The sequence below is a fragment of the Liolophura sinensis genome, chromosome 3 (genome assembly GCF_032854445.1).
Source record: "Liolophura sinensis isolate JHLJ2023 chromosome 3, CUHK_Ljap_v2, whole genome shotgun sequence".
Taxonomy (NCBI): Eukaryota; Metazoa; Mollusca; class Polyplacophora; order Chitonida; family Chitonidae; genus Liolophura; species Liolophura sinensis.
The window spans coordinates 11,423,411-11,495,499 of NC_088297.1; the positions used below are offsets into that span (position 1 = coordinate 11,423,411).

The following is a 72,089-nucleotide window of genomic DNA, read 5'->3' on the forward strand; positions in this document are numbered from 1 at the left end:
TTCAGCGTTAACAAAATACTAAAAACATAAAGTTTTCAGGAGATTTTTTCCCGGACTGTTGCTGTGAATCACACGAACTTGTCTCAGACTTTCAGATGAGAAAATAGTCGCCAGTCAAACTCGTTCCCCTGAGACAAAATGGTGTACCTTGCATAACTGACCATACTAAGGCAAATGGTCAAGGTGAGTTGAACATGTCCAATAGGTCTTTTGTTTATTTTTTTTTTAATTTTTGTTTGTCATTTACATCATCAAAAAAGGTGTTGCTGTTTCACGTTTTAATTCCGGTACATTTTTTTCTTCTTTTCGTTTGATTGATCTCATTCTTCCGTTACTTAATTTGAATCCTAATATGAATATGTAATGCGTGCTTGTTGAGGACGACTGAAGTTATACCTCTGATATTTATTTATTTATTTATTTGACTGGTGTTTTACGCCGCACTCAAGAAAGGCCAGCATTATGTTTGGAGGAAACCGGGCAGAGCCCGGGGGAAACCCACGACCATCAGCAGGCTGCTGACACTTACGGCCGGAGAGGAAGCCAGCATGAGCTGAACTTGAACTCACAGCGACCGCATTGGTGAGAGACTCCTGGGCCATTACGCTGCGCTAGCGCGCTAACCAACTGAGCCACGGAGGCCCTCCTCTAATATTAAACAGGCATTCAATGTGATGTATACCTTCACTTTAACGATATGTATCACCACATATTAGTGGACATATGAATCACAAGTCTCAAGTTCGAATCCCACTGAGCGAGTTGCCCTTTATGTTGTATCATACGTGTCGTTAATATTTCTGTATGTCGAACATGTAGGCCTATGTTGGAGATTTTTGGCAAAAAAGTCGCTAAGCGCAAATCCAATAAAATTTTTGTTGCTTTTTTGTTTGCATAACCTAAAGAACTACTTTTCACATATATCAGAATCGATTGCACATATGTTACCGTTCAAAATGGTTTCCTAAAATTTATAACACCAGTCGTATCATGACCTTTTTCAACTTTAAAATCGTGCTACCACAATGAATAATGTAGGCGCAAATCTGTACTGAAAGGCAATACTTTTAGCTTTTCTTGGTAAATATAGAAAACTGGATTGGATTAGCGCATATGGATTCTTTGCCCAAAATCTTCAACACCAAGTCTTTGATAAATATTGTTCATGAACAGCGAGATAGTTTTAGTCATTTTAAAATCTCCATTTCTGAACTAAATTTGAAAGCGACAAAGGTTCACGCTCATGACTTCCACGATGTGTCTATATACAAAACTACCGAAGTGGCGCACAGTCACTAACATTTATTCATACTTTGCGTTTTCCGTTACAAATGAAATGTGATATGTAGCATGATATAATGTTAAATGCAACAATTTGTCAATTCAATATGGAGCTGGGAAAACCTGTATAATGCATGCTATGTTAATACTTTCAAAAGGTTCAGAAATTTAACACTTTAAATAAGGCTTTGAAAATGTTGAAATCTACACTGAAAAAATTAATCTGTTAAAATTGAACAGAAAGTTGGTTATCTGAGTGACTGTCGAATGTATTTTTGAGTGTAACATAATCTTTTGTTATCCTGAACCTTTTAGTTGTTTTTCCCGCGATATAAATGTTAACTAAAAATCTTGTTATCAGGTAATATCTTGTAATCTAGCGGTTTTTTTTACAGCCTGTAAACAATTATTACGTGTCCAAATGTGTTCTATATGTTCGCAGTCGAAGTTTACAAAAGACACATTTGAATCGTTATGCTCTAACGGAAAATGTTAAGGCGGAAAGAGCATTTTACTAGAAAAGCCTTGGAAAAAAAGGTTAAGAAGAGGCATGTCCAGTGTCACGTGAGTCGTAAGTTTGGGGCGGAGTGAAGTCAATAAGCACCACTGGGTAAGTGAATTATTTAAAATGTCCTAAACGTAATTGAATTAATTAATAAGTACAACAAAGTTATGTATTGCATGGAATATCTGCATACTATTTTGGACAGATGTATTGCCAGAACAAAAATAAGAAATAAAATTCTTATCATCACAATTTTATTGACAGGTAGATCCAGGATCAGTCCTTGATCGAGTCACACCTAAGACTTTAAAAGAGAAAGTTGTAACTTCCTCGCTTGGCGTTTGGCATGAAGGGGATAGTGCAACGACTGGTTGATCCGTATCAGTATAATGGCTCGGGCGGGGCAGCTTACCTGCCTTCGGTAAGTCGTCTCAGTGAAGCAGCACTAAATAAAACAGTGGTGGAAATCCGTCCTGCAACAAGGAGGCACATTTCACGTACATGCACCCCAAGGAATCCTTCGTCGTCATATGACTGAAAAATTGTTGAGTACGACGTTAAACCCCAAGCACTCACTCACTCACTCACAATTTTATTCTCTTATGATATCAGTACAGTAATTATGTGAACTGCTTTACACAGAAGTACAAGTAGACACTCGGTTTTACAGGATCACGTGCTTAGAATTATTATCGTATTACTCGTATATTAGAATTACCTGACAATATTATATACCGATGTTGTGTTGAACACAAAAATAACACTTAAGTATTGGATAAGCTAATAGTGTACAATCTTTATTTGAATATAACATGAATACAACACAATTATGTTAATGAGATTTTTGCGGATGACACAATCTACTTTTAGTGTAATTGTATTTAATTCTGAGTATACATCATATCGTAAAATAATTCCAATATTTCTTTGAGCGTTTCACAAAGTAGGTTCACCTTCTGTTACGTGTAAACATCCGAGGCAGTTGAAATCGAAGCGGGCTTTGGGAATAATAATATGCGATTCAAAACATTTTGGTTTCGGCTAATATATTATGATATATTAATTCAATGTCTATAATGACAAACACTCAATATCGAAGTCATGGAAAACTCGAAGAAGCACGTTAAAAGCGAACGCTACTGCAGGCATATGCCAAGGAGAGCGATGGCGTTTCTGTAGAGTTAAAGCAAAACAGGTCAGCGCTCTTCGTGCGGATCTGATCATCTCATATCAGGTGACGTAATGCATGAGCCTCGCTTTCGACATCGCTGTTGTAAAAAGTATGACGCCCAAGTGTATTACAGACGTAATCTCAACGGAGGAAGTAGCTTAGAATGCCAGATGGTGATATGCTTATCTTGATACTTAGGACAAAATGTGTGCCATTCATTTGGCTAATTGGCTTATTAGGCTGGTTCCAGGCGGTTCAAAAAATCAAAAAATTCAAAAAATGTTAATTTTCAAATTTTATTAACTTACCCTTCCCTTATATACCTTGTCTTATTTCAGAAATAAAGCTGCCCGTAAAATACCAACCACTTGAAGTTACATGTGATGATGTCTTGGCATTGCCCTCTTAGTTTGTTGAGCTAAAATTAAATGCTTGCGTTTTGATTTGAAATCGTTTTCAACATTATTGCACTTATTTCTTTCCTTTATAATTGACGTTTTTAATTTTTTAAACTATACATGTACAAGTTTTCAAGTTTTACTATCATCCGTGGACAAGTATGAAACATGTACGGAGCTTGATCGCTATAATAACTGCTTCCAAGAGTTAGGGATAAGGAAATTAAACACGAAAATAGTTTGTCTTTACATATTTTTTCTAGAAAGGAATATAGATTTGATCTTACCATATCTTTATTATATCTCCCTGTACAAAGCCGTTCTCAAACTTCACATCAGGGTTCTCATTAGTGCACATTCCATAACCGATAATGTTTATCACAATGCCTGTAATGTACAGTACCAAGCCTGTTGATATTAAAGTCGACGGCACGACTTTGAAGAGGGACTAAATTCAGATGTCAAATTAACTGGGTGATTTTCACAGAATTAGATTTCTTCTATGGCCTTCCGGATAAATAATGGTATGCACAAAGTAACGTTGTTGCAAACGTTAGGCCAGTGTAAAGTGTCTTTGGGTACATCTGTATGGCCAAAGTCAGTCAGTTTGACGTCATTGTTTCGGATACAATGTCTGTGTCCAGAAAGAGCCTGGTGTAAATTCGTTGTTTGTATTGGGTAAACTGTTATTTCAAGTACACTGTCTATGTCTAAACTAACCTGGTGTAACGTTGTTGTTTTGGGTACACTGCCTATGGCTAAACTAAGCTGATGTAACGTCGTTTTGGGTGCACTGTCTATAGCTAAAATAAGCTGGGGTAACGTTGTTCTTTTGGGCACACTGTCTATAGCTAAACTAAGCTGGGGTAACGTTGTTGTTTTGGGTACACCGTCTATGGCTAAATAAGATGATGTAAAGTTGCTGTTTGGAGTATAGGCCCTACTTTCCATGGCTAACATGTCTTGGTTGAACGTTGTTATGGGTGAACTCTTTATGCACCAAAAGGCGCACAAAAGCGTTAAATGTAAACATTTTGTTCCGAAAGAATTTTTAAATGCACAATGCAGTCATTAGTATGTTATTTATCACCAATTCTCAGTTTTCTCCTCCTACGGTTTTGCATGATGATGATCTAAATAAGTTCGATATACAGAGATCGATAAACTGCACTTCAATGTAGTTACATTGCATACCTGACATGCTATGCCATGACAGCACAGAGAATTTGTCAAGAGATTTTCTGGAAGCGAGCCCCTAGTCAAAATGTTAAGATTAACTCGTGAAAACGAGCCTATATCTCATAACATGCGAAACTCGCTCCAGCGCATGATTTCGCCATGCATGGATTTCTCATCTAGGTGGTAGATGGGGGATAGGCTCCCCCATCATTGACACTTCCTAAAATCAGCCGTGCATAGACACGAAGGCGAAAGTAATGTTTTTAGCAAAATCTATCATAATACACATTATACATCAGCGGATGTATCTGACACTGCTCTTTTCAAATATGAAATCACATACAATATTTTTTTTTCACAGCTATTAACATAAAATATTTCTTGGAAATATTTTAGGATTTAATAGGAAATTTATATCCGTATGAGAAAACCGTCTGACCTTATGTGGAAGTAGCCAATGAAATCCACTTCTGCTGACGTCAGTTGGCCCGTATGCTGCATGCATTGCTTCAACGGAACTGCACTGTCCAACCAATGTAGATAAATCCTTTTAAACATAGAGCCATGATCAAACTGATCAGACTCCAAATTTATCATGCCTCCAATCACAGTCGTCGTTAATATTTATCACCATTTAAGTGTTTAAACAGCTTTAAACACTATAATGATAATAAAAAAAATAATAAAAAGAGCAAAATCAGATCTTTCAGGTGAATATATTTATGTATATGTGTTTTTTTTTTTGGCTAATACTTTTCTTTCAATACTTCGTTTCCTTCCCAGTCGGCTTGACGTTCAATAGCTCGGGTTCTCCGTTCGCTGACACAGTTGTTACAGAGGTGGCTATGCTTTTAGACATAGAATCACTTTCTTCATCCTGAGGATTGTGGGCTAGCAAGGCAAAAAAGATGAGAACGGCCGACAGGAAGAATAATCCCATGTTGGTGCCGAAGATTTTGAAGCGGAAGGCACTCAGGTCATAGTGTGCGCATGCGCCCGTACCAGCACAGGTTTCATGCCATATTGAACAGACTGAGTCGACGATCGCCCCGTAAACAACCGGTGCAGGGAAGTGACCTGAAACAAGATATCAATGTCATTTGTTACATAAGTATATAGGTACATTAATAGTTAAGACTGATCACATCACCTGGTTCTTAAATATTCGGTTACTCTATCTGCACATGTATGTCTATATGTATGTACAGGTGATGACTAGATCTAATTCCTTCAAATTAAGCATCGTGAACCTTTTCCCGATCAACAGGAGATTTTCAAGTTCGGACTCTTTTGTCGCTGAAGGTAAAAACAGTTCTACTGTATAATGAGATTTGTCAAAAATGTTAGACAGCCTTGCCCACTTTAATCACCTGCCACAAAGGACATTTTCCCTTCAGGAATTTCAGAATGTTTACCAACATTCAGCTTCTCAGGTTTCTCCATCGTTCGTCTACCATAAATAACTTTTTCCGAAATTCTTTCAGACACTCATGTTATAGAAAACCCGACCAAAAATAGTTGCCTGACATTTTTGATAGGTCACGGGATACAGTATGACCTTTACACCACAAGTGTTCAAATTCGAAAACCGCCTATTGCAATTCAGGCGGGTTCTTGTTCCCATCAGGGATACTGAAATACTACGTGTGTTTTAATCTGCGATACGATTGGCTAACTACCACGGTATACACTACTGTAATGTACAATACTACATTACAAATATCCACGTGAAAATGGATCTGAATTGGATCGATAAGTTGAGTGATTGATTTCGCTTTCAGGTTATGATCAAGAAATTTGCATTTTTTTAACTCAATCCCACCATTTTGCTAACTGTAATAGCTGACATGCGCAGTGGTTAGATGTTCCCCTCTGTTATAATGCAAATTTGATGGGCAACGAAGAAACAGAACATAGTGAGGAGAAAATCTGGAGCAATTATTTTTCTTTTTTATATTTTTATATTCGTCGGAAATAATTTATTTTCTATGCTGAAAATCCAAAAATTTATCTTACATTCACAAGGAATCGATCATTCTAACCTTCACAGCACTTACCTATCAATGTGGATATGAAGGAAGATAAACCCAGCGCTAACGACTTGTCATTCTTTGTCACCGTTCTGCAAAAGAAAAAGAAAAAAAAAACAGTAACAGTAAATATGTTGATTCTTTGGGTGGTTTAGTAACGAAGGTGTAACGTAGTTTCCAATACCACAGTTCATTAATCTGAACCGTAGGTAAGAACCTAAGACACGATTGCCCCGGAAATTTTCTTGCGGTGTCCTAAGAAATGACTCGGGCATGTCACTCATCTTAACGATTATTCCTTCCGCCAAGGATTAATCCTTCATGGCACATGTGACAGTACAGTTTTGTTTTCCATCCAAAGCAACTGTCGCCAGTTAATAAATACCATGCGGTGACGACGTGATCATGATGGAGCGACGTGGTCTGACCGAGCGATGTGAAAACATTTAACCGGAGCTACACAACGGAGAGGAGAGAGATGTTACACAAAAAGGCAACCAAAAGAAAAAGGATATAACAAAAAGAAAGTACGGAAAAATATAATCCATACATAAGCAGTTTCTCATATTAAACATGTGAGCATTAATATATCCCTATAACTGACATGGATCGGTTTAATATATTCCATGCATATAAACTTCCGTTGTAAAGTTTGTAGTTCAAACAATGTGAACTGTATTAAAGTTCACATCGTCATCGACAGGATAAGCTTTAGTTCGTGCACTTAAATATCACAGCCTTTAAAGGTCTGTGTTTATGGCCTACTTTCACATAAAAGACAGTTGTGAGTTCAGCCAGTCTCCTATTTCTTGCACGATTGACATAGGCCGCATGCCCTATACTTTGTAACAACTATAGCCTGCTTATCTTTACCTCTTGCCTGTATTTAGCTCTATGTAGCATAAGTCAACCTCACTACCTTTGGTTAGACGCGTAACACTTACACGCTCATATGATGGGCGTTGGTTTTATTAAGAAAAATGCAGTTAGTGTACATTTGTTCTAATTCATAGTAGTAAACTACATAAGCTTGTTTACGAGGCGAAGTAGTGTATTCGCAGAGAAACATTGTGAGCTCTGTCACTGCGTGCAGTTTGTTTAACCTGCTTGGTTGAATGTTATGGTAAAAAAAAGCCCACACTCATGGTCCAGCCGCCACTCGTAGTTATAGACGTCACCCGAAGTAGTGCCCTCTTTGTACCGGGTATCGAAAACAACCTTATGGAGATTAACTTTGTAAATCAGAAAAAGTATTCTCAGTGCATTTTCTTTGCAATAACCTGGACGTCCAACATATAGATGCGTGATTGATTAAAGGCAATTTTGGCAGTGAATAAAAATAATTTTATACAGTTGAATATAGGTGACAAGTTAAACGAAACAGACTATGGAAAAAATTCGATGTTGAGGCTGTGGTAAATGAAGAACGCAATAACGCACATGCGTGGTAGTTCACACAATATAGTGCACTCAGCTCCATGCCCTCTAAGCAAATTTTACACACGGGAATATCCTATACACTATAGACCTGTCCGCCTTATGTACCGGTAACAAGCAGATAAAATGTCACAGTCCCAGACTTTTCAGAGCTTTTCTCTGCTAAATGTGTCACAAAAAGTTTCTCCCGGGGGCTTGCGTTCCACATGGTTCTTTCTGAATAAAAACTCAACATAATCCCCTGTGGTTCAGACTACCGGGCTACCCAGATGACCCCCCCCCCCCCACCCTCCAACCCCCCGTAATTTACCTGTGATGGCTTGCTTTGATAACGTGCGAAAAGCATACAAGGCCCTGGTGTCATGATTTCATTTATTTTTTTGAGAGTTTTATGAAAAGATTTAAAGGCACTCAAACATTTGAATTCTAAGGACCATACTGTCGGAGTCTAGGAACGCTGACGTCACACGAAGTTTATCCAACTCTAATCATTACACTGAATTTGAAAAAACTTTACCGATGGGTGAAAGATTACTGAAAAAATGTTCCCAAAAATTCCTTTCTTCTGGTGCACATGAAGAAAAAAGGTGAAACGACGTCAAATTTGCTAGATACCTTGAGTATGGCTCATAAAGCTCACCTCACTATTCAAATATTTGAATGCCTTTCAACACTCTAAAAAAAAATTTGAAAAAAAGAAATGAAAGTATCTTTACGCATAATTTTCAGTTGTCCAGGTGATGAACCTTAATTCATTTTTTTAGCTTTCTTTTACTTTAAGTAGCCATTAGCTACGTTCATGTATCTCTCTACACCATACGTTGTCATGGTAGTTATGGGTTTACTTAGGTGTGCTGTATGAAACCCAGCCATAATTTTAAGTATGCGTCAGGCGATGTTTGTCGAGGATAACGCGATGTATCCCGTGGTGACAGCCGAGATACGGTATCGTGTAGTTAGAGCCAGTCATCGCCCAATCGCCCAGAAAGCGCCTAAACTAGCCCATTGAAACCTACATGCATACGTAATGGCTCTCAGGCTAATCGATGAAGACTGGATCAAGAACCTGATTTCTAAGTAGGTCAATTTCACAATCAAAATAAAATAATTTACAATGCTTTCCTTCCTCCAATAAAACGATTTATAATACACTCCTCTTATAAGGCTTAAGCAGGCTCCTGGTCCCTGGAAGTTCCGCTTGGGGGCGCTCGTGTATGTACAGGAAGCTGTGGGGCCAGCATAGCAGTAACATCCTTCGTGTATATGGGAATTCGGAGAATATAGCGCCTTGCCAGTTAAAACATGTGCAGATCACCTTCGTCTTTGAATTATTTGTTTTCTTTAAAGCGTTTTAAGACGCTTACATGTCAATAGTTTGGCGCACTAAGCACATATCAACTATAGCACCTGTGGTTTCCCTCCGAATCAGCCTGTGTTTACTTTCACTAATCACAAATGAAAAGACTGTCCCTAAACTATGGCAAAACTTTTCTTTAATACATATAGTACAGATTACCTGTACGTTTTTATCTATTGTGACATTATAAAAACATTTTTCTAAAGCAGATGGCGATCATGTCGTCAACTTAAAGTCTAATAGCTTAAAGGAAAATAATCCATATTCATAAAACCAAATATTTTCTATTTACGAAGAACGCCTCGAATCATTGCCAATCAGAAAATATTAGATTCATACCTGAACTATTTATTACATTAAATTTAGTTTAAAAATGGACAAAGTGATAAAGCGGGTCCCAATATAAACTTTTCTGACTTTATCACCAATTTTGAATTGTAACACGTGCACAGCTGAGGCTGGTGTTTTGTGAAAGATAATTACTTGGAATGCTCTAAAATAATAGCAAAAAATCGACTGAATCGCGGATCGTCTTTTTTTTTGTTTTTTCAAAAATGTCCGGACCACACTCCAGAAAAGTTTGAGTTAACTGGCTCAAAAATCTGAGTTATGCAACTAACTCAACTCCAAAACTGAGATAAGCTGAGTGAAAAAACGCTTGTGGTTATATTGTTAATTCACTTGGTTTTTTGTCAGACCCAGCTTATCTGGTCAAATGATTCAGCTCTCTGAGTTAAATTAGCTTAATTATATAACCCAGATTTTTTGTCAGTAGACTCAGATATTTCCCTCTCTATGTAACCTCCTCAAGTGTTGGTAAATGAAAAATGTTTGACGTCGAATCAAAAATAATATGAATGAATAAAAGAATAAATAAGCGCATGCGCAATTAGCCACAAAAGTCAACTGTACGCAACGCAAAGTACCTTCATATCCTCAAGGTCACAAGACGTGTACCACACGCGAGCTGCATGTTCGCTTTGGTTTAATCTGTCTTTTTCTCTGGTTTTACTTACCTAACAATAACCATGAAGTTGGGACTGATTGCAAAGGTCACGGTGAAGGAGGTCAAGGTGCTGTAAACGAGCAAGGGGTATACCTTCACATCCTCGGGGGCACAGGAACCGGGCTTAGCTGTACCTCCGGAACAGGTACAGTTGAGGTAGATCTGCAAGTAGAGAGACAGGATCGAGTCAGTGTGATTAGTGGTATTTACACCCCCCCCCTCCCACCCCTCCACCAACGCCTCAAGTAAGCCTAGGCCTGCCACAAATGCGGTTGTCATTCGCTCAAGTTGTCAGCGAAATACACGACAAAAAGCCTGATTAACTTAGAAACAATATGCACGTTATCAGATACTTTCTAACGATTACCGTGTACGATCGGCACACATACAGTGTGTACCCATATAATGTTCCGTATCAGCGGTACGCATGCCATGTAATTTATGTAATGCAGTTAGTGTACAAATGTCATTGTGAACGTGAAAATTTCTACACAGTCGTCTTTGTAGTTTTAATTTGAACATATACTGTTCTCCTGGAATTCTAAAAACGTGTCAGTGACCCGATAAGCCAAAACTGCGTCATACTCACGGAGTTTTCCCTTCTGTAGCATCCTGCGTGACACGGGGACATATACGTCACACCGTCAGAACCACATACCGGCTGGATGACGTCACCGCTACACAGACAGCCAGCGACGCAGCTGTCGTTGCCCATCAACGCCCCCGGCTTAAGTTGTCTAAAAACACGTTTGACAACAGTACATTAAGTCATTACAATTTGAGTGAAGAAATAAATGAAAATATGAAATTCAACTTGTATGACTGAACAAGGATTAATTTGTAGTATATCAAGCAATATCTGCAGTTAAAATAATTCTTCATGCTACACTATTTGTATGGCATTGAAATGAAAACAGCAAAGTTGACTGGCCACGAAATGTTTCTTTGCACACTCCAAAAGCTACACTGTTAAACTAAGCATAATATGTTCCCTGAGTGATGTTAGAATAGATAATGTTTGTGTAACGTAATTTTATGTTATGGGCAACACACTACCCGATTACTCTAACTAAAGTATGATGCTGTAATAAGAACAGACGCTTGAAATACACGATAATGGTTAAAAAAAACTATGCCACCTCACCATGTAACAGATTACTTGAAGAGCGTAGAGCGTGAAATAAGCAAGTGAATAAAAACTGATTTACCCTCCGAACTTGGACTGGACCAGGTCCGTGGGTTGACCAGCCAGGAACATCCCTATGGGACACCCAATGGTCAGCAAAATACAGACTCCCAGAATAAGGCGCAGGTTTCCGCGAGTGGTCAGTTTAAAGTGTGACGTCACAAACCCTCCTACCACTGGACCAATCGTGCTCCCGAACAGAGAAATGACGCCTGCGTATAGAAAACAATTTTAACTGTGAGTTTAAAACATTCTGCATGGACGAGCTACACAAAATGTCCCAAATCGGAGTAAAACATATTGTTTCCTTTTGTGACGTTGCAGTGCTTGTGTAGCTCCTAGGTGTTTTATGAGGCACATACACTGATAACTGTGAAGTAATGCGGGAAACAACAAATGAGTGTATAGCTTAGGGACTCTTTGTTACAAGGCTGGGAGTGGGGGAGAGGGGGGAGAGGGGGGGCAATGTCGCGTTTCTGATACATTGAACACTGTAACTTAGTCACTGGTCAGAGTTCACGCATTTTAATTTATTTTTTAATTTCAACAGCAGTAGGGGTCCACGCCGAAGAAAACTGTTTCCAACTTTTCTCGACTTCAGGTGTTAAGCGTCAAAAGTGAAATATCACTATAATATATAAAAGACAACAGTGAGGCAGTTGGCAAATGGTCACACCTGCCACACTTATTGCCGGTGAAATATGCCCTCTGGCCAATCTACATCAGTTATTGTTTTGTTTTAACTGTCCCGTAGTACAATGGAGAGCTTGGTAACGGAAAGTAGTGATGTTAATTGTAATATTTTAGACGTTTTTGGTCCGGAATTACTTTAAATGCTGTGCTCTCGTCCCATTAATACTGATTTGTAAGTAATGATACTGGCAGAATTAGGTAGATAATTAAGACTTGTTTTGATTAAGTTAAGATGTAGATCGGATTTACTTACCTAACGTGCTGTGGGTCGGGATGTAGAACTGGTTTACCTTCTTAAAATCAGACTCTATTTGTAAGTCGGAATGTAGAACCGATTTACTTACCTAACATCAGACTCGTTTTGTAAGTCGGAATGTAGAACTGTGTCTCCAGGTATTTGGGAAAGAACGATGCCATACCGAGGAGAGCGAACGTGTGCATAGTGGAGGACAAGGCGAGCAGCGTGAATACCGGAAGCCTGAGTACTCGGAACACAGATCGGAGGGGAACTGAAACCATACAAACATTTATTTATTTGATTGTTTTTTTACGCCGTACTCAGGAATATTTCACATATACGGCGAGCATTATGGTGGGAGGAAATCAGGCAGAGCAAGGGAAAATCCACGTTCTTCCATAGGTTTCTGGCACACATTCTCACATACATCCGGAGAAGAAGACAGCATGAGCTGGACTTGAACTCACAACGATCTCATCGGTGCTGTGAATATTGTGCTAAACTTAATCAGCTACAGCATTGCAGCCACCATATTTGACACCATCAATGGGCCCCTTTTTCTCGCACAGTGGGGACGTCTGTTCAGCCTAAATTGGCAATTCTTGCATTGCAAAAAAGCCGCTTTCAGACAGTTTGGTTTGCTGTATTAACTCGGCCAGTGGAAGGGAAATGGGACAAAAAAAACATTCTGATTTCGATCAACTAATCGAATTTGGCAAATCTATACAACAAATCTCACCGTGTAATCCCACCCATGCATGAACAAAACGTCGCCAGTTCGCCAGCAGAATAAAAACGCAATCGTAAGGGTACAAATAAACAAAATATAGAGCCTACAGTTTTCGCCCGAACTACATGTACTTCGGAAAACGGAAAAGGTTCTCGTTTAACTGGGATTTAGATCTACTGCGGTAGATCAATAAATGCAGATCGCCAGAAGTCTTTGATTGGAGTCTCAGTTTGATTGATTTTAATGTTTTTTTTATAACTATTTCAGTGATATCTCAGTCGTTCCTAATATTATTATATTTTAATGCTGCTTCACTAAAAACATTATACCGAAGACACAAGTATATGTCGCCCAATCAGTATATGTATTGACACCGAGTCGGCAGAGTACACACTGCCGAGAACCAAGTCAGAGAAGCGCAGACTGAAAACATTTAAGTCAAACTGTGAAAAAGGCCAAAGATGAAATAAGGTTCATCAAACAGGCGGCTGCCCTTTTTTTCTTTTCATATTTTAAAAGGATTAAATGCATTCAAAGTTTCCAATTATATACTGGACTTTATAAACCATACAGTCGGTGTTTAGGTACTCTGATGTCAGGAGAAGTTTTTCCCCACTGTAAAAACGCAGCTTTTAATGTTGGAGTCGATGTTATTGCCTATGAGTAATAGATCACTAAGGTGGTCGTCACAACAAACTGCCCTCTGTGTGATGTCGGGGTAGATGTACAAGACCACCGTGGGAACGATTCATAAAGCTCACTCTACAGTTTTAAACATCCCCAACGCTGAAAAAAATCCCTCAAATTAATAACTGAATGTGTTTTCAGCGACAGTTTGTGTTTTTGGAGTGTGCAGTTTCCGATGGTCTTTCTCGTAATTGTTTCGTCACTTTTATGTGTTTTTTTTTCTTTTTAACAGAGCCCATTTAGAGAACCCTCAACCCTGGCCTCACGCTTAAAAGATAGGCGTTTTTCTACCTCTTAGCAGTATATATACAGATGACATACAATTTCAAATCAAGAAATGAATTACATTGTACCTCCCGATGTCAGCCTTTTACATTGCACGCTGGGCCATGATATCGGTGTGCTATGAATTTGACGTAGGTGCGACCAAAATTTTCTACAGTGAAATAAACGAAATGTAGGCCAGTGTTTATTATACCTGTTCTTACATAAGAATACAGCGGAGAACGAGTGAGGGATACGGGGAAAAGTTAGCCTTCTTGGAGGCTCCAGGTGGGGGGTTGGGGTAAGGTGTCGTGCACGATGTTAAGGTCAGATTAATGAATATAGACTGAACAACTCCTTTTTACTCCGTTTGAATTTTTTTTCCTAACTGCCTCAGTCACGTTACATTCGGCCTACTATGGTAGAATACGCCGAATGTTTCTTTGGTCACGTTTTTTTATTGCTGTGTGCTAATATATTTTCTCATACATGCAATTTCGGTAATGTTTTGGAGAATTTAGAGAATGTCACTTAAACTCGCGATGTTTCTGACACTCGCCACGACTTCAATTCAAAAGTTAGCAAGCATGGAAGGGATTCGAACTCGCGGCATGTATTGACACAAGTACATTCCTGTATATGTATGTGCTCCTGTTTTATAGATACACATAAACAAATATTACTTACATTTGTTGCACTCTGGCTTAAGATTGAATCCACCCTACTGCCTTCTTTCAAACAGACAGCGTTCAAGTTTACATTTTCATTTTATGTTGTAAATCTCGGTGAAGAGAGATATGTTGAATGACTTGAAATCTGAATTATTTCCATCACACAATTTTGAGTTTAACTGAAGAAAACCATATTTAGTTTTTTTTTGCCATAACGATGGGGGGGGGGGGGGGGTCGGTGATTTCTCTCATTTAACAACATGTTCAGACAAAGTTCTTGCAGAAATTTTTGTGTAATTCTCAACCATAGATGGCCATCAAAATATATAGTACAAGCTGTAAGACGATCTGACCCAGATCTATAAGCTCACTAAATCTAAAGGGTACCGTGCTGTGGTACATATATATTTACTCGACTGCGGTAACGTCGTACCTGTTTCGTTTGACTGCTCCGGCCGTTTATTGTCGACAAAGTATATTGTCCAGCGCCACGCATGCATGTGATTCTGTCTTGGCTGAAATTGTGCTGTTTTGGTGTAAAATGTAGTGGCGGTGCCCTTGACAGTACCATGTGCAGTACCATGCAATTTCGCAAGCGATACTTTTGCGTCATTTTAGTGGGCTTACGTGTACTTAACTGTAGAAGCAATGGTTTGAAATGATGACAACAGTACACTGTTACACAAACCACACTGAAACCCGGTCTAGACTACCATCCCTACACTGACTTGAGGGCTGTCTAGATCCATAGTAACCCTAACTCTCAGTCTTTGCGTGGAGACGTCAAACTCTTCATAAAAATACATTTTTGTTCTTCGTTCAATACATAGACTGACAGATAGCCCATTTTACATTTAGAACACGACATCAAGAATAGGGAAGTTTGGAGATCAAACTTTTTTGTCGCTCAAGGGAAAAACAGTTCTAATGTCCCACTTAAAATGGCAAATATTTTATGCAATGTTTGTTTATCGGCGGTGTCGCCGTGTTCCAGAGACACATATGACACTTTTTTCCATTCGGACCTTCTCAAGCTCAAAATAACCTTTCACCTCCTCAATTTTCTCCACCCCACGACTACTCTATATTACCTATTGTGAAACTTCCTTCACACGCCTATGGTATTGTAAATATGGTCGTATACAATTGCCCAACATTTCTGACAGGTCACGCGATATAGTAGAGCTTTTTTTACCTCTAGCAATGAAAGAGTTTGAACTCGAAACTCTCCTGTTCTGTTGTACGAACAGCTGACGAGACCCCAGTAAGTGTTACCCCAACTCTAGTACGCGGCAAGGCAGTACAGTCAATCAGTTTCGGAGATCCTAATAGTGGCAATTGGTTTTGCGAAATCCTGGGTAAATCAAAAAAGAATTAAATCTGTGCACAAAAAGTTGTTATTTAAACTGACGCAGTTATGTTACTAGTATTTTGTCAGAGATATTTCGAACGCCCCAGGCTCTCTAAACGTTATACATTTTGTACTGTATATCCCATTCGAGTTGATCTGGGCGATACAAGTTTTGACTTTCACTTTTGACTTCAAAGTTGCGCACGTCTGGCTCCTACTACCACCCAACCCCCACCCCACCCAGTACACCCACATTCCTTCCACCTCTAAGGAAACCCACATGTTCAATTCTACATTCAACATACCTATGACCAGACGTTTGAATCGACCCACGCAGCTCTTCCTTTCTGGCATCTTGCTTTCTTCTTTCTTCGTTTCTTTTTCACCTGTCTTAGCACTGTGCACTGGCGCCATTCTCAGGCGTTTAGGGAAGCAAAAGAGGAAAGAAGAGAAAAACATACTGAGACATCCGAGGATAACAAAACCAATCCACCAGGCTCCTATCCAGGTCGGGTCCCGCGAGGTCAGGTCGGTGGCTGCGAAAGAGAAGATATCTCTTAAAATAAAATAAAATCAAATAAGACAGTAAAACCATAACTCACTAAATGGGAACCGATTCCACCAGTTGAGTATCGCTCTTCTCTTTTTTTTCACATTCCATAATGTAGTCTTTTGTGGCTGAATATAATATGATTAAAGACGTATAGCACAGAGAGTAAAACTGGAGCAGCGAGGATAGTGTGGTAGTTGGCATATGATCACAGGAAACCGCTGAAATAGGTCTTCTCGTCAATTTACCTCAATTAGGGTTTTATTCCTATTGTTCAATCAAATGCTTTAATACAGTGTAATAAATTACGTACCCGTTAGCACCACGGTTTAATCAGAATTAGACTACGAAAATGCAATGGGGTTGTTTGCAATTGTGTTAGACGTCACTGGTTTAGAATTACTCAAAATGCTGTATTGTCATCACATTTAAAATACAGTCACATCAAAACAATGCAAGGGGCAAGTTCTCGGGGAGGCTCAGTCCATCAGCAGGATCCATTACTGAATGGTTAATATATTTGGTAATGAATTAATTGGTTATAAAACATGTTGATATTCATTAAAGTCAGTGATTGAGTAAAATGGCGCACATAACCCTCAATTGGAGTCAAGATCTCAAATATAAAAGTTTCAAAAAAATTAACTTTTCAAAAATGTGACCAGTACTGATTACTTTAATTTGTTTTTCGTTTTCCTTTATATAGGTACACTTTTAGCTGTATGTCGTACCTTCAAGTGTGTGGAATATGCGGCTGCTCATTGCTCCAAATGCAAACGCTAACGCCGGTGCCAGTGTTAAAATTCCCATCATTATACCTGGAGTAAAATGAAGAAAATTCATCACACCATACAAAAAAGAACACTTATTTAAGCTAAAACATAAAATTTGAGGAAACAAATCATACATCAGTGGGATTACGCCATATGTTTTAAAAAGTTATCCGATTTGATAACTACAGTTGAATCTACAGCGGGTTGTCGACATTCCGTCAAATTTATCAATTTATGTATGTGTCGAAACAGACATTCATATGCTTGCCGTCAACCATTAAGGTCAATAATCGCAAGGTCAGTTTCTCCAAAAAGTATATAAAGTAACAAAATAGGACGGAGTCATGCAAAGACAAGCAGTCAAAAGCTTTCAGTTTAAGACATTAAAACGTTGATTTGCTCACCGATATACTTTCCGGTGTTCGTCGGCACTGGGTTGTTGTCGTCCACGAAGGTGCCACCTAGCGGCGTGCGAGGGGACGTAACTGCTCCTTGAATCAACATGCAGGCCAGAAAAATACCCAGGGCTAAGTTGTTTTCACTGATGATTGAATTACGTTTGTTACAGATGGGTTCCGCCATTACTCCTGGTCCATCGGTAATCTGGCAAATCCCTCCTGCAGAAGCGTTTGCAGAACGGTTGCCAACAAGCAATGAGCCGGAAGCCCCGGTCGAGTCGTCTTGGAATGGAAGGAAATGAGCGGTAAAGAAAACAATTCCCGTGGCTCCGGCAATCATGTTTGTCACGGACAGAATGCGAGGGATATGAGAATAGCGGCTGTAGTAGGAGAACAGAAGAATGCAGACGACAAATGAGATCTGCGACGAACTGAGGATGAAACCGCTCTGGGAGCTGCTGAAGCCAAATCGCTTCTCGATGGTGGTCAACTGGGACACCAGGAAGATTCGTATGCCATATGTGAACAGGTTCGACAAGGCGTTGAACGCGACGAACCCTTGAATGGTGGCAAAGACTTGCAAAAAGCTTGGCTTGAAGCTTCCTACGCCACAACGGGTGTCCACATCATCCTCGTGTGGGCTACCGTCTTCAACGTGAGTCGCCATTTCCTCTACTGACGTCCCTTTTGCTTTGTCTGCAGACATCGTGGACGCTTTCTAGGTTGTTTCGTTGTAGCGCAAGGCCCTCGTCTACAATGATAGTGCGTACAAAAAATAGGCTTATCACTTCACCAGCACACTGAAGATGGAATCTTAGCTTCAAGGTAGAGAAAAATTGTCACTGAACAGCTGCGTCAGGCAAACACAAGCACAAAGTCCTGACACGGGTCTGCTTGGAACTTGACGTGATTGAGAAATGCGAGCAACCCTTTACCACTTTTAATAAATACGCATTCTTCTAGGTATCATTAAATTCCACAGATTAGCTCTCGACGCTGTTCGCCTCCCGGATACCTAGAAATTAGAGGAGAATTTTGATATTGCATGGTATATTGGTACACTGGTATATTTACGGCAGAATTTGACGTCCATTAAAGTGTGTAATCTGCATATCCGCATTGTATCTCCTCACGCACACATTTGATATACCGTATTGGCAGCATGTAATTGTCTTGGCTAATCCACGTATACTGTGAATACATCATCCTTGGTTATTAACTCTATATATGTTGTACTTGATTTCTTTCTCTGAATGCGATTTAACGCCGTACCCGAAGGAAGGCACGAAGCGACACCTACAATTTCATGGTGATTGAAAGTGAGACAAGGTAGCACTTCACGCATGTTCATATATGTCAAAATACACTTGTGCACATGAAGAGGTAATCTGTACCGGAATGTCTTTCACAAAAAAGAAGTGTTTTAATTGGTAGTTATGTATTTATTTATTTATTTATTTGATTGGTGTTTTACGCCGTACTCAAGAATATTTCACTTATACGACGGCGACCAGCATTATGGTGGGAGGAAACTGGAGAGAGCCCGCAGGAAACCCATGACCATCCGCAGGTTGCTGGCATACCTTCCCACGTACAGCCTGGGAGGAAGCCAGCATGAACTGGACTTGAACTCACAGCGACCGCATTGATGAGAGGTTCCTTGGTCATTACGCTGAACTAGCGCGCTAACCAAATGAACCATGGTAGTTATATATTAAAATATGTAATAATATCACTGAGTAACAGTGGAATTACTAAGTATTTATTTATTTATTTGTTGATTTATTCGTGAGACTATAATGTTGACCGCCGTCGTATAAATGACATATTCTTGAATACGGCATAAAGCACCAATGGAATGAATAAATATTTGTAAGGTCTGAGTAAAACAACTTGTCGTATGCGAAAGCGCCTTAACAGTAATCTTTGAAGATCTCTTTAAAGTAATTTTGTGTTGAATTTACATATAAATGTGATAATAGCAAACATAAATGGAATTGTACATCCAATGTTATCTACATCAACCAGCGCTTAACGAGACACAAAAAAGATGTAAAAGTTATCAACACTCATTTACATATATGGTTATATAATTGATGAAGAGCGTTGTCCTAAGGGCCAATTCTTTTTCCAAACTAGCTCTTCTTGACAATTAAAATGCTCTGTCAAACTCAGCTCTGGGGAGAACACACACTTCACCTTTATGGGCAGGGGATAGAAAAGTGCCCGGGGTAAAACGACTGACGTTTTAACACGCCAACTTTCCCACACGTGCACACTTTTATACGTACAGAATTAATCCATCATTTTATCATAATACGATGGCAGACAATAGTAGGTATTTAGATTACAACAACTACAGAGGGAATATACACATATCAAACAAACAATTCCTTGAATTTCTTATCATAATGCTATTGCAAACTATTAATATAATTAAAGATGTACATCATAGAGCATTCAACCAGAGCAACGACAACAGTATGATAGACGCACAGCATAGAGGGTACAACCAGAGCAGAGACAAAAGTGTGATAGACGCACAGCATAGAGGGTACAACCAGAGCAACGACAACAGTATGATAGACGCACAGCATAGAGGGTACAACCAGAGCAGCGACAAAAGTGTGATAGACGTACAGCATAGAGGGTACAACCAGAGCAGCGACGACAGTGTGATAGACGCACAGCATAGAGGGTACAACCAGAGCAACGACAACAGTATGATAGACGCACAGCATAGAGGGTACAACCAGAGCAGCAACGACAGTGTGATAGACGCACAGCATAGAGGGTACAACCAGAGCAGCGACAACAGTATGATAGACGTACAGCATAGAGGGTACAACCAGAGCAGCGACAACAGTGTGATAAACGCACAGCATAGAGGGTACAATCAGAGCAGCGACAACAGTGTGATAGACGCACAGCATACAGGGTACAACCAGAGCAGCGAAAACAGTGTAATAGACGCACAGCATAGAGGGTACAACCAGAGCAACGACAACAGTATGATAGACGCACAGCATAGAGGGTACAACCAGAGCAGCGACAACAGTGTGATAGACGCACAGCATAGAGGCTACAACCAGAGCAACGACAACAGTATGATAGACGCACAGCATAGAGGGTACAACCAGAGCAGCGACAGCAGTGTGATAAACGCACAGCATAGAGGGTACAACCAGAGCAGCGACAACAGTGTGATAGACGCACAGCATAGAGGGTACAACCAGAGCAGCGACAACAGTGTAATAGACGTACAGCATAGAGGGTACAACCAGAGAATTGACAACAGAGTGATAGACCTACAGCATAGAGGGTACAACCAGTGAAGTGACAACAGTATGATAGACGCACAGCATAGAGGGTACAACCAGAGCAACGACAACAGTATGATAGACGCACAGCATAGAGGGTACAACCAGAGCAACGACAACAGTATGATAGACGCACAGCATAGAGGGTACAACCAGAGCAGCGACAACAGTGTGATAGGCGCACAGCATAGAGGGTACAACCAGTGAAATGACAACAGTGTGATAGACGTACAGCATAGAGGGTACAACGAGAGCAGCGACAACTGTGTGATAGATGTACAACATAGAGGGTACAACCAGTAAAGTGACAACAGTGTGATAGACGTACAGCATACAGGGTACAACCAGTGAAGTGACAACAGTGTGATAGCTGGCAAATAGTCACACCTAACCAGTGAAATACGGCCTCATGTAATTTACCACAGTCAGGATTTTATTCTGATTGTTTACGTGAAAACATAAATAGTACCAACTTACACGCCCCCTAGCAACATGACTTCAAAAGAAATACGTAAAAATACAGTGATGTTAACTGCAATTTAATAGACGTCCCTGGTCTAGAATTTCTGAAAATGTTGTATTGTCATCACATCATGTTGTATTTAACATCGAATAATTAAAACAATGCAAAGAGACCTGGCCACACCACGCCCTAGCACCATGATTTCAACAGAATTACGCAAAAATACAGTGATGTTAATTGCAATTTAATAGACCTGGCCTCTTGGATGTTTACTCGAACACCAGAGTTCTGGATTATACAGGAATACAATATAATTAAAGACGTGCAGCGTAGAGAGTTAAACCAGAGCAACGACGACAGTGTGATTGCTGGGAAATCATCACACGTAACCAGTGAAATATAGCCTCTTGTTAAAAAGGGGTATTTACATTATTTTAACTGCAGAAAGAATACATACATATCAACGGATCATTTAAACCTAGCCAGGCCCACCTAGAATTGATACTAAGCGTAATCAGAAGTCTTTATTAACGGGAGATGTTCACGAACGGTGGCGCAAAAGGGCCGATTCCAGAAAGCAATTTTTGATTTAATGCAAAATTCAAGATCTCCTCACAGTGCTTAGATTTTGGCACTGGGTATTGAAATTTCCAGGCATTTGTCTTAAGATAGCATGTGTGAAATTACCGAGATTTTAATTTACAGAACCTTACAGAAAATCCCTAAACTATGTTCAAATTATGACATAAGCCACAAATAGTTTTGCGGAATGATCCGCAGTACAGCTATCCGGCTTAGTTTATACACTTGAAACCTGTACAGGTAACAATTTAAATCTGCCCTTAGTAGCAGTTACCCGATGGGTTTTGTACTTGGCACTCGTAGCCATCTTGGCAGGGTGTTCTTTTGGGTGACGATATTTTATGGGTGCACCCGGTGGCGTGACACTGTCTAACAATAGGTGTTATCCATTCCCAGGCGTTAATTGAAATTTATATATGGCTGAAAACCATTAGAAGAGAGAGCAAACACTCGACTCTTAGCACCTTACCGACGAACTTTCACACATGTGACGTACATATTTGCACGTTATTCTGGAGGAAGACAAATCCTCCTCAACGAGCTTAAATCTACACAAACGGTGAAATGAGCGCCGTCGATGTTTTTATGTCACCAAAGCACCACGTAAAGAGAGAAGAGGCAACGTTGCGCTTTAGTCAAAACCACATTACATAATACAACATCACACAAAGTATAAACCACTTTCTCCTGTGGTTTGTTTTTCTCTTCCGATAATACTGAAGAGGCCAATGTCAAGGCTACATGACTTGGTATGGGTACACAAAACTGACATTATAACGCAAAGAACTGTTAACACAAAAATGTGTGCACACGGCGAAAAGAATTCAACCAACATTGCTTAGAAAGACAGCTGCATATACATGTCCCAAAGTCCACAGAACTGTAGGTCAATACAGCTCGCTGAGCTATCCTCTTGCTGAATTAAGTACTCTACACATGAATAATTTCTCTATATCCTGGAGACAAGTGGATGTCTATCGAAGATGCAAACTATACTGGAAGTCTGTGGATTTCTTTAAAACTTGGACACTGTTTTAGATTGATATACATAGGATATTACTAAAGATGTAAAGGAATTTTGATGACGATCGAAAGATCAAATAGTTACAAACGTGTAGACGCCTTTACTGCATGTACTTTATCAATATTTGGTGACAGATTTAAAAAGTTTTAGACTCAAATATAGTTTATAATAAAGAAAGTTTACACTACTTGAACACTAATTTTACAGTACTAGACTCATACTACCCATAAGTTCAATAATAAAGGAGATGTCAAGATATCTCGCAATTCCCGGCATGATGATCGAAGGCTAGTGTAAGCTGTTAAAAGATCTTTATCGATACGATTCCTTATAGAAAATCTGCTTAATTTAGACACTGAGTGACAGTGAATAAAAACAAGTATTTACCCGTGAATAGTTTAATCTTGGCGGATTTTGTAATATCTCTGTGTGTTCATATGGTTTGATAACGATGTAAGAACCTACATCGAATCGTCACCAACACAATAAATCCAGGAGCTGTTATCCATAAGTAATGCCTCTGTCAGTCTATACCACCCCAGCTCCTAAATGCCTCTGAAAGAAGCCATACGTCCTAAACATGAAGATGCAACAATTGCGCACATCAACAAGTTCAACAAATCAGAGAAAAACTTTGTCAAAACCAGCAACCACCTCACCTTCTTGATGTCATTGTTGCCTGTTTTTTGACACCACTCACTCTCTTACTGTACATATGTTGACTTGTATCTCTGTATGTTCATATGGTTTGATAACGATGTAAAAAACTACATCGAAACGTCACCAATACAATAAATCGATGAGTTGTTATCTATAAGTAATGCCTCTGTCAATCTATGTCTAACATAAACAGTCTAAACCGCCCATGTTGGAAATGCCTTTTACTTTTTCAATAACAACTACAGTAAATCCATTGAATTTAAACCGTGAACGTCATGGTGTCATCGGTCTACATTGCATCTATCGATTAACAGTGATATCTAGATGACTTACCTGTGCGAGAAAGCATTCGACTGTAAACTTTCGACCCACACTCACAACTTTGATTATGTTTTTGTGCACTTTATAGTGTCCCCCTAGGGAGAGTATATTTGCGCATGACCGTATCAGGCACGTTTTTACAAAGCTGTGTGTTTAGATCGTCAGTTTAACTCTACAAACAGTTTTCTTTGAGGTGTCTTTTGTCTGGTACGTAAATCGGCACCATGTTTAACTGTAAATAGTTTGCTCCCACTAAACTGGCAAGGCACACAATGGCGGTCATTTCTGGCAGAGTCTTTGTTTGGAGTATACAGGCTTAGTGGAAAAGATTGAAAGGTCTCTATCGCTGCAAGCGTTAAGAGTATTTGTCTTCATACTTGCGCTGAAAATAAACGATAGCCTAGATAGCTCACCTCATCTCAAATACATGAATGCCTGTTTGTCATCCGGATACTGTACACCTCTAAGGCTTTATCCTGATTATTATTTATGGTTAGAGTCAAAACTCGTTTGACCTTGCAACATGAAAAAACTTGTGTCGGTATGTGAGAGCACTCATAAGTGTCATGGGGTTTTTCATATATTGTTGTAAACGACTTTTTTTTGCCACCTATATGTATCAAACCTGAACTCGTTTAAAGGAAAGTAAATGACAAGTGTATCAAATGTATCAAAACCCTGTTCCTCACTTTGTAAGACCAAGTAATTTTTATCCACGGTCTACGGCCGGTACAATAGGTGGAGTGAAAACAAGGTGATCGGAGGTTTTGACTGTTACAATATATCAGCCATTGGTAACCCATCACTTAGAAAGCTGGACTATTACAATATATCAGACATTTGTAACCCATCACTCAAATGGCTGGACTGTTACAATATATTAGCCATTGGTAACCCATCACTTAGACAGCTTGACTGTTACAATATATCAGCCATTTGTAACCCATTACTTAGATAGCTTGACTGTTACAATATATCAGCCATTCGTAACCAATCACTTATATTGCTTTACTGTTACAATATATCAGCCATTTGTAACCCATCACTTGGATTGCTTGATTGTTACAATACATATGCCAATTGTAACCAATCACTTAGATAGCTTGACTGTTACAACATATCAGCCATTTGTAACTCATCACTTGGATTGATTGACTGTTACAATATATCTGCCATTTGTAACTCATCACTCAAATTGCTTGACATTTACAATGTATCAGCCATTTGTAACCCATCACTTAGATTGCTTTAGAGTTACAACATATCAGCCATTTGTAACTCATCACTTAGATAGCTTGACTATTACAACATATAAGCCATTTGCATCCCATCATTTTGATTAAATGATGCATCAGACTAAAATGGTAACAACAAAAATCACCGTAAGATATTATGTCCAGTTGTAACTGTAGTGTGACATGACACGTATTGTCTAAAATAACATTTTCTCGAACAATAAGTATAAAGGACAGGCAATCGATATTATCTGAGATACAGTGAACCTTTGCCTAACCCCGACCATTCATTTATGTATTCCACTAAAACTATCCACTTGGGGAAAAAGTCACAGAAGGTCATGTATCATTGATTTGAATAGTACCGAATAAGCTTGTACATTAAAAAAGCCTCGAATGAAAACCTCTGAATCAAAATTGTCCGACCGTTACACGCCTCCGTTTTGGAAAATAGAAGTGTATTTTGGCTGCTTTCCGGTGAATTCTTACGATCGATACGTCATACAAGTCCCCGAGAAAAACATTGTAAGCTAAACGTGTATGCCAAAGTCAGCCATGACGTTGGTCAAGCGTATCCGGGTTGGGGTTGGAAGAGAGGGAGGAGGTCTTCATAGCAGTTTGACAATAGTCCATGTGCCTTTTTCACCTCATTCTAAATTTGTGCACCCATTTGAAAGCCGCATTTATATATGTACGAGTGAATGTAACCAGACGTCTGCGTTGGTTTGATACCGATTAAGCCCTAATAAAAACGATCAAACGGAATCAAGACATTAATCAAAAGGTGTTAAACATACCTCATTTTTAAGGATATTTGTCAGCTTTCACGAATTTCTCAGCATGATAAGTGAAATATTAGTAAAATAATGTAACGCCGATTTGATTACTCGGACAAAAGACTGCGCCCGAATTGATTATCCTTATATATTATTCAATTAAGAAATATCACCCTGGCATCCGAAATAATGTGTTGGAAACATAGAAGTCAGAATGCTACTTCCGAGTGCATCACAATGATCCAAGAGCCTTTTAAACTGCTGTCGTTGTGAGATCAAGTCAACCTGTTGCTGGCTTTCTCTCCAGGCTTACATGGGAAAGTCTTCCAGCAAACTTACGGATGGTGGCAGGCTTTCGCCGGGCTCAGTCCAGTTTCCTCCCACCATAAAGCTTCCCTTCATTGTACAAGTGAAATATTTTGAGTACGGCGTAAAACGACGTAATCAAATAAATAAATCAAATGTCAGATCGAATAACGAATATGGCGCTATATCACCAAATTTGATATTTCATATAAGCATAATCTACTGAATGTACATTATTTACAATAGAACAGGATTACCTACATGTAACCCTGCTAATGCCTTGGCCCAAGAAGAAGCATAAGTTGCTATTATTTAGCATTTTCGGCTGGCTTCCTCTCCAGCCGTAAGTGGGATGGTCTGGCAGCAGCCTGCGGATGGTCCTGGGTTTCCCCCCGGGCTCTGCCCGGTTTCCTCCCACCATATAATGGTGGGCGCTGTCGTATAAGTGAAATATTCTTGAGTACGGCGTAAAACACCAATCAAATAAATAAATAAATATTTAGCATTTCCATGAACATTGTTTGACTCGACGAGTTACTGTCGTATAAGTAAAATAAGTAACTCCCCTAATAATATGACCTGAAATATGGGGCATAAAAAAGATCGCAAGGCTATCTCCCTTGTTCCATGAGTTGTGGTGACAAAGAAAAAACTTCTGATGTCTGCTAGAGCAGGCAAACTCTAGATTACACATGCGCAATTCGGACACTTTTGTCCACGATTTGCCTCCGCCCTAAATAATGAAGGAGCAGTGATTGAATAATACGGCAACACAGGCATTTTAGGTTGTTGATGCTCTATAGCTTTCTGCACTGCGATTTTGTACCCAGATGAAGTGTATTACAATTTCGTCTGTTTTCAGAAGAACTGAAAATTGTTTGCCCAGTGTTACTTCACACACTCCAGGGCCCGGTTGTTAAGACTTTGTTTAAGACTTATTATCAGATTTAAGTTTAGGCCGTGTATATTAAATATCAACTAAAACTTCTGCTGTTATATTTTCAACTGCATTGGCTGTTGAGTTTGGATAAAATTTAAAATATAAAAATTTCAGTATTAGCTAATAGACTTTCGAATTACTGGGCCCTGAAGGTTACCAAGGTCAGAAAGTGCTGTGACTTCACTTCCAGCAAACACAGCTTTTAAAAACTGATGTCACGCTAGGTGGAGTTTTTGATATGTTATAGTGAAAAGTGCAAGGTAGATGTCGTAGAACAGGGGATATATTTTTGAGGTTTAATTTTGAGTTGATAAATTTACTAAATAAATAGTAACTTCTAGATGATTCCATCCCTGGCTTGACCAGAGAGTCGGCCCCAGAGAGATACGATAAGGCGCAGAGAGATAAGAAAGTGCAAATTTCAATATCCCAGCAAAATTCTATAAATTTCCAAATCAGAAGAATAAATCTTCGTCGAAGCACCTATGAAAGTTATATGACCATAAAAGAAATGGTTACTTACAAAAAACAACTCGATAAAAAACGACAATTTTTCGTTGAAAGCAGGAATCATAACCTGATCGGTTAGGGCCTGTAACGCTCGTCATTTTCGAACTGTATCTAATACCGCTTAACTTGGGGCTAGGGGCGGTAAAGGTAGCCATGCTCATTACATCAGCATGATGCCTTTATGAACAGTTGCAATCAAAGCGCGACTGAGAAACTTGTTTAATTGTTATTTGACCTGGAACTCAATCACGGACAACAAATTTGAACTTTGATACGAAATTCATGTCTGGAATGTCCACTGTCTGCCCGGCATCATTGAAAACTGATGACCGCTTCTCTCTTGTGTGTTACCGGATTTATTTCTAATTTATATAATTTCTTACATGCCTTGTCTTTGGTAGCTAGTGTTAAACGTTGTTTTGGAAATGGATCTTGCCATTATCGATTTGGAACGCCTTTTACGGACTGCGAATGGCATATGAATGTCGGACATGACGCTTATATATATTGTGTTCTTAATTTACAATACTTCATAACGTTTAGTAGGTCAACGATTGAAAGGTCCTCCAGGCCTGAAGTGAAACGTTACTTCATTTACAGTACTTGACACCTTCCATATTCTGTGTTATAATGTAAATCTTGTGTAGGCTTCACTCTCTTCTCACCTGCGGCCATCTTGTTTGATTACAGTGAGCGAGTGCACGTAAAGATTTGTTGTTTGTTATTGTAGCATGTTGTGATATGTTGTAAAATACTCCAGTTGAATGATCGACCATGACTTTTCACTTTATTAAGGATAATTGCTGATGTGTGCAAGAGACAAATATTTTCATTTGAAAAAAAATATGAATAATTTCCTATATTTGAGAATGTAAATACAGACCTTTTCCAAATGGCAAATGCAGGGGCCTCAGTGGCTCAGTTGGTTAGCGCTCTAGCGCAGCGTAATGACCCTGGAGCCTCTCACCAAGCTTCTTCTCCGCCTGTAAGTGGAAAGGTCTTCCAGCAGCCTGCGGATGGTTGTGGGTTTCCCCCGAGCTCTGCCCGGTTTCCCCCCACTATAATGCTGGCCGCCGTCGTATAAGTGAAATATTCTTCTGCACGGCGTAAAACACCAGTCAAATCAATCAAATGGCAAATGTGCACGTATAGGAATTTCACGAATTCAAGGAGAGGACTAAATGTAACATGGACAATGAAGAAAATATCCTGCGGTTCTTGTCAGTTCTTCGTGGTTTGTAGTCACTGTATTCTGTTCCATTCTTGTTTATAACGTAGACTGGAGAGGTAACCCAAATGTCACAGAGTTTATGAACAATGTATTAATACAACACTTGTGGTACACTCATATTGTGTTCACACATATAGGAAATATAGCAGTGAAATGTGGTTTGAAATTCTTCGGTTCTACTCCATGATAAAAGGACATGGTGTTCTCAGTGAAATATCAATCCAAATTGTATAACCCTAAAGTTATCAAATTAAAATGACATGCTCTAGGGGTGACACTGTTCACACCGATTGTATGCGCGCATGCGTCTGTGTATGTGTGTATGCATGTCTGGCGTTTTACGTCGTACAGAATAATTTTTCAGTCATATGACGACGAGATGTGTGTACACACACTGCCTTCTTGTGGCAGGGCGTGTCCATGCAGCCAAAGTGCTGCTGCCATTGACGTATCTTGCCCAAGACGTCAGACTTGCCATCCCACCCATTCACACTATAATGACACTGGGCCAACCAGTCTTCTTCCCATGCTCTAGCCTCTCAGTGATAAGCGCCAAGCAAGACAGCAAAACCTGCCATTTTTAAAGCGCTCAGTGGTGTGACCCGACCGAAGCTGTCTTCAGCCCATGTGAAGCTCTATAACAGAAAAGGTTGTGCCCAGAACATTTAATTCTGTAATGTTTTCCATAGAAACTCTGGGGAACACTTTCTTCGATTTCTTCGCCAATGTCATAACGTTAGACATAAACCATCAGACAGGATAAAGAATAATCAAATACCATTTATTGTTGTTGTAAAACTTGAGTTGGAGTGTATTATTTATATATCTACATCACTGTTACGACCCAAACTGTCTGTATTATAAAGAGATGGCTTGTTCGAAGTACACGACAGTTTAGCCACACAAAAAAGTAACCAAAACCAGCAGATTTTATTTTACAACAATTTATTAGCTTTAACAAGAACAGATAATAAGACTTATACAAATACTAAAGTACTTAAGTTTAACAAGAAAGGATAGCAGTATCTATACAAATACTAAAGTACTTACATGTACAACGGTGTCAAGTCCAAACGGACGCATATATTCCACAATATATACCACACAGGCATCAATGCACAGAGGCAAATCCACAGTATGACTGAGTGTATGACGAAATATACACAAAATTCCACAGACAGGGCCCGTGTACTAATAAGCACTGTGTACACAAGAGCACAAATTAAATATACAAGTTCAGACTGAACAAGTGTTCGATAAAGATAGGATATAACAAAGCCAGAGGCTATAAAGACACCAAAATTGAGCACAAAAGGCCTACTAAAGTAACACACAGCGAAAGCATCCAAACTCTCAATATCTCTCCTTTCTCTTCTTTTTGACCTGCTTTCATAGGTCTTATATAGACTGGTGGAATTGTCTAGAATAAGAAAATTCTTGAACACTTGTTGTAAACAAACAGGCACCGAACTGAGCGTATTCTGGAACATTCTTAAGTAGAGGCAGACAGCAGGCCCTGAACTTAGCATATGTAAACAGTGGCAAGCTAAATTTAGAAGCCGACGGCAATTGTGCACATAACAATGACAAAAAATTCAATTTTCAATAATGGCATCTTCTGCCAAAGTGTAGCAAATGACAAATAGGAAAACAATAGAAAAGCCCAGTGTTTGAAGTACTGTTGCCACAAAGCTGCTAGTACGTCCCCATTCAAAACGCATATTACATTTCTAAAAAAGTTATTCGTTTACCGGAGGGGCGAATGTTTTTGAGCCGAAAAACGATACATTTCGGTTACGTTAAGAATGCAAGATCACGTGATAGCCCGTATTAAGTGTCATTAATGTACCAAGGTTGTTGTTTGTAGGTGCAGTAATAAAGGAGCCCAATACATTATTTTTAGAAATAATGACTTGTTCCCTTTGAATATCTCTCCGCTAACTGCGAACGGCAGTGTAAGTTATTTCACGTGTGACACAGACGTACAAGGCTTACATTTGTTAGATTTATTTTTTTTTATTTGATTGGTGTTTTACGTCGTACTCAAGAATATTTTACTTATACCACAGCGGCCAGCAGTTTGGAGGAATTAAACCGCGCAGAGCCCATGGGAAATTTGCGTGTTACGAACCCCGTATTTGGATATTGCATTATATTTTTTTACTTTAACTGGTCAATGTCTGACCTATATTTTCTTGTATTGATTACGTATATTTTTCCCCAGTTTGTCCTAAAAGTGACTTTGTGTATATTTCCGAGGAGTGAAACATACATCACTAGCTCAACATCAAGGACGCTACCGTCAACCCCTTCGCCCGAAGAAGTTACACATTCACAGGCAGTTGTGGACCAACCATTGTCAGCGCGCCCTGCCCACTACAGCTTGTCATTTATCATACTGTCATCCTTTAATTAGAGAATTCCTCTTAACTGTGGACCCTGGTTGATCAAAGCTGGACAATATCTAAATAACTTATCTGGTGATGACCCTTGTAAACTGATGCCGGATGCTGGAGAAGACAACACACTCGACAATAAGCTCATCTACACCCTACGGACTATAGTACTTTTTTTAGAAGACGAAATCCTACTTCAAGAGCAACAACTCTTATCGCTATAGCCAGCAGTTTTTCCGAGGAGGCGGAAAACCACACCACAGGTGAAAGTGGTAGAAACCTTTGACGGACGACAAATAAATTCACCCGAATCAGTAAAGCTGTAATTACAGAACAGGCTGACCCCTCGCGTAAATTATTTAGAGCAGTTAGCGGTGTTCATGTAATTACTAGCTTTTCAAAGCAATATATTACCGCTTAGCTGTGACCTGCAGGAATGCCAAACCAAAGACTTTTAAAATGGTATTTATTGCTGCCTCGGATGACGCTCAGCGCTGATAGATTAGAGACTGGTTGGCCCAGTGTCGTTATAATGTGACTGGGTGTGGTGTCATGTCTGGTGTCTCTTGCATGATGCATCAGTGGCGACATCGACTCGCCCTGCCACGAGATGACACATAGTACAATGTATGTACTTGTACCTAATGACTCCTAGTCGCCATATGACGGAACTTGTCGCCATACGACGGAAATGTTTTCAGTCATTTATGATGTAGTCTAAACAAAAAACATGTCTATACATCCTAGAAAGGAGATACATGTCCGCCTCAAACCCGGGAAACACTCTGATCAAACCTGCTTCGAGTCATACCAAAGTCTATAAAAATGGCGTTTGCTGCTGTCTAGCTTGGCGCTTAACACTTACAGGTTAGAGCAAGGTCCCAGGAATGGTTGACCCGGTGTCAATATAATGTGACTGTGTTTGGTGTCATGTCTGGTGTCTTCGGCATGATACATCAGTGGCGGTATCATTTTGGCGACATGGACTCGCCCTGACACAAAAGGACACAGTCTATGTGCACACTCCTAATGGCTCCTCGCTGTCATTTGACTGAAATATTGTTAAGTTAAACCCCAAGCATACATACATGCATACATGCATACGAGAAACATGGGCAAAATTTACTGATGCATTCCTTATTAGTTCAACCCGGAACTCTAGTTGTTCTGGACTGCCCGACGTAACCATTGTAACCCCTCATTTATAAAGTTATTGATCGACCTGCCGGGTGGGTTTCATCTGTCATCGACCCCACCCGCTGCACAAAAGGCTGACACGCCCATTTTGCTTGATGTCTAATACATCAGTGTCTATTATGTCGCCTAGATATGCCAGACCTGGATAAGTCGTCAGACCTTATCTCCAAAGCTTGGCATGCAGTAAAAATAATTTAGACTTGACGAATGATGAAGAAAACTGGAAAGCTGAAAATGTGTGAACTAGAGAAGCTCCTAAAGGAAAGAGGTGTCATTTGTGCCCCTGAAAAATGCCAGGCAGGTGATCGGTAAATTAATGTCAACAAAGATTACCTGACATTTTTCACAAGCCACATTACAAAGAAAGGTTGTTTTTACGTTTTATCAGAGTTTAAATCACTCAGTAGTGCGTGTGTTCAGCGTTGATATCACATAGAGCGTGAACTGTGATTACAGGCCACTCTGTTTCCACGCTGCCAAATTACTGTCCTAAACTGTGAAAAAATTCAAGCCACAGTCGATAAGGAATACTTATCCTGATTATTGAGTTAACACGTTGTTTAATACTGAGAAAAAGCAATATAAAATTGCTTCTTGCGTTGATACTTTTGTATATATCCCTCCCCGGTTATTTACGTGACCGTTGCCATTCGGTGAAATGCTGGTCGTGTGCTTAATGTGGGACAAGTAGACTTTCATGACATTGCACGCCAGATCATCAACTAGGGAGAAATGTATTCGTCTTTTAGCTTGTTATTAATTAAGCTATCTCCATTGCTTTGGCAGTCAATGTGAAACAATGATCTAAAATTCAGAATACTGTAATGCATTAGAGCACTCATAAAAAGTACTCTCTGTATGACGGCTCACACGCTGGCGCTGGCAAGCTTCAAATATTTGATTATCTAACCCTGAGCTCGCGTTTTTGAATCTACACGTAGCTCTCGTTGTTTAGAGTGCAGCTTTCATTGTCAGGTAGCGGTCTACCTGGTAAATGTTGGTGGTTTACCCCGAATACTCCGGTTTCCCTCACTATAAACCTGACAAATATATTGTAAGTGAAATATCTTGAGCAGGCGCGCTGGACACTTGCAATGAATAAATAAGTAGATAGTTTATGGCGTGTTCTAAGAAGTAAAATACTCCGCAAAATTTGTATTACGAGGTGAAAATGATTTAAAGGCAAGACGTTATCAAGTTAGGCCAGCGATGAAATTTGTCAACACTGTCGAAACAAGTGTTAGTGGAACGTTTAAGTCCTACACCTGCCGTGTTGCTATACTGATCCAAATTCGCCTTTCACGTCACATTTAAAAAGTCTAAAGTGGTGGTGGAAAACATTGTACTAACTTTACAGCAATCATGATCCAAAATTAAAAAATAACTGTGTTTATTTTTTTTACCGCCGTAGTTAGTGACAATACTGAACAAATCACTATTTGATAGTTAGGCTTCGTAAATCCTTTTAGTCCACACATTTGCTATGCCAATCATAGCCCAGGCTACAACACCAAGTCTGTTTCGATGTTGACGTCATACGTCACGTGACGTCGATGGAACAATATTTTTCTGGAGAGCCAGTGGTTCAAACCACTTCAAAATTACAAAGACTTCACTAGATGGGAAATATGGTAAAGCACAATTACTGATATGAGCTGGAAATACACAACATCAAGTAGCCACTATCCGGGGCGTTTGCAGTCTTTTGTTGTCCAAAATTCAGCCATATCTCCATATCTTTTCGGTTTTCCTGTGTCATTTTTAAGGGCTTTGCACAAAGCCTCCCAAACAGGCTCGTCATCCACATACTGTGTCCTGTACGAAATTATATAGTACCTTCGCCACTCGTGATATTTCATATATTCTGTTTTGTTCTTCGACAAAAATGTCAAATATTCTCCCAGTTCTTTAGGATCGGAAAAATCATCAACGTGTATAAAACTATTTGGCGGAGTAATAGCAATGTAGTCCGATTTGGGTGCGCCCATAACCACCGGAACTGTGCCCATACTGAAACCATGTGCAAATGTTTTCTCACTTACGTACTCTTTGCAGTTGCTATTCTCGAAAGCCAAATAGAACAAGAAGTTTTTCACTTCTTGGCAGTTACCCATTGACAGCCCACGGTCATATGTCCCACACTTTCTATTGACGCAGTTGCCGTAAATTTCCACGCTTGTATAGTTTTGCAATTTGCGTACATAGCTAAATCGATTGTTATGAACTAAACTACCACAGTTCGATATGATGCTCACCGCGACACCAGATCGGTTACCTATCGAGCTAGGAATCGGTACTGGTGTCTCTCGACGAGTTGTCCACCCGTACGGTATATACACGTCCGATGTGGTGCGATAAGTCATTGTCCAGTTGAACATATCTCTGATAGCTTCGTAACCATATTTATGCATGAAGAAGCTGTTCATTGGACATTCATCCATGAACCAGATCCAGCGTTGTTCAGGGCGGCGGAATTTGGGGAAGTTTTTTTCACGCTGCCGGCTGTGTGCAATAAAGACAACATGACTTTGGTTTAGAAGAGAGCGGTCACGACTTACTAAACAGTTCTCGCGTAAGTAAGTCTTGGGTCCATTCATGTTATATCCCGCCCAGTCTAGAACAACAATCAAACCTGTACTGTTTATATGTTTATCCTCTTGCTTTCTCGCCAGGGTCGTCACTGTTGCCCCTTTGATCTTCATCGTCGTCAAAATTTGTGGTTTTAAATTGATGGTATAGAAAGTTACCACAATTCCGCACAAGAGCCCTACTGTGAATCTGTAATAGAGAAAACAAAAACAACTCTGATTGCTTAGACAGCACAACAGTAATAATTTCGTCGCAAAAACTTGAAATATACGGCATCTTATGACCAGCTTAACTTAACTCGACTGTTGCAACTTGCCCTAAGCACTTGTGTATGCGAAATAAAGACCCGACTCAACTGGAGTTGTACTCAAGTCGCTATGTCTGTCAGTCTATAACTCTCAAGGCCATCAGCGAACGGGAACAACTCCGCACGACCAGCTGAGTTGAGTCAAGTCTTAAATTCCGGTGTATGCCGAACTGTACGGTTGTTAGTCCTCGACCTACACCGGGAAGTCTACGCCACATCTATAAGCGCATGGGTCTGTCAGTCCATCAGTCCGATCTATTTTTCCCTTCAAACGGGTAAGGGCACTGAAATGAAGATGGCTTCACCAAGACACCTAGATTGACCAAGATTAAGATTCCGTTTCGGACCGTCCGTCCATTTTCGACGTACTAACGTACGAAATAAAAGTCTGTGAAAAAGAAGCATGCAAAACTGCTCATATAATGTGATCTCCTTTCACAATCCACAAAATCATTTACACACAAGATCTGGGTTTTTCCAAACAGTTTCTCAATCTCGAAAATTGACAGGATATGGCCAAAATATTAAAGATGAGATGTTAAGCTATAACCATTCGTTCGTTCATTCACTCCGCCTTGAAAACAAGTCAGCTACTACCTGTAATACTTACATACTGGAATGAGTAACTGAATTGTTTTCAAATTATGTGAACACTGGAAATGTTTGCAGAAATACCTTGTCTAAGAGGTGCTAGAGTGTCCTCTGTTATTATAACACAATACTCTGTCGTCTTCAACAGAATATCCTGTTAGTCTAATAGAATGGTTATGTTGAATTAAAAGAATATGTGTGCTATCCTCAACAGAAAAATCTGCTGCAATAACGGAATACATTCTAGCATCACTTGGACAAAAGACCTTCTGTTAAATTTAAGACTATTTATTTTTGTTGTTCTTGGGAGTAGCCAAAATGGCAACTAGCAAAATACTAAACATTTTCAAATATTTGCCTGATTCTTGTTTAAGGCTATTTTCAGGACGATCAGTATTACAGGTGGTGGAAACTCCAGAGCCCGGAATAATCCACAGACCTTTTGTAAGGTCTGGCAAAAACTGGTAGGTGGCGGTGGGTTTCCCTCAGGTTCTCCCAGCATAATGATGGCCGCCGTCTTATACGTGAAACTATTCTTGAGTACACCAATTGAGTAAATAAAAGCAAGTTGTTTTAACTGAACCTGAATGTCATTGACCGCTTATATTGAGAGCGCATACTGAGAGCGGGAGAAATGAAAAATATGTGACATCTTTTGATTTTTTTGATTGATCTATTTGTCTAGTATTCTATCTGCTTGCCTACCTGCCTGTGTCTGTGTCCGTTTGTGTGCCTGTCTGCCTCTGTCTATGTCTGTTTGTCTACCTGTGCCTGTTTGTATGCTTGTGTCTGTGCTTGTCTGTCTGTCTGTTTGCATCTGTGTGTTTGTCTGCCTGTGTGCTTGTCTGTCTGTCTGCCTGTGTCTGTTTGTCTGCGTGTGTCTGCCTGCCTGTGCCTCCCTGTCTGCCTATGTCTTTTTGTCTGCTTGTCTGTGTCTATTTTTCTGCCTAAGACCGTCTGTCTGCCTGTCAGCCTTTCTCTACCATTGTCTCTTTGTCTGCCTGTGTCTGTTTCTCTGTCTGTGTCTGTGTCTGTTTGTCTGCATGTGTCTGCCTATCCTCCTGTCTGTGTCTGTTTGTCTGCCTGTGTTTGTCTGTCTGTCTGCCTGTGTCTGTTTGTCTAACTTGTTCTGTTTGTCTGCCTGTCTGCCTGTGTCTGTTTCACAGCCTGTGTGTCTGTATCTGTCTGTCTGTGTCTGTTTTTTCTGCCTGTGCTTGTCAGCCTGTGCCTGTTTGTTTGTCTCTCTGTCTGCCTGTGTCTGTTTGTCTGCCTGTGTCTGTCTGCCTGTGTTTCCCTGTCTGCCTGTGTCTTTTTGTCTTTTTGTCTGCTTGGGTGTGTCTATATCTCTGCCTGCTTATTTTTGTCTGCCTGTCTGACTTTCTCTACATATGTCTCTTTGTCTGCATGTGTATGTTTCTCTGTCTCTGTCTGTGTCTCTTTGTCTGCATGTGTCTGCCTATCCTCCTGTCTGTATCTGAGGCTCTTTGTCTGTCTGTGTCTGTTTGTCTGTGTTTGTCTGTCTGTTTCTGTTTGTCTAATTGGTTCTGTTTGTCAGCCTGTCTGTCTGTGTCTGTCTGTGTCTGTTCGTCTGCCTGTCTGTGTGTCTGTGTCTGTTTGCCTGTCTGTGTCTGTTTGTTTGTCTGTGTCTCTCTGCTTGTCTGTGTGTCCTTGTTTATGTGTCTGTCCGCCTGTGTCTGTTTGTCTACCTTTCTCTGTTTTTCTGCCTGTGCCTAATTGTCTGTCTGCTTCTCTGCCTATCTGTCTGTGTCTGTGTCTGTTTTTACCTGTCTGTCGGTGTCTATTTGCCAACCTCTCTGCGTGTGTCTGTCTGTCAACCTGTCTGCCATTTTCTGTTTGTCTGCTTATTAGCTGTTGTCTCTGTCTGCGTCTTTGTCTGCCTATGTCGATTTGTCTGCCGGTCTGTCTCTGTCTGCCTGTGTCTTTTTCTCTGCCTGTATCTGTCTGCCTGTGTCTCTTTGTCTTACTGGGTGTGCCTATCTGCCTGTCTACCTGTATGTCTGTATCTGTTATTCTGCCTGTCTGTCTGTGTATGTCTGTGTCTGTTTCTCTGCCAGTCTGTGTCTATCTGTCTGCCTGTGTTGGTCTGCCTGTGTATGTCTGTCTGTGTATGTTTGTCTAACTGGGTCTGCGCGTTTGCCTGTATGTCTGAGTCTGTTTGTCTGCTGGTGTGTCTGTGTCAGTCTGAATGTGTCTGTTGTCTCTCTGTCTGTGTCTGTCTGTCTGTGTCTGTTTATGTGCCTGTCCTCCTGTGTGTGTTTTTCTGCCTGTCTCTGTTTGCCTGCCTGTATGTGTGTCTGTGTCGTCTGCCTGTGTCTGTTTGTTTGTCTGTGTATGTCTGCTTGTGTCAGTTATTAAAACGCAGCCGAGGTGCTTTCTCTGACGTCCACGATAACTAGGTTAGCACTGCCCTCATCTTAGAAGCCACTGCTACAATTAAAGCATCAAATCCAGCGACAGTCGATTGCCTAAATCGTGCAGCCCCAGTGGTGCTCAGAATTATAACCATTTGTTTCGGAATTGAGCATGAATCTAGGTGTACACCAATGTTATTGTAATTTTGTACACATGTAATAGGGCTCAAAATCACCAGCAATACTCTCCGAATGCTACAACCAGAACCAGAAGTACCTCGGCCGTGCATCTGCAGGCTATTTAAACAGGGTCGCTGCAGTTCCTTGTAAATGATATGGTAGACCCACCGTATCAACAGTTCAAGCAGTGGAAGAAATATCTTTATATACAGTATGCCCAGTTTCCAGAAAAGTTATTTATCACTTGTGTTATGTATGAATATTTAACGTTTTCATGTACTGTTAGTCTGCGGACCTTTGTGAAAACATAACAGGCCCTGTTATATGTGTACAGCGTGGACCGGATCGAAAGCACCTTGTTCAATGCTTCGTTTATTTCATTGGCTGTTAATTCTGTGTTTAAGAATAGTTGAATCCACCTGGAACGTATATAAGCCGTGTTTTCTGTGCAGAGAGGAGGTATTTTTGCTGCATCCACTGGGAGCCAGGAGAGTGTGCGACGCTCTCGTATCGAGTCCATTGTATTGATCTGAGCTGGTGATGCCAGTTTCGTTTGGGAGGACAGATTTCTATGCCGGCACCGTTTGTGTACCACAGTTGTACTGATGTCTGGTTTAAGTGAATTTCTGCGGAAGTCACGTTTATTGGTGTTCGGATCTTTATTATGATTATACAGTGTTGACTGTGTAATTTGTTTAACACGCTGACCTCACCTGACCGACAAGGTCGTCACGGACTCTAATCTGAAGTTTTCAGTTTTGCAAAGGACGTTCGTTCTGCCACAAGGTGACATTACTCTACGTCTCTGAACGGCTCGTTTGTGAGCTTCTGCGGGAGCTGTGACTGTTCTAAAGTGGATTATACCTCCATGCCTGTATTTACCCTGTGTTGTGCTCTGCGGGTGTGACGTCATTCAAAGGCTTGACTGTTCCAGTTCTGTGTAACCTGTGTATTGTGTTCGCGTTCGCTAACCTAGCGAAGTACCTGACTCGGACAATTTGTGACTTGTGTGAATTGTGTGTTTATCCCATGGTCTTTACGTTGGATCTCCTGGAATACGTTCATTGGGATGCAAAGGTGAACTGGAAACTTTTAAAGACCGGTAATACTGATGTGTATGTTTTTTTATGTTGTTGTTGTTGAACTGTCTGTAAAACTGTACGTCTCATTTTATATATAAAGCATTGTTTACATTGTAATATTGAGTCACTGAGTCTGTTTTCTGTTGCTGTTTTCAATACCGTAACACTTGGGCCTTCTTCGTCGTCCACAACTTATATCTACCATACAGGCTACTGCTTCGACTATTATACAGAAAATGCGTTGGACGTAAGAAAGCTAGAGTAAACGTGACGTCACCTTGCTCTCGATAATGAGGACGTGCCGAAGTTGTGTCAGGAGGTTTCACTAAAAATTTACTGGGTTGAAAAACATCTAAAAAAAATATTTAACGCCTGTAATAAGATACTTTGAACTGTAGCCTCTCAGTTGACATAAACATTAGTCACGTGCTGTCTTTCACTTTAAATATTGGTGGCTTCAGTATATGTTACAGTTAAGACAGTTACTGTCCTAAGGTGTCTCTATGTGGGCAGTGGGCAGGGTGGGGGAGACATCAACAACACCCTCCATTTCGAAGAGGATGAGGTCATTAAACTTATCCACTCTTCGAAAAATTTGAGGGGTCCTATACTTCCAAGCCAAACATCACAGTCATATTTATTATTATATAATCTATATCTGACCGAAGAATCTATTTGTGACAAACTTGTTTGTGGCACGAACAGTAAAAAGTGAAAGAGTACCTTCTTCGTACAGATAATCTTGCCATAGCAAAAGACTTTGAGGATTTGCAGAGCTGATAAATGGTCCAAAAATAAATGAAAACCGGTGTCGAACAATCTTCAAGCAGGTAAACTGGAAAAATGAATCTAACTACACTCAACAAAATTTCAAGAGAAAGTCTGGTTAGGACAGCCCAAAAAGCTCTGAGGATCGACAGGGGAACACTCCAAAAGCCTTCGTAAACAATCAGGTAACTACACTGTAAAGCAACCTGCGGATGGTCGTGGGTTTTCCCCGGGCTTGGCCCGGTTTCCACCCACCATAATGCTGGCCGCCGTCGTATAAGTGAAATATTCTTGAGTACGGCGTAAAACACCAATCAAAAAAAAAAAAAAAAAAAAAACTACACTGTAAAAAGTGACCCTTCTTTAAGAATAACTTTAAGTTAAACCATTTTGTCACCAAGGGGAGTTGAAAATGATATCATTGTTTCACTCGCACCTTGTAGAAATGTTCAAGTGGGCACATATAACGATTTGAGCTTTAATAGTCTCCGCCATCTTGATCAGTAAACAGTCAGTTTATGTTACACGTTTCGTTAATTCTGTAAAATGTCCGAATATCACAGTAATGGTTTCGCAAAAACTTTTTATTTTATAGCTCGAAAAATTAGAATGCCGTTTGATATTACACGTCAAACTAGTCTAATATCAGCATTATAGTATTAGTGTAATACAAGACTGAAGCCACCACATTGTGGGCCTACTCACGCGACTGTTGTCCTGGATTTCAACCCTTGAACGCTTGTAAATGTTTCACAGAACGACATGACTGTTGATGCTGATACACTCCACTACGAGGCTGAGAATGAAATACAGGATTGAGTGGGTTAAGGCAGTTTCGCTTGGTCTGCTCACATGACAAGATTGGCCTGAACAAGCCAAGCCTTCAATCAGGTTACAAGATCAGGTAACACAGGTGTGTATATAAAGACCTTCTTTTGCAAGCGCACAACTCCATAGATATGTAGGTGTTTGGGTGTTATACAACCGGTTAATCTAGTTAGGTAGTCCGTAGATACCTGGGTAAATCTTCACACAAGTCCGGGTAGATAACAATTAACAAATAACAAGAATGAGGACAGGTGTTATATTAGGAGAGATGTGGATTCGACTTCTGTTGTGGACCGGGAATTTACCGCTCTTACTACCTGGTGGGGCCTTGCTGACAAGAAATCGTCGATAACGCTCTCGTGTGGCCTTTTGTCCAGTCTAAAATTCGTGCCAGTGTGATAGACGTACAGCACAGAGGGTACAACCAGAGAAGTGACAATAGTGTGATAGCTGGCAAATGGTCACACGTAACCGGTGAAATACGGCCTCGTGTAATTTACCACAGTCAGGGTTTTATTGTGATTGTTCTTGTGAAAATATATATAGTAGCAACTTACGCACCATGATTTCAACAGAAATAAGTAAAAATACAATGCTGTTAATTGCAATTGAATAGACGTCGCTGGTCTAGAACTAAAAATGTTGTATCACATTTAACATCGAATAACATTAAATCAATGCAAAGAGACCAGGCCTCGGGGATGCTTAATCCAACAACAGAATTCCACGGCACTAGTTAATTGCAATTAAATAGATCTGGCCTGTTGGATGCTTACTCGAACAGCAGAAATCTGGATTATGCAGGAATACAATATAATTAAAGACGTACAGCGTAGAGAGTTAAACCAGAGCAACGACGACAGTGTGATTGCTGGGAAATGATCACACGTAACCAGTGAAATATAGACTCTTGCTGAAAAAGGGTATTTACATTATTTTAACTACAGAAAGAATACATACATATCAACAGATCATTTAAACCTAGCAAGACTCATCTGGAATTGATACTAAGCGTAATCAGAAATCCTTATTAACGGGAGATGTTCACGAACGGTGGCGCACAGGGGCCGATTCCAGAAAGCAATTTCTGATTTAATCCAAAATTTAAGATCGCCTCACATTGCTTAGGAGTCACACCTAAGACATTAAAAGAAGAACTTGTAATTTCCTCGCTTGCCGTTCAACATGAAGGGGATTGTGCAACGACTGGTTGACCCGTATCAATATAATAGCTCGGGCGGGGTGGTTTACTTGCCTTCGGTAAGTCGTCTCAGTGAAGCAGCACTAGATAAAAGAGCGGTGAAATCTGCCCTGCAACAAGGAGGCACATTGCATGCAATCTAAGGATTCCCTCGTCGTCATATGACTAAAAAATTGTTAAATACGACATTAAACCCCAAGCACTCACTCACTGACAGTGCTTAGATTTTGGCACTGGGTATTGAAATTTCCAGGCATTTGTCTTAAGATAACATGTATGTAATTGCCGAGATTTTAATTTACAGAACCCTAAAATAAGCTCTATATTATGTTCAAATTATGACACAAGTCACAAATAGTTTTGTGGAATGGTCCGCAGTACAACTATCCGGCTTAGTTTATCCGCTTAAAACCTGTACAGGTAACAATTTAAATCTGCCCTGGGTAGCAATTACCTTGCATACTTGGCACTAGTAGGTATCCTGGCAGGGTGTTCTTTTGGATGACGATATTTTATGGGTGCACCCGATGGAGTGACACTGTCTAACAATAGGTGTTATGCATTCCCAGGCGTTGATTGACATTTATATATGGCTGAAAACCATTAGAAGAGAGAGCAAACACTCGACTCTTAGCACCTTACCGACGAACTTTCACACGTGACGTACATATTTGCACGTTAATTCAGAGGAAGACAAATCCTCCTCAACGAGCTTAAATCTACACACACGGTCACAATAAGCGCCGTCAATGTTTTTATGTCACCAAAGCACCACGTAAAGCGAGAAGAGGCAACGTTGTGCTTTAGTCAAAACCACATTACATAATACAACATCACACAAAGTATAAACCACTTTCTCCTGTGGTTTGTTTTTCTCTTCCGATAATACTGAAGAGGCCAATGTCAAGGCTACATGACTTGGTATGGGTACACAAAACTGACAGTATAACCCAAAGAACTGTTAACACAAAAATGTGTGCACACGGCGAAAAGAATTCAACCAACATTGTTTAGAAAGACAGCTGCATATACATGTCCCAAAGTCCACAGAAGTGTAGGTCAATACAGCTTGCTGAGCTATCCTCCCAATTAAGTTCTCTACACATGAATAATTTCTCTATATCCTGGAGACAAGTGGATGTTTATCGAAAATGCAAACTGTACTGGAAGTCTGTGGATTTCTTTAAGACTTGGACACTGTTTTAGATTGATATACATAGGATATTACTAAAGATGTAAAGGCATTTTGATGACGATCGAAAGATCAAACAGTTAAAAACGTGTAGACGCCTTTACTGTATGTACTTTATCAATATTTGGTGAAAGATTTAAAAATTTTAGACTCAAATATAGTTTTTAGTAAAGAAAAGGCATTTCCGCCAATTTTGCGGCTTGAGAATTGAAAGCTAGCTCATTAAAATGCTGTTGAGATGCTTCCTTCATTAATACTTGAACACTAATTTTACAGTACCAGATTCATACTACACATAAGTTCAATACTAATGGAAATGTAAAGACATATCGCATTTCCCGGCATGACGATCTATTGAGTAAACTGTTAAAAGATCTTTATCGATACGATTGCTTACAATAAATCTGCTTAATTTAGACAGTGAGTGACAATAAATAAAAACGAGTATTTATCCGTAAATAGTTTACTCTCAGCGGATTTCGTAATATGAGAATCAAAATCTAGCATAGTCAGTTTAAACCGCCTTTACTGGAAATGCCTTTTACTTTTTTAATAACAATTACAGTAAATCCATTGAATTTAAACCGTGAGCGTCATGGTGTCATCGGTCTACATTGCATCTATCGATTAACAGTGATATCTAGATGACTTACCTGTGCGAGAAAGCATTCGACTATAAACACACTATTTGACACACCCTTACAACTTTAATGATGTTTTTTCCCTCTGTGTACTTTATAGCGTCCCCCTAGGGAGGGTATGCATGCGCATGACCGTATCAGGCACGTTTTAACAAAGCTGTGTTTTCTGATCGCCAGTTTAACCACACAAACAGTTTTCTTTGAGGTGTCTTTTATCTGGTACGTAAATCGGCACCCTGTTTAACTGTAAATAGTTTGCTTCCACTAAACTGGAAAGGCACATAATGACGGTCATTTCTGGCAGAGTCTTTGTTTGGAGTATACAGGCTTAGTGGAAAAGATTGAAAGGTCTGTATCAAGCGTTAAGAGTATTTGTCTTCAAACTTGGGCTGAAAATCTCACCTGGCCTAAAATACCTGGATGCCTGTTTGTCATGCACGGTTGGTTAGCGGTAAGCATGCGCAAAGGGTACGGACACTTTACACCTGTAAGGCTTTATCCTGATTATTATTTATTTTTAGAGTGAGGACTCGTTTGACCTTGCAACATGAAAAGAGTTGTGTGTTTGTTTGAGAGCGTTCATAAGTGCCATGGGATTTTTCATATATTCTTGTAACCAACTTTTTTTGCCACCTATATGTATCAAATTTGCACTCGTTTAACGGAAAGTAAATGACAAGCGCGTCAAACCCTTTTCCTCACTCAGTAAGACTTAGAAATATTTATCGACGGTTTAGGGCGGGTACAATGGGTGGAATGAAAGGAGGGTGGTCGGAAGTTTTAAGTTTTTCAACTACATAATTATGATTAGTTTTTATGTCCAGTTTAACACCCCTTGCATCTGTTCTCCTCCTATTTTACAAAAGGTTTTATTTCTATGACGTCCTTGTTTAAATGTGATTGTATGTTAAATGTGATAACAACACTGTATCTATGCCAGTGACGTCTAATAAATTGCTATTAACATCACTGCATTTTTTGCCTGATTCTGCATAAGCCATGGTGCTAAGGGGCGTGCAAATTTGCTACTTTTAAACCGTTTCCATGAACAGTTAGAATAACACCCTAATTGGGCTAAATTAACAACAGGCCATATTGCACCGGTTACTTGTGACCATTTGCCAACTATCAGACTGTCGTCCCTGCTCTGGTGTACTCTGGAGCTCTCTATGCTGTACGTCTTAATTTATTACAGTGCTTGGGGTTTAACGTCGTACTCAACAATTTTTCAGTCATATGTTTAATTTATTACAAGTGAAGTATGTTTGAATACCGCATGAAACACCAATCATATACATGAATAAATAAATCAATTTTAATCTCTAATTATTCATTTTCTGGGACTAGTTGGTTAGGTCGTTGTTCGATCAATGTTTGGTGTAACAGTTAATAATTGATAATTCTATCCAATGGGATGGAAAACCGAATCAATCTTTCAGCACAGCCAGAATATATCAAACATTTCTAACCCATCACTTAGACAGCTTGACTGTTACAATATATCAGCCATTCGTAACCAATCACTTAGATAGCTTGACTCTTACAACATATCAGTCATTGGTAACTCATCACTAAGATAGCTTGACTGTTACAATATATCGGCCATTTGTAACTCATCATTTAGATAGCTTGACTGTTACAATATATCAGCCATTGGTAACTCATCACTTAGATAGCTTGACTGTTACAATATATCAACTATTTATAATCCATCACTTAGATAGCTTGACTGTTACAATATATCAGCCATTTGTAACCCATCACTTAGATTGCTTGATTGTTACAATATATCAGCCATTCGTAACTCATCACTTAGATAGCTTGACTATTACAATATATCAGCCATTTATAACCCATCACTCAAATGGCTTGACTGTTACAATATGTCAGCCATTGGTAACCAATCACTTACATAGCTTGACTCTTACAACATCAGCCATTGGTAACTCATCACTAAGATAGCTTGACTGTTACAATATATCAGCCATTTGTAACCCATCACTTTGATGCAATGATGCAACAGACTAATATGGTAACAACAAAAATCACCGTAATTTATTGGATATAATGTCCAATTGTAACTGTAGTGTGACATGACACATATTGTCTAAAATAACATTTTCTCAAACAATAAGTATATTAAAGCACAGCCATTCGATATAATGGCTTTTGAGATGAGAAAAAGCGAGATACAGTGAGCCTTTGCCTAAGACCTTTGCCTTATTAACAGCACGACAATAGTCCATGTGCCTTTTTCGCCTCATTCTAAATTTGTGCACCCATTTGAAAGCAATACGTATATATGTGCACATGACTATAACCAGGGGTCTGTGCTGGTTTTATAACGGCTAACCCCCAATAAAAACGGTCAAACGAAATCAGGACATTAATCAAAAGGTGTTAAACACACCTCATTTTTAAGGATATTTGTCAGCTTTCACAAATTTCTCAGCATAGTAAGTGAAATATTATAAAAACAGTGAAACGCCGATTGGATTACATGGACAAAAGACTGTGCCCGAATAATCCTTATCCTTATTTGTTATTCAGTTAAGGAATATCACCCTGGCATCTGAAATAACGTGTTGGAAACATAGAAGTCAGAATGGTAATTCCGAGCGCATCACAATGCTCCAAGAGCCTTTAAAGCTGCTGTCGTTGTGAGATCAAGTCAACCTGTTGCTGGCATTCTCTCCGGGCTTACGTGGGAAGGTCTTCGAGCAAACGTACGGATTGTCGTGGGTTTTTCCCGGCATCAGTCCGGTTTCCTCCCACCATAAAACTGCCTGCCGTAGTACAAGTGAAACATTCTTGAGTACGGCGTAAAACGGCGTAATCAAATAAATAAATCAAATGTCAGATCGAATAACGAATATGGCGCTATATCACCAAATTTGATATTTCAGATAAACATAATCTAATGAATGTACATTATTTACAATAGAACAGGATTACCTACATGTAACCCTGCTAATGCCTTGGCCCCAGAGGATGCATAGGTTGCTATTATTTAGCATTTTGGGGGCCTCCGTGGGTCAGTTGGTTAGCATGCTAACGCAGCGTAATGACCCAGAAGCCTCCCACCAAGGCGGTCGCTGAGAGTTCAAGTCCAGCTCATGCTGGCTTCCTCTCCAGCCGTAAGTGTGAAGATCTGACAGAAACCTGCGGATGGATCGTGGGTTTGCCCCAGGCACTGTCCGGTTTCCTCTTACCATATAATGCTGGCCGCCGTCGTATAAATGAAATATTCTTGAGTACGGTGTAAAACACCAATCAAAAAAATCAAATGGTAAATGTGCACGTATAGGAATTTCACGAATTCAAGGAGAGGACTAAATGTAACATGGTCAATGAAGACAATATCCTGCGGTTCTTGTCAATTCTTCGTGGTTTGTAATTACCGTTTTCCGTTCCATTCTTATTCATAACGTAGACTGGAGAGGTAACCCAAATGTCACAGAGTACATGAACAATGTATTAATACAACACTTGTGGTACACTCATATTGTGTTCACACATATAGGAATTATAGCAGTGAATTGTGGTTTAAAAATCTTCGGTTTTACTCCATGACAAAAGGACATGGTGTTCTCAGTGAAATATCAATCCAAATATTAATCCAAATAGTATAACCCTAAAGTTGTCAAATTAAAATGACATGCTCTCGGGGTGACACTGTTCACACCGATTGTATGCGCGCATGCGTCTGTGTATGTGTGTATGTATGCCTTGCGTTTTACGTCGTACTGAATAATTTTTCAGTCATATGACGACGAGATGTGTATATACACACTGCCTTCTTGTGGCAGGGCGAGTCCATGCAGCCAAAGTGCTGCTGCCATTGAAGTATCATGTGCAAGACATCAGACTTGCCACCCCACCCATTCACCCATTCACACTTTTATGACACTTGGCCAACCAGTCTTGTTCCCTTGCTCTAGCCTCTCAGTGATAAGCGCCAAGCAAGATAGCAAAACGTGCCATTTTTAAAGCGCTCAGTGGTATGACCCGACCGAAGCTGTCTTCAGCCCATGTGAAGCTCTATAACAGAAATACCTTTAATTGTTTATAATTTCAGTTGGAATGTATTATCTATATATCTACAGCACGTAAAATTCAACTTTCAATAATGGCATCTTCTGTCAAAGTGTAGCAAATGACAAATAGGTAAACAATAGAAAAGCCCAATTTTTGGAGTACTGTTGCCACAAATCTGCTAGTACGTCCCCATTCAAAGCGCATATTACATTTATAAAAAAAGTTATTCGTTTACCGGAAGGGCGAATGTTTTTGAGACGAAAAACGATACATTTCGGTTACGTTAAGAATGCACGTGATAGCCCGCATTAAGTGTCATTAATGTACCAAGGATGATGTTTGTAGGTGGAGTAATAATGGAGATATAGCCCAATACATAATTTATAGAAATAATGACTTCTTCCCATAGCTAACCACTAACTGCGAACGGCAGTGTGAGTTATTTCACGTGTCGCATAGACGCACAAGGCTTAGATTTGTTAGCTTTATGTTTTCTTTATTTGATAGCTGTTTTTCGCCGTACTCAAGGATATTTTACTTATTCCACAGCGGCCAGCAATATGGAGGAAGGAAACTGCGCAGAGCCCAGGGGAAATTCGTGTGTTACGAACCCCATATTTGGATATTGCATTATACTTTTTATAGTGTAACTGGTCAATGTCTGACCTATATTTTCTTGTAAGGCTCGTTGTCTCTATGAGATTACGTATATTTTATCCCAGTTTGCCCTAAAAATGATTTTGTGTATATTTCCGAGGAGTGAAACAAACATCACCAGCTCAACATCACGGACGCTACCGTGAACTCAACAGTTTTGCGGAAATCGTCCTCTCTACTTGATTCTTTTGCGGCCCTTAATCTGGCGATATGTCTCTATTATCGCGACGTTCTACTTCTAATTTAGAAATTTTTGCCCTTAACGTCTCATCATCAACATCAGCCATACTGACAACCTGCAGAATAAATTCGCACAAAGGATATTTCCCACCAAAGTAACAGTGGTGACTAAAACGTTTGACAAAACTTGCTCGTCCTAATAGTGTCTCTCCGTCTTCTCAACGGCGGGGCACATCTGATGCTCTTCAAAACTTGAGGTCGTTTCCAGAACTTATAACCGTCAACGACACGTACATATCTAACCGTCATTCTCCAAACGATCCCACTTCTGACACCAAAATGTAGGGACTGGCTACTGCTTATTGAAAGAAAGTCAAACCCTGGTGTAATTTGTTTCAATGCACCTGTATATACCTGTTTGTTTTATGCACCTGTTTTATGTACCGTAACTTGTTTTATATACCGTAGCCTTACAGTCCTGCCGTTATTTTGTTGTCATTGCGTGTACAGTGTATTCAGCCCTGAAACCCCCCCATTAATCTAGCTCTAACTAATTCATGAATGATTGAGAGGAGTGGATTCAGAGGGCATTCCAAGCTGGTTTTTGTGGCAGAATGAAGTCAAAAAAATCAGGAACAAGGAATAAAATTAACGGGTAGCGTAAAATGAATGGATGAAGGATTGGAGTTTAACCCCATATTTGGCAGTATTTCGGACATATCGTGGAAACATGTTAGTAACAGGAAACATTTCTGGTTTCCATATAAAAATGAACACATCTAAACTCAAAAACATAAATGGGCCAAGAAAAAAAAGCAATTAAAATTCGATTTTTTAAAATTAATATTATTATTTTGTAACGGTAAACATTAAATCATTAACATGTATTCCTACTATGCCAGCCATATCGTAAGCATGACATGGCCCGATAACAAACTGTCTTTTCATATAATGACTAATATAACAAATATATCGATCAGAATAGATTCAAAATACATAATGAGATAAATTGGACATGAAATTCTTAACACATGTCAAATTCAAATCGTACCGGTTGATCCAACGTGTTTTGATGTAAGTTGATCCAATGTAAAAATGGCTTTAAAATATGGTTTCCCGAAGGCGTCATAGATCAGTCCGGAAATTAAGTAGCCTGTTATCGTGACGTTAACGGCGCTAACTGTCAAATCAAATTTGTTGATGTGAGAGTTCAAACTGGGAAAGCCATGCTGGTCTCAGGTCCCCAGTATTTTTATCGATGACTTCATTTTCGAACATTTCTGACCATTGACCATGAAAATTAGAGGTTATAAAATATAAAATATGCCTCAAAAATGAAAAAATAATTTTTGCCATATCTTTCTTCATTTTTAGCTCATCTGCATGAACGAAGTACGGTGAGATATTGTGAGAAAGGGAAAAGGTGGTTAACTTTTTCTCATAAATGGATTGAAGGTTAAGCCTAGTCTGTGAGTGAGTGCTTGGGGTTTAACATCGTACTTAACAATTTTTCAGTTATATGACGACGAAGGAGTCCTTAGAGTGCATGTAATGTGCCTCCTTCTTGCAGGACGGATTTCCAAAGTTTTTTTATCAAGTGCTGCTTCACTGAGACGACTTACCGAAGTTAAGTAAGCTGCCCAGGCCAAGCCATTATACTGATACGGGTCAACCAGTCGTTGCACTATACCCTTCAAGCTGAACGTTTAAATGATGACCAAGGTCTTAGGTGTGACTCGACCCAGAATTGACCCTGGACCTACCGCATCCCGAGGCAGACGCTTTAACAAAGGTGCTATCGGGCAAAATATTTTCATAACTACCCTCATTTAGCATATTGCTGGTGCTTTTCCATGTATTAGTATTTTGTTCATGCACCTCTTCTTAAAGTACCGGGGGCCTCCGTGGCTCAGTCGGTTAGCGCGCTAGCGCAGCGTAATGACCCAGGAGCCTCTCATCAATGCGGTCGCTGTGAGTTCAAGTCCAGCTTCCTCTCCGGCCGTAAGTGGGAAGGTTTTCCAGCAACCTGCGGATGGTCGTGGGTTTCCCCCGGTCTGTGCCCGGTTTCCACCCACCATAATGCTGGCCGCCGTCGTATAAGTGAAATATTCTTGAGTACGGCTTAAAACACCAATCAAATAAATAAATAAACTTAAAGTACCGAACCTATTTCCATGACACGTGCATCTTCCCTATCATCTACACTTGTGCATGCTTACACTAAAATTACAATGGGCTTCATCGTTTTTATAGGTGTTGCACCTATTTCCTTCTGTATACCTTTTATGTCATATAAAAATCTACACGTACGTGATTAATAATAATAATAACAGTAATAATAACAACAACAATAATAATAATAATTATAATAATAATTATTATTGTTTTAATTGTTATAGTTATCCCATTCGGGTACATACATGCAGTGTGATAACCCTTTTCATGCATACAGCTAAATGAGCAAGCTTAAGACGCATTTCATTAGTGTCATGTTGTACTCAAACTTCCATGTTGTACACAGATAATATCTCAGGATATCTGAGAATGTGAATATCTGAGAATACTTCCATTTCCTCTGGCTAGTCAAGATGGTTGTATAGTATTACGAAATATTGAAGCCAACATTATCGTGTTCAGTAATTCTTTATAAATTGTGTATGTCAGGACGATGTCGGTTAAAGGTTAACCTGTGTATATGAAAGCAAGTTTTTTCCAATGGTTTTACCATAAATTTCATTATTTCCCTTAAACCCAAATCAAAAAAACCTTTCAAAGATTCTTTTCCTGTATCCTTTAAAGTAAATGTGTATGGGAACCATGGGATTAAAGGATTTGTTTTCGAGACGATAGCACTGGCTCAGATTTGTTGGCAAATTGTCCCTTGACAAGCCAAAATAACGGATGAAAATTGTGTTACATGCTCTCTGCAGTTTATCATTAAATGTATAATATTCCCGATACAAAATAACAACAATATTTGTATTTCATACCTAAGTAGTCCATGTAGTAACATATATATGAATGAACAAAATGAAGAAATAAAATCAGAACTCCTTTACCTAGAAGTATGCAACTTCCTTATAGCTAGTCTCCACGGCACAGTACACATGTTACGTCATCTTGTAGAAATTATTTTAATTTCGGTGTGGTTTGAACCGCCATGGGTATATGTATACATGTAGGTACTAGTGTGTATCAGAGTATGTACGCCCACTTCCTGTAAGTTTCCGTTGGTCAGCTTATCTTTGCTCTTCCACTGAGTGGTCACGAGGGCGGTTTGATCAGTTAATTGTATATCGTATATGTCGTTGTGGTATGTGCGTTTTAAATGCGGACTGCAATGCAAAAATATGCCTAGCGGGCAGACACGTCCCTTGCCTTGACACAGGTCAGCATAAATACTGACCACTGGTATGGCCAAGGTGATCTTACCTTGGTCCTAGTGCGTGCATGATACATGCACTTGTGTCAAGTGTATGCCTGTTAAGAAGAAACGAATAAAAGCAATGGGAAGCCTGCACTCCACAGACTTAACATCTTGTTTCCGACTGTTCTCGTTTCTGTGTTGTTCTTCTGTCAACTGGTCTTTAAAGTCAATACCCAGTCCAATACTGGGACGAGCCTGCATTTCTGTGGGTATATGCAAAGAGCGCTCCCATCCTACTTAAGTGACAAGCCCTAACACCGAGCACGAAAAGATCGCAAAAGTTTGCAATCTGTGGGAGCTCGCGGCACCTGGTGGAAAAATATACCAAACTTTTGGGGGGAAATTGAGAACTGAATCATGGGAAATGTAATTGTAAACGGCTGCTACAAGAACTGGCCACAAACTGAAACTGAAACTCCGTATTTAATAACTACGATTTTGATAATCATTGTTGGTATGCAGCCCTAACCCTAACCTTAACCCTAACCCTAAACCCATTGGCTATTTTATATTTCCAAGCAACTCTAAGACAGTTACTATCAAAGACATTGTTGTACTTTTACAAAACTCTCCGTTGTCGGAATTTTTAAAAGTCTATTTCAACACAACTGCGTTTGGATCCCATAATGCATCGGACGTTTCCCAAACGTTAGCTGCGCAGGTAGGTCACATACTGTGTTAGAGATGGAAGGAAGGTATAAAGTGCCGTGGAGACTAGCTATAGGGAAGTTGCATACTTCTAGGTAATGGACTTATGATAAAACAGAATATAATAAGACGTACAGCATAAAGAGAAGCCCAGAGCAGGTACGACAGTTTAATAGCTGGCAAATGGTTTTGTCCGGTTTCCCTCGATCATAATGCTGGCCGCCGTCGTATAAGTGAAATATTCTTGAGTACGGCGTAAAACACCAGTGAAATCAAATAAATGAATTTACCTTCAACACATCAATTGAATGTATATTTCAAGATAAAAAAATTAGAACATTTTGTGGATGTATCAACAAACAGTGCTTAAATGTCAGTGTAGATTATTGATAGGACAAAACATATAATTATCATCCAGTAAATCTCTCCTCTGAGTGTTGACTGCATTTTCGTCGACCTGAAGATAAAAAGGGTCGTTCGATATGCTCCTTCTGTGCCCCAGGGACTAAGGCCCAAATGTAGATCCCAAGTGTATGATAACTCTGAAGTTAAACGCACACATTCAAAGGGAGAGGGGGAGAAGGAAGGGAGGGGGAGGGAGGACGTTTTCGGAAGTTTGCACTGGTTCGAACTTGATGGCAAACCCTCCCTTGACAAGCCAAACTAATGGATGAAAATTGTGTTCGAGTCATTTTTGGTACAATAATGGCACTTACTGCAGCCTATCACGTCATGTCAGTATTTCCCGATTCTAACACAAGGGGATCTTCTGTGAATAGCAGCCTGAATAGCAGACTGGCCCAAACCTCTATCGATACTGCACATTCCGGCATTATATTTTCGTATAATAATGACACTTAATGCGGCCTATCACGTGATACCAATACTTCCTAATAAACTGCAGTCTGAACAGCAGTTTGAATAGCACAAATGCATCGCATTTTGTGCCATTAAGGTACCAAATATGGTGTCAGTGGGTGTAGTATTAATGGAGATTTTATAAATTAAAGAAATAATGACTTTGTCCCAGTTAAATAGCTAACCGTTAACTGCGAACCACACACTAAAGTGTTTCATGTGAAATACGACACACCCAGTCTGAGCCCGGACAACCTACAGATAGCTTTCATGGGCTGTTTTCTGAACATAGGAAGGGCCCATCGATGTGATACTATCATACCACAGGCTCTAAGGCTTATATGGAGATCGCAAGGGCGATGACTATGAAGTTAAATGCACACAATCAAAAAACAATCGCATGAATATCGCATGAATACAATCTATTTATACTTCTACAATAGTATATTTGAACAAACAGAAATGTGTGTATAACACTGGTGATTCTCAGTCTATAGGCAACCTATCACGTGAACCTCATACTTCCCGATTCTAGCACCAGATAGATAGATCCAGATAGCGCTGATTCGGCTGCGGTTTGTTTCTGGTACCTGGTTAAGGACAGTGATTTCTACCGGTCTGTGTACACCCTCCCACCCACCTACCCCCAACCCCCCGACAACCATATATTTTGCATGAATAATAAGATATCTTATGATAGATGCCGTACGTGGGAAAGTCTGCCAGCAACCTGCAGATGGTCGTGGGTTTCCCCCTGTCTCTGCCCGGTTCCCTCCCACCATAACACTGGCCGCCGACGTACATGTAAAATATTCTTGATTTATTTATTTTTTTAATTGGTGTTTTACGCCGTAGAATTATGGAGGGAGGATTCTCACGACCATCCGCAGGTTGCTGCAAGACCTTCCCATTAAAAATATTCTTGAGCATCAATAAATAAATAAATAAATAAATAAAAATATTATAGATGTCCATGAGCTTATACCTGGTTTGTCAATACTATTGATATTGGGAATTGCTCAAACATTGTCAGCCTCGCATAATCCAGACCTTTGATTTTAGTACATTTTGGTGTTTTCAGAGTCCTAAATACTTCTTTTATAGTATAAGATGTAGGTTTGGAAGTAATGCTTATTGGAAAAAGGGCAGTTGTTTTTAACAAAAAGGAGGTAAAAACAGATTTGAGCAGATATCCTATGTGAATGCGCACTCAAGAATATTTCACTTATGCGACGGCGGCCAGCATTATGATGAGAGAAAAACGGGCGGAGGAAACCGGAGTAAGATAGATATTGTTACCTGTTTACGTACTGGTGTTACATTAGCGGTAGCAAGTGTTCCCCCCTCATCTAATAATCATTACATTGCGGTATTTTACTACACTTCAGGCCTCATTTAATTTAGTCAGAGATCTATTGCTGTCGAGGAAGGTGCGCAAGAATGATTGCTTGTGGTTAATCCATAGACCAACTGGATGCTGTTTAACGCCATGCTCAAAACTGTTTCAGTTATTAGACAACAGTCAGGTTTATGGGTGGAGAAAACCGGAGTGCCCTGTGGGCAAACTAGATCGCCAGGACACAGCTTATTGCAGAGCGTATGGACAACACTGGCAGCTTCAGGCATTCCTATAAGGCGTGACTGTATCCGGAACGGCAAAATTTAATTAATCTAATTGGTGATACGTTGGAGGGCACAGAGTTTGCGTACCCCGGTCTATTCACAAGTATAAACTTCAGACAACTGTTGTCAGCTTGAGAACAATGTGTACACGCTGTTCAACGTCCAACTTGAAATCATATTCCTTAAGTATGTTTCGAGCAATGGCTGTTTCTTATATCCATTATTTATGCTCTTGATAAGACTTTGGCTAGAAGTGACATGTAACAAATCAGGTCAGCTATTTAAGTAACATATGGTGAAGGACACCTTGCAACCAGATAGGAAATCATTCCACTCTGCTCACAGTAACAGATGCGAAATGACACAATGGCTTCTCGGGTATGCGGTTGAAGTTGTTATGTAACAGGTGTTGCAGATCGATTAGGCTAAGCCAAACTATTCGTTGCTAACCATCAGCCTAATGTAAGTGAGTGAGTGCTTGGGGTTTAACGTCGTACTCAACAATTTTTCAGTCATATGACGACGCAGGAATCCTTAGGGTGCATGTACGTGTAATGTGCCTTCTTGTTGCAGGACGGATTTCCACCGCTCTTTTATTTAGTGCTGTAAGTATGGCGCACCGCCCGAGCCATTATATTGATACGGGTCAACCAGTCGTTGCACCCCTTCATGCTAAACGCCAAGCGAGGAAGAACAACTTCCTCTTTTAAAGTCTTTGGTGTGACTCGATCAAGGATTGATCTTGGATCTACCGGTCCCGAAGCGGACGCTCTACCAACTGTGCTATTCGGGCCGGTCAGCCTAATGTAAGCTGCTAAATACATAGGATAATATACAGATAGTGCATGCAGGGGAATGGGACATCAAGAATTGTGAGCTCCAGGGAAGTGATATTTTTCGTTCTCGTTGAATATAACTTGTCAAGAGCTGAAAAATTCCTGATGTCCCAAGCCACAGCATGTACCATATGTTTCATTATACAAAAAGTGTCTTTTCGAGTTGTACTTTAAATCGTCGAATTTGTACTTCCATACGGGTGCTATTGCCACCATTCGCTTGCTTACTTTACAAACCAGTAGACGGCAGAGAGCTCTCAAAAGGAGATAACTGCTGCAGAATAAACGCACGTGATCATTGGATATTAGCAGGCATCGTTGGTTACTGCCTCGTAAACGTGGGATAATACTTTGTGAGCGTGACGTTACATTCCTTGGCGCGCGTGATTGTTGTACATCATGTTTTGCGGAATATCATGTGATATATATATATATATATATATATATATATAATTTACTTGAATACGAAGTACAATTACTGAAGAACACGTGTGTTCTATGTATATATATATATATATATATATATATATATATATATATATATATATATATATATATTACTGAAGAACACGTGTGTTTTATATATATATATATATATATATATATATATATATATATATATATATATATATATATATATAGAACACACGTGTTCTTCAGTAATTGTACTTCGTATTCAAGTAAATTTTACTTGTTTGTCTGCTTGAAACAAAATACGCCTCACTGCTGCTCCGAAGTGGGACGATTTCCTGTCTAGTTTCAAGGCGTCCTTTGCCAGCTGTGAATGGGTTTTACATGACAACAGATTGTGCAAACACTTAAATCGTTACAAACCACACAGGGATGGCTCATATTTCTAGAGTGAATCATGCCCATGATCGAGCGTGGAAAGGTCTCCACTGAGTAAAAGTGTTAGTCCATTCCTTTCAAAAGTAGTAGTTTGTGTTCCATAGTAGTTGAAACAAATGCGAGTGGCCTATTCCCGCTATATTTGCTTTTTTGTGTAAAAGTTTTATATATGGTGATAAAAACATAGCATTTTGAAAATTTTAGTCTCGTGAGAACTATTATATTGCGAGCAAAATCACTACATGTTTTCACTACATTTTGTTTAAACTAGCTGGCGTGTAAGTTGCCACATCTTCGCCGAAACTTCGCGAATGAAACTTACAGCAGATTTAACAATGCACTACCGTACTGAGTTAGTAAGCTTCATGAACCTCTAATACGATGTAAGTTGACATGAATAGTAGGGTGAATACCTGTCTGGCCTTAATCTCCATGTATAGTATCTGACATTACAAGCTTCTAAGAATGACTTTTAACAGAAGAGGGGCCTCCGTGGCTCAGTCGGTTAGCGCGCTAGCGCAGCGTAATGACCCAGGAGTCTCTCACCAATGCGGTCGCTGTGAGTTCAAGTCTAGCTCATGCTGCTTTCCTCTCCAGCCGTAAGTGGGAAGGTCTTCCAGCAACCTACGGATGGTCATGGGTTTCCCCCGAGCTCTGCCCGGTTTCCACCCACCAAAATGCTGGCCGCCGTCGTATAAGTGAAATATTTTTGAGTACAGCGTAAAACACCAATGAAATAAATAAATAAATAAATCTAATAGAAGACTTGGGTTTTGGTAAATACATAAGAGATCCCTTTTCATCGATTACATTAAAAAAATTGTCTGAGTGATACTAGAATGTATTCTGCTGTTGTAGCAGATTATTCTGTTAAATATAACACGAATATTTTATTAATTCAAAATAAAACTTCTGTTGAACTCTATTCTATGTTGAACATAACAGAATTTTTAGATTTGTTTACAGAATATATTCTAGCATTATTCATGTAACATATTTTCTATTCAAATTAACAGATTATTTTTTTGACTGTATACGTGTGATTATTTGCCAGCTATCACACTGTCGTCGCTGCTCTGGTTTTACTCTGTATGGTGTACGTCTTTAATTATATTGGTAAGATTTTCTTATTCTGAAGTCAGTAAACTGCTGTGAGCGAGAGTTGCAAGAGAGTGGTTGTCATCGACAGCAGAAAATATTTATCATTAATGTGCTAAAATTATGTTGCAATAAGCTATAGTAAAGATGTCTGTACATGTGTGGTTAGCTTGCATATAACCACCGCCACATTTTCTTTTATATAAACAGCTTCACCTTTACTTTAGGATCTTACCTGTATAGACGAAAGTGGAGCAATGTGAAATTTGTTTTGTAATTAACACCACGTTTGCACAAGATATAAATTTGCTGACAGAGCTTAAACCACCACAGATTGGATTTCAAGTTGTGTTTTGACAAAACAGACTTACATACTCTACAAAAAACTCAGATTTTATATTATTAGGTCGACACATTTTAAAGTGTTGGAAATTTAGTATTTACAAAAACTATTCTCTTTTAATCTACCATTATTTTTTGTCTAGATCACACCTTCAGGTGTTCTGTTCAGCCGTATAAATGTTAAATATCTAGCTATGGCATAACTTTAAAAAAAATCATTACGTAGTAAAATATTTTATTAATTATTGGCACTCACATTTACAGGTTTAAAACTTTTTTCTCACAATCTCGGATTACATTTCAACACTTAGAAAATATTGAAAATTTAGCCTTTACGTGTTTCCCTTTTTAGGTGAGAAGCATTTTAATTTGCTTTGATTCAGCAGGTTTGAACCAATTTTCCAAAAATAGTGTTCTTCATAACAAACATTGGGAAACGGATTTACATGTACACTGTAATAACTGCTAAAGTTTAGCTTATGTTCAAGGTGTTTTTATTTGTTAAATACACATGTTTGTTTTTCATTTATTGTATAAATGCATTCATTTATGTAATAAAGTGGATGCGTTTATTGCTTAAACGGAGTGATTTAAAGTTTTCAGAGTACATGATCAACATTTTAAATCGGTCATATCATTTATTGGGTAAACATGTTATGTCATGTTGTCCCTGCTCTGGTTGTACCCTCTATGCTCTACGTCTATCACACTGTTGCCGCTGCTCTGGTTGAATGTAATAAAGTGGATGGGTTTATTGCTTAAACAGAACGATTTAAAATTTTTAGAGTACATGATCATAAAGCAGTCTTGTATTTACTAATAAACTAATTCATACCTTTTTAATGATTTCCAGGACGTAACTTGTTTTTTATGTAATTGATGACATGAAGCCACATACGTTGCCATGTTTGAAAATCTTTGTTTGTTTAGTTCAAACAACCAAGCCACAACAAACAGTTTAACAGTTCATTCTTGGGTCAACTTTCGGCTGTAGATGAGACAAGGGCGTTACGCTTATTAACAGACTTTTTTGAGTTTCGTTTTGTTCATTTGTTACGACGAAGCTTTATGGGTGGAGCCGGCCAAAACCACCATCCTTTGGAAAGTTACTGGCGGAATTTTCCAATGGTGACGTACAGTTACGCGCACCATTTTGGTGATACAGATGTCGTATTTAGCAGACGTTAGACTGCACAAATGGTCACACGAGAGGGTTGTAGACGAACTCTTGTCACCAAGCCCCATAGGCAGTAAGAGCGGGAAATTCCCTGTCCATAACAGGGGTCGAACCCACATCTCTCTTCATATAACATCTGTCCTCATTCTTGTTATTTGTTAGAAAATTGTCATCTACCCGGACTTGTGTGAAGATTTACCCAGGTATCCACAGGCTACCTAAATAGATAAATAAATTTGTCCAGCAGTGCCTTTTATAGCGCAGTGTGAATATGAACGAACCAAAAAAAAAATGAATGTGTCAGGTTTTGTTAGATTTACTCACCTTGATAAAATGCCTGTGTTGTTCACTCAAATAAGGAGTTGTGCTCCTGTAAAGGAAGTTCTTTATATACACACACCTGTGTTACCTGGCCTTGTAACCTGATTGAAGGCTTGGCTTGTTCAGGCCAATCTTGTCATGTGAGCAGACCAGGCAAAACTGAATTAACCCACTCAATCCTGATTTTCATTCTCAGCGCTTAAGTGGGGTGTATACAACATCAACAGTCATGTCGTTCTGTGAAACATTTACAGGATGGAAAAGAAGCGTTCAAGGGTTGAAATCCAGGACAACAGTCGCGTGAGTAGGCCCACAATGTGGTGGCTTCAGTCTTGTATTACACTAATACTATAATACTGATATTAGACTAGTTTGACGCGTAATATCAAACGGCATTCTAATTATTTGAGCTATAAAATAAAAAGTTTTTGCGAAATCATTACTGTAATATTCGGACATTTTACAGAATTAACGAAACGTGTAACATAAACTGACTGTTTACTGATCAATTCAAGATGGCGGAGACCATAAAAGCACAAAGCGTTATATGTGGTCACTTGAACATTTCTACAAGGTGCGAGTCATACAATAATATCTTTTCAACTCTCCTTGGTGATAAAATGGTTTAACTTAAAGTTATTCTTAAAGAAGGTTACTTTTTACAGTGTAGTTACCTGATTGTTTACGAAGGCTTTTGGGGTGTTCCCCTGCCGATCCCCAGAGCTTTTTTGGGCTGTCCTAACCAGACTTTCTCTTGAAATTTTGTTGAGTGTAGTTAGATTCATTTTTCCAGTTTACCTGCTTGAAGATTGTTCGACACCGGTTTTCATTTCTTTTTGGACCATTTATCAGCTCTGCAAATGCTCAAAGTCTTTTGCTATGGTCAGACTATCTGTACAAAGAAGTCACTCTTTCACTTTTTACTGTTCGTGCCACAAACAAGTTTGTCACAAATAGATTCTTCGGTCAGATATAGATTATATAATAATAAATATGACTGTGATGTTTGGCTTGGAAGTATAGGACTCCTCGAATTTTCGGAAGAGTGGATAAGTTTAATGACCTCATCCTCTTCGAAATGGAGGGTGTTGTTGATTTCTCTCCCACCCTGCCCACTTCCCACATAGAGACACCTTAGGACACTAACCGTCTTAAGAATAACATATACTGAAGCCACCAATATTTAAAGGGTAAGACAGCACGTGACTAATGTTTATGTCAACTGAGAGGCTACAGTTCAAAGTATCTTATTACAGGCGTTAAATATTTTTTTTTAGATTTTTTTCAACCCAGTAAATTTTTAGTGAAACCTCCTGACACAACTTCGGCAAGTCTTCATTATCGAGAGCAAGGTGACGTCACGTTTACTCTAGCTTTCTTACGTCCAACGTATTTTCTGTATAATAGTCGAAGCAGTAGCATGCAGCGACGCTGTTTAAATAGCCTGCAGATGCACGGCCGATGTACTTCTGGTTCTGGTTGTAGCATTTCGAGAGTATTGCTGGTGATTTTGAGCCCTATTAGATGAGTACAAAATTACAATCACATTGGTGTACACCTAGATTCATGCTCAATTCATAAACAAATGGTTATAATTCTGAGCACCACTGGGGCTGCAATCGAGTGTCGCTGGATTTGATGCTTTCATTGTAGCAGTGGCTTCTAAGATGAGGGCTCGTTTCTACAAAGGGCGAGTCACCTTGGCTGCGTTTCAATAACTGTCTGACACAAGCAGACATTCACAGACAAACAAACAGGCAGAAAAACAGACAGAGGCAGACAGACACAGACAGAGGCAGACAGACACAGACACACAAACTGAGAAACAGACACAGAGAGCCAAACAGACGAGCAGGCAAACAGAGAGAGACACAGTCACAGACAGACACACAGAAAGACAGAAACAGGAGGCAGACTGGCAGAAAAACAGACGCAGACAGACAGGTTGACAGACACAGACAGGGACACAAACAGACAGACAAACAGACACGGGCAGAGAAACAGAGACAGGCAGACAAACACGCGCAGGAGGACAGGCACACAAACAGACACAGACAGACAGACAGACAGACAGACACAGACAGACAGACACAGACACACCGGCAGACAAACAGACTCAGACATACAGGTAGACGCGCAGACCCAGTTAAACAAACATACACAGGCAGACAGACACAGGCAGACCAACACAGGCAGACAGATAGAGACAGACAGTCAGACAAACACAGGCAGAGAAACAGGCACAGACATACATAGACAGACAGGCAGAATAACAGATACAGACATACAGGTAGACAGGCAGACAGGGACAGGCAAAGAAAAAGACACAGGCAGACAGATAGAGACAGACGGGCAGACAAATCGACATAGGCAGACAGAGACAAAGGCGAACAGGCAGACAAACAGAAACAGGGAGACAGGTTGACAAAGAGACACACGCAGAGAGGTTGGCAAATAGACATCGACAGACAGGTAAAAACAGACACAGACAAATAGACAGAGAAGCAGACAGACAAACAGACACAGGCAGACAAACAGACACAGGCGGACAGGCACATAAACTTAGACAGACAGACAAGCACACAGACACAGACAAACAAACAGGCACAGGCAGACAAACAGACACAGGCACACAGACAGGCAGACGAACAGAAAACAAGACAGATAGACACAAACAGACCGGCTGAGAAACAGACACAGACAGACAGGCAGACAGGCAGACAAACAGAACCAGTTAGACAAACAGAAACAGGCAGACAGACACAGACAAACAGACACAGGCAGACAAAGAGACTCAGATACAGACAGGAGGATAGGCAGACACATGCAGATAAACAGGCACAGACAGAGACAGAGAAACATACACAGGCAGACAAAGAGACATATGTAGAGAAAGTCAGACAGGCAGACAAAAATAAGCAGGCAGAGATATGGACACACGCAAGCAGACAAAAAGACACAGGCAGACAGGGAAACGGAGGCGGACAGACAAAGGCAGACAAACAGACACAGGCGCACAGAGAGACAAACAAACAGGCACAGGCAGACAAGCACAGACAGAAAAACAGACACAGACAGACAAACACAGACACACAGGCTGGGAAACAGACACGGACAAACAGGCAGACAAACAGAACCAGTTAGACAAACAAACACAGGCAGACAGGCACAGACAAACAGACAGAGGCGGACAAAGAGACACAGACAGGAGGATAGGCAGACACATGCAGACAAACAGACACAGACAGAGAAACAGACACAGGCAGAAAAAGAGACAAAGGTAGAGAAAGGCTGACAGGCAGACAGACGGTCTTAGGCAGAGAAATAGACACAGACAAGCAGACAAAAAGACATAGGCAGACAGGGAGACACAGGCAGACAGGCACAAGCAGACAAACAGACACAAGCAGATAGACAGGCAGACAAACACACAGATGCAAACAGGCAGACAGACAAACACAGAGACAGGCATACAAACAGACACAGGTAGACAAACAGACATAGACAGAGGCAGACAGGCACACAAACACACACAGACACAGGCAGGCAGGCAAGCAGATAGAATACACATATTCTTTTAATTCCACATAACCATTCTATTAGACTAACAGGATATTCTGTTGAATATGACAGAGTATTGTGTTATAATAACAGAGGACACTCTAGCACCTCTTAGACAAGGTATTTCTGCAAACATTTCCAGTATTCACATAATTTGAAAACAATTTTTGTTACTTACTCCAGTATGTGAGTATAACAGGAAGTAGCTGACTTGTTTTCATGGCGGAGTGAATGAACGAACGAATGGTTATAGCTTAACATCTCATCTTTAGTATTTTGGCCATATCCTGTCAATTTTCGAGATTGAAAAACTGTTTGGAAAAACCCAGATCTTTGATTTTGTGGATTGTGAAAGGAGATCACATTATATGAGCAGTTTTGCATGCTTCTTTTTCATAGACTTTTATTTCGTACGTTAGTACGTCGAAAATGGACGGACGGTCCGAAACGGAATCTTAATCTTGGTCAATCTAGGTGTCTTGGTGAAGCCATCTTCATTTCAGTGCCACGACCCGTTTGAAGGGAAAAATAGATTGGACTGATGGACTGACAGACCTATGCGCTTATAGAAGTGGTGTAGACTTCCCGGTGTAGGTCGAGGACTAACAACCGTTCAGTTCGGCATACACCAGAATTTAAGACTTGACTCAACTCAGCTGGTTGTGCGGAGTTGGTCCCGTTCGCTGATGGCCTTGAGAGTTATAGACTGACAGACATAACGACTTGAGTACAACTCCAGTTGAGTCGGGTCTTTATTTCACATACACAAGTGCTTAGGGCAAGTTGCAACAGTCGAGTTAAGTTAAGCTGGTCATAAGATGCCGCATATTTTAAGTTTTTGCGACGAAATTATTACTGTTATGCTGTCTAAGCAATCAGAGTTGTTTTTGTTTTCTTTATTACAGATTCACAGTAGGGCTCTTGTGCGGAATTGTGGTAACTTTCTATACCATCAATTTAAAACCACAAATTTTGACGACGGTGAAGATCAAAGGAGCAACAGTGATGACTTTGGCGAGAAAGCAAGAGGATAAACATATAAACAGTACAGGTTTGATTGTTGTTCTAGACTGGGCGGGATATAACATAAATGGACCCAAGACTTACTTACGTGAGAACTGTTTAGTAAGTCGTGACCGCTCTCTTCTAAACCAAAGCCATGTTGTCTTTATTGCACACAGCCGGCAGCGTGAAAAGGACTTCCCCAAATTCCGCCGCCCTGAACAACGCTGGATCTGGTTCATGGATGAATGTCCAATGAACAGCTTCTTCATGCATAAATATGATTACGAAGCTACCAGGGATATGTTCAACTGGACAATGACTTATCGCACCACATCGGACGTGTATATACCGTACGGGTGGACAACTCGTCGAGAGACGCAAGTACCGATTCCTAGCTCAATAGGTAACCGATCTGGTGTCGCGGTGAGCATCATATCGAACTGTAGTCCTTTAGTTCATAACAATCGATTTAGCTATGTGCGCAAATTGCAAAAGTATACAAGCGTGGAAATTTACGGCAACTGCGTCAATAGAAAGTGTGGGAAATATGATCGTGGGTTGCCAATGGGTAACTGCCAAGAAGTGAAAAACTTCTTGTTCTTTTTGGCTTTCGAGAATAGCAACTGCAAAGAGTACGTAAGTGAGAAAACATTTGCTCATGGTTTCAGTATGGGCACAGTTCCGGTGGTTATGGGCGCACCCAAATCGGACTACATTGCTATTACTCCGCCAAATAGTTTTATACACGTAGATGATTTTTCCGGTCCTAAAGAACTGGGAGAATATTTGACATTTTTGTCGAAGAACAAAGCAGAATATATGAAATATCACGAGTGGCGAAGGTACTATATAATTTCGTACAGGACACAGTATGTGGATGACGAGCCTGTTTGGGAGGCTTTGTGCAAAGCCCTTAAAAATGACACAGGTATACCGAAAAGATATGGAGATATGGCTGAATTTTGGACAACAAAAGACTGCAAGGGCCCCGGATAGTGGCTACTTGATGTTGTGTATTTCCAGCTCATATCAGTAATTGTGCTTTACCATATTTTCCATCTTGTGAAGTCTTGTGATTTGGCCGGTTTGAACCATTGGCTATCCAGACAAATATTGTTCCTTCAACGTCACATGACATTTTACGAAAAGGATTTACGAAACCTAACTATCAAATAGGTATTTGTTCAGTATTGTCACTAACTACGGCGGTAAAAAAATAAACACAGTTATTTTTCATTTTTGTATCATGAGTAAAGTTAGTACAATGTTTTCAGAGGCGATTCTGGATCAGTATAGCCACATGGCAGGTGTAGGGCCCGTACTTAGACTTATTGCCTCAACCCCGCTCTCTTCTTCCACAAACACTTGTTTTGACAGTGTTGACAAATTTCATCGCTTGCCTAGCTTGATAACGCCTTGCCTTTAAGTCATTTTCAACTCGTAATATAAATACTGGAAGTGTTTTACTTCTTAGAACACGCCATAAACTATCTATTTATATATTCATGGCAAGTGTTCAACGCGCCTGCGCAAAATATTTCACTTACTACATAGTTGTCAGGTTTATGATAAGAGAAACCGGAGTATCCGGGGTAAACCACCAACATTTACCGGGTAGGCCCCTACCAGACAATGAGAGCTGCACTCTAAACAAAGAGAGCTACGTGTAGATTCAAAAACGCGAGCTAAGTGTTAAATAACCAAATAGTTGAAGCTTGCCAGCGCCAGCTTGTGAGCCATCACACAGAGAGTACGTTTCATGAATGCTCTAATCCACTATAGCATTCTAAGTTTTAGATCATTGTTTCACATTGACTTACAAGGCAATAGAGACAGCTAAATTACTAACAAGCTAAAAGACGAGTAAATTTGTCAATAGCTGATGATCTGGCGTGCAGTGTCGTGAAAGTCTACTTGTCCCACATTACGCACACGACCAGCATTTCACCGAATGGCAACGGTCACGTAAATAACCGTGGAGGGATGTGTACAAAATATCAACGCACGAAGCAATTTTATATTGCTTTTTCTCAGTATTACACAACGTGTTAACTCAATAATCGGGATAAGTATTCGTTATCGACTGTGGCTTGAATTTTTTCACAGTTTAGGACAGTAATTTGGCAGCGTGGAAACAGAGTGGCCTGTAATCACAGTTCACGCTCTATGTGATACCAACGCTGAACACACGCACTACTGAGTGATTTAAACTCTGATAAAACGTAAAAACAGCCTTTCTTTGTAATGTGGCTTGTGAAAAATGTCAGGTAATCTTTGTTGACATTAATTTACCGATCACCTGCCTGGCTTTTTTCAGGGGCACAAAAGACACCTCTTTCCTTTAGGAGCTTCTCAAGTTCACAAAGGTTCAGCTTTCCAATTTTTTCCATCATTTGTCAAGTCTAAATTACTTTTCATTAAACTTTTTCACACCTCCATGTTACAGCAAATGTTTTAAAAAAATAGTTACTTGACATGTTTCACATGTCACATGATACTGTTAGACTTTTCTTACCTTCATAGTTCTTCTTCAAAGAGTTCGAACGGTTTAATACTTAGTGAGAGAATGGAGATATATATAGTGATAGGAACCCTCATATTGGGCTTGGTCGACCCCTCGACCGGTGTGAGGGTATCCTCTCTCTGATTAACAGTGTAACTAATATTAACGTGCACCGGTTTTGTTTTCAATGCACACGATCCGTCTGACATTGTCAGTACCGACGACATTGCATTCCTAGTTGTATGTACAACATTACAACTCAGTCTATCTGTTGAAGTTGCCAAAGAATTAATTCTGAAGTGCAAAATTGGATACTGTTACATTCGGACAGTAAATTCGGACAGTAAATTTTCTATTCGCCCAGGTATGTCTGAAGTTGGTGTACGGTGACCCACCCTCTACATGCCAAGCTTTGGAGATAAGGTCTCAAGCCTTATCTAGGTCTGGCATATCTAGGCGACATAATAGACACTGATGTATTAGACACCAAAGCAAAATGGGCGTGTCAGTCTTTTATGCAGCGGGTGGGGTCGATGACGGATGAAACACAACCGTTAAGTCGATCAATAACCTTATAAATGTCGGGTTACCATGGTTACGTTTGCATGTATGTGTGTTTGGAGTTTAACGTCGTACTTAACAATATTTCAGTCAAATGACAGCGAGGAGTCATGAGGGGTGTGCTCATATACTGTGTCCTTTTGTGTCAGGGCGAGTCCATGTCACCAAAATGATACCGCCACTGATGTATCATGTCGAAGACACCAGATATGACACCAAACACAGTCACATTATATTGACACCGGATCAACCATTCCTGGGTCCTTGCTCTAAACTGTTAGTGTTGAGCGCCAAGCTAGACAGCAGGCTACATCATAAATGACTGAAAACATTTGTTCCGTCATATGGCAAGTAGGAGTCATTAGGTGCAAGTACATACATTGTACTATGTGTCATCTCGTGGCAGGGCGAGTCGGTGTCGCCACTGATGTATCATGCAAGAAACACCAGACATGACACCACACCCAGTCACATTATACTGACACTGGGCCAACTCTAATCTATCAGCGCTGAGCGTCATCCGAGGCAGCAACAAATACCATTTTAAAAGTCTTTGGTATGGCACTCCCACAGGTCACAGCTAAGCGGTTACAACTTCATGAACACCGCTAGCAGATCTAGATAATTTACGCGAGGGGTCAGCCTGTTCAGTAATTACAGCTTTACTGATTCGGGTGAATTTATTTGTCGTCCGTCAAAGGCTTCTACCACTTTCACCTGTGGCGTGGTTTTCCGCCTCCTCGGAAAAACTGCTGGCTATGGCGATAAGAGTTGTCGCTCTTGAAGTAGGATTTCGTCTTCTAAAAAAAGTACTATTGTCCGTAGGGTGTAGATGACCTTATTGTCGAGTGTGTTGTCTTCTCTGGCATCCGGCATCATTTTACAAGGGTCATCACCAGATAAGTTATTTAGATATTGTCCAGCTTTGATCAACCAGGGTCCACAGTTAAGAGGAATTCTCTAATTAAAGGATGACAGTATGATAAATGACAAGCTGTAGTGGACAGGGCAAGCTGACGATGGTTGGTCCACAACTGCCCGTGAATGTGTAACTTCTTCGGGCGTAGGGGTTGACGGTAGCGTTCAGCTGATGTATGATGTATGTTCAACTCGTGGGAAATATACACAAAGTCACTTTTAGGGTAAACTGGTGTAAAATATACGTAATCGAATAAAGAGACAATGAGCGATACAAGAAAATATAAGTCAGACCATAAGTAACACGCGAATTTCCCTTGGGCTCTTCGCAGTTTCCTTCTTCCATATTGCTGGCCGCTGTGGAATAAGTAAAATATTCTTGATTAAGGCGTAAAAAACCAATCAAATAAAAAACATAAAGCTAACAAATCTAAGCCTTGTGCGTCTATGTGACACGTGAATTAACTTAACCTGCGGTTCGCAGTTAGTGGTTAGCTATTCAAAGGGAACAAGTCATTATTTCTATAAATTATGTATTGGGCTATATCTCCATTATTACTACACCTACAAACATCATCCTTGGTACATTAATGACTCTTAATGCGGGCTATCACCTGATCTTGCATTCTTAACGTAACCGAAATGTATCGTTTTTTCGCTAAAAAACATTCGCCCTCCGGTAAACGAATAACTTTTTTTATAAATGTAATATGCGCTTTGAATGGGGACGTACTAGCAGATTTGTGGCAACAGTACTTCAAAAATTGGGCTTTTCTACTGTTTTCCTATTTGTCATTTGCTACACTTTGACAGAAGATGCCATTATTGAAAGTTGAATTTTACGTGATGTAGATACATAAATAATACATTCCAACTGAAATTTTACAACAACAATCAAAGATATTTTATATTCTTTAGCGTGTCTCATGGTTTATGCCTAACGTTATGACATTGGCGAAGAAATCGAAGAAAGTGTTCCCCAGAGTTTCTATGGAAACATTACAGAATTAAATGTTGTGGGCACAACCTTTTCTGTTATAGAACTTTACATGGGCTGAAGACAGCTTCGGTCGGGTCACACGACTGAGCTCTTTAAAAATGGCACGTTTTGCTGTCTTGATTGGCGCTTATCACTGAGAGGCTAGAGCAATGGAACAACACTGGTTGGCAAAGTGTTATTATAGTGTGAATGGGTGGGGTGGCAAGTCTGGTGTCTTCGGCATGATACGTCAATGGCAGCAGCACTTTGGCTGCATGGACACGCCCTGTCACAAGAAGGCAGTGTGTGTATACACATCTCGTCGTCATATGACTGAAAAATTATTCAGTACGACGTAAAACGCCAGACATGCATACGCACATACACAGACGCATGCGCGCATACAATCGGTGTAAACAGTGTCACTCCGAGAGCATGTTATTTTAATTTGGTAACTTTAGGGTCATACTATTTGGACTGATATTCACTGAGAACACCATGTCCTTTTGTCATGGAGTAGAACCGAAGATTTTCAAACCACAGTTCACTGCTATATTTCCTATATGTGTGAACACAATATGGGTGTACCACAAGTGTTGTATTAATACATTATTCATGAATTTTGTGACATTTGGGTTACCTCTCCAGTCTACGTTATGAACAAGAATGGAACGGAATACAGTGATTACAAACCACGAAGAACTGACAAGAACAGCAGGGCATTGTCTTCATTGACCATGTTACATTTAGTCCTCTCCTTGAATTCCTGAAATTCCTATACGTGTACATTTGCTATTTAATTTTTTTGACTGGTGTCAAGAATATTTCACTTATACGACGGCGGCCAGAATTATGCTGGGAGGAAACCGGGCATAGCTGGGGGTGGGGGGGAAACCCACGACCAGGTTTCTGGCAGGCCTTCCCACTTACAGGCGGAGAGTGAGTGAGTGAGTGCTTGGGGTTTAACGTCGTACTCAACAATTTTTCAGTCATATGACGACGAAGGAATCATTAGGGTGCATGTACGTGTAATGTGGCTCCTTGTTGCACGACGGATTTCCACCGCTCTTTTATTTAGTGCTGCTTCACTGAGACGACTTACCGAAGGCAAGTAAGCCGCCCCGTCCGAGCCATTATACTGATACGGGTCAACCAGTCGTTGCACGATCCCCTTCATGCCGAACGCCAAGCGAGGAAGTTACAACTTCCTCTTTTAAAGTCGTAGGTGTGACTCGATCAAGGATTGATCCTGGATCTACCGGTCTACAGGCGGAGAAGATACCGGCGTGAGCTGGAGTTGAACTCCCAGAGACCGCACTGGTGAGAGGTTGCAGGGTCATTACGCTGCGATAACCAACGAGCCATGGAGGCCCCCGCATTTGCCTTTTGAAAACGGTCTGTATTTACATTTTCAATATACGGACCTATTTATATATTTTTTTTGAAATGAAAATATTGTGTCTCATTTTAAATGACCTTGCATACATCAACAATTATCCTTAATAAAATGAAAAGTCATGGTCGATCATTCAACTTGAATCTTTTACAACATATCACAACATGCTAAAATAACAAACAACAAATCTTTACGTGCACTCTCTCACTGTAATCAAACAAGATGGCCGCGGGTGAGAAGAGAGTGAAGCCTACACAAGATTTACATTATAACACAGAATATGGAAGGTGTCAAGTACTGTAAATGAAGTAACGTTTCACTTCAGGCCTGGAGGATCTTTCAATCGTTGACCTACTAAACGTTATGAATTAACTGAATTTTAGGCACAGTTCCACACATAACATGTACACCTTCGACGATTCCATATGAAGGTTAATAAAGTGAATTACGAGTGGTATAGCTACATAAATATCACACAGTTATTACACATTGCAT

General features: G+C 39.9%; 1 protein-coding gene across 1 annotated transcript; it reads right to left on the bottom strand.

Moving 5' to 3' along the window:
* Positions 1-2,562: 2,562 nt before the first annotated feature.
* Positions 2,563-24,423, bottom strand: LOC135463678 (solute carrier organic anion transporter family member 2A1-like). Its single transcript, XM_064741058.1, has 10 exons — positions 24,288-24,423; positions 17,912-18,920; positions 17,466-17,552; positions 16,490-16,720; positions 12,588-12,752; positions 11,573-11,762; positions 10,954-11,101; positions 10,375-10,526; positions 6,592-6,656; positions 2,563-5,611 (listed from the first exon to the last, which is right to left on the bottom strand). The coding sequence occupies exons 2-10, from the start codon at positions 18,609-18,611 to the stop codon at positions 5,295-5,297; spliced, it is 2,055 nt and encodes a 684-aa protein (XP_064597128.1). The 5' UTR covers positions 18,612-18,920; positions 24,288-24,423; the 3' UTR covers positions 2,563-5,294.
* Positions 24,424-72,089: the final 47,666 nt, after the last annotated feature.

Bases quoted from the DNA above. Each gene is read 5' to 3' on its own strand.
- LOC135463678 (XM_064741058.1), bottom strand. From the start codon at position 18,611: ATGTCTGCAGACAAAGCAAAAGGGACGTCAGTAGAGGAAATGGCGACT. The intron at 11,102-11,572 runs GTAAATCAGTTT...ACGTGTTTTTAG, and splicing joins GTCCAGTCCAAGTTCGGAGG to ACAACTTAAGCCGGGGGCGT. The intron at 10,527-10,953 runs GTGAGTATGACG...CTCTACTTGCAG, and splicing joins GCTACAGAAGGGAAAACTCC to ATCTACCTCAACTGTACCTG.